Here is a 69,959-nt window from a genome sequence, read left to right on the forward strand (position 1 = left end):
AGGTAGGTGCCTGCAGGCTGGTAGTAACTGATTGCCAACAGTAGTGGTTTCGGGCTGCTCATCCTACATTTCAGCTGAGTATCTCCTGGTAGGCAGACCTGCCTCCTTATGTCCTTTGGAAGTAGTTTGTATGTCACCAGTGCTGCAAAAGCCACAGTTCAGGAGGCCCTGAACATTTAGTAAATGCATTTTGTCTGTAGTACACTTTAGATGTCAACATTTGGAGGCTGTAAGTAAAGACAACTGGTGTCTGTGCAGCATGCGGTTCTCAGTTTGAAAGGGGGAACACCTCTTTTCCGGTATAACAACTGGTGAAGAATTACATGGTTGTTCAAGTAATTTCTGACACCACTAGAAGTCTATATCAGCACTTATTACCTACTCTGCCATGCCAGTGTGCACAACATGAGAAAATTCGACTTCGGATGTGCTCTTCAACAGAACCAGAATTTTAAATTAGTTTCCTGTTTCAGTATTCCCATGAGCCAACTAAGTTCTCGGTCTAGTCTTGCTGCTTTGGTAGGTTTTGATCTTTCAATGTCTTATGCGCACAAACACATTTAAGCTGAGGAAAAGTCCCCATGGGACATCTGTGCTCAAATACTTGTGTAAACCCAGAACAGAGATCTCTCTGACTCTTAGTACACCCCAGACGTGCTAATATGCTTAGAGGACTGACGTTAGGATCCTGCAGGAGTTGGAGGCCAGAAGTTACTAACAGATGGGAAGGTTCCAGCCATCTGTGCATGAGGTAAGAGTTTTTTGCTTGGCACCTAGTCCTAAGAAAGGGAGTTTTAATAATTTTATTTTCTTCAGTGGCATGCATTCCTGGCATTTTTACTACTCAGACTGGCCCTATATATTGTCCATATATAGAGAGATGAAAAAGATTTGGGAGCTTCTTTGTACTGCACAGAGACACAGATACTGAAGAATAGCAAAGTGGGGTTATTTTGGGGTCAGTGCATTTTATTTTCTCACAGTGAAATTTAACAGCTGAAACAGTGTCCTTTTTTATTGAGGAAGTTTTTGGGGTATACCATTTCATTAACCACTTGAAAGGATAAGTTCCTTAACGTAGCTTAATCTGCTTAATACAACAACCTACATCTTAATTAGAATCGCACAGTTAGTATTTCATGAATTGTATCTGCAGTAGTGTCTTTCCCTTGGAGATAGTGTATGCATTAATCATGGGCAGGACAGCTCAACTAACTTGATTATAAAACTTCTCTTGATGAAGGGTTTAACCTTCTATGCAACCAAAGTTTATCAGTACTTTGTTTAGATCTCTAAAGTGTAGAATTAATACGTTTTTCACAAACTTTAATTTAGTTGGTTGACATAAGCTGTGTCAGAGCAAGATACTCATTGTCTTGGGCAGTAACTGAAGCACAATCTAAAGTAGGAAAAAGTAAAAATTCTGATAGTTAAAATTTTTATAGCTTTATAACTGGGCTGTTTTAACTTGATTGAAAATCCTCCTAGGATTTATAATAAATTTATTTAAAATAAAAAATGTACCATCTCTCACTCCATCTTGGAATATCAAGTCATAGTCTAAAATCCCTTTAGGCTTAGTCTTGCTATATACTAGGCAACGTTTACTGTTATAGTGCAGATGCAGTTTACCACAGCAAAAAAGCACACTTGCTGTAACCGTTTGTGCAGGATCTCTGAGTGAAATAAACCATCCTAGCAAAGTTTTTCACCACTGTAATATCAGCTATACTGACATTTTTACGAGCATAGAAATTTTGCACCAAAAGAAATTCTACTAGGCTAGTAAAAGCCTCTCTGGCAAAACTGGCCCGTTTTGGGACATAATCAAAAAGCCTAACCTAGCCCTCTAATTACAGTGTGGAGAGGAAACCACCCTTATGGTAGCCACGCTGTTTTGGAGAGAAGTTAAGGGAGAAAAGTTATTTGGCACCTGTTGCAGGCAGAGACAAACAGAGCTTCAAATCATGTTGGATGTTAAGTTGCCCTGTGAAAGAGGGTTACACAACCAGCTAATATATTTATATTTTTATATATATAATATATATATGTACAAAATGCTTCACAGTAATGTTTAATCAAAACATTAAATTGCCTTAGTTACAAAATTGATATATAATCAATATACAATACTTAATGAAATGACTGTAAATGTCATATTTACCATTACAAATCCAAACCTCTTATATGATAAAGAATTTGACAATCTTTGGGACTACAGAGAAGGAACTTATGAACTACAGTTAAAACAAAACAAAATGTGCTTCTAAATATTATGTGAAATACTCTCTGATGCCTAGCTGGCATCTCTTTAACTTCTACCTAGGGGACAAAACTGGGGGAGACTGGAACCGTAACAGAGACATTTAGGCTGTGTTATACTAGTAATGGGCCAGGAGCGTTCTCCAGCCCTGACACCAAATTGTACAATGCATGTATTTTCATACAGATAAACCTTCCTGGCCCTGAACAGCAGGTGGCTGCATCAAAATTGCTGTTGAAAGTCTTCCCTGGCCCACGCTAATCCCTGAAGCATGCTTGGGCACTATCTGGGAGGATGCTGGCTGGCAGGAGCCAAAACTCAGGTAGCAACTTTGCTAGCAATTTAATGGTTATTAAAGTGTGGCAACGTCCAGGCCCATGCCATAGTTTACTGGAATACATCTAGCCTTAGACAACAACTGATTTTGAGATTTAACCATGTATCTCAGGGGAAATTAAAGTTGTTACATTTGTTTCCAAAATCGGTGAAGCTTGGCAGTGTCATTGTGAACAAGCACCACCAAGAGATGATGCTGTTACGGTCAGTAGCCGGTAATGTGTTCCAATATTGCATAACATTTTGCAAAATTACTATCATTAAAATTTATTTAGAAAATTTAATTACAGTGTCTAAAATGCCTGATCAGATCCAGAGTCCTTTGTGAGTGGCACTGTGCAGAAAGAAAAATCCCTGCCCTTTTGCAATTGAATTTGTAATTGGGCACAAGATAGGTTTAATAAACAGGGAAAAGACATTCGGGATGTACAAAGGAGAAAAAAAAAAGAATTTGTTGGGTAGCTTCTAACATGGTTAGGTTGTTATGAGTGTCTTGACTTTTAATTGCAAATTAGAAATTGTAGAATGTTGTGCTGCTTTCATTGCAGGCAAGATGATCACAAACCGTTTCTTTAGTCTAAATGCTGAAGAGTGTCCGTCTAACAATCATTTTAGACATGTACTAAAATGGATTGAGTTTGTGACTATCCCTTATTTAAGGGAGCATTTCTTACATATAGTGCCATGGCTTGGATATGAATGTTGGCAATTGCTAAGATCTTAACTATACCCTCTAGTTTAATTTCTGATATGACCAGATTGCTGTCTGTATATGTAATGAACCTTATTCTCATGGCATTTATATCTCTGTGGTTTCATTTTTTGTGGCTCTAAGAAGTATTTGGCCCTAGCTCTGTGCTTTTATTCACCACAGAGCAAGTGGGTTACTGTGAGGCAGATATGCATCCTCTGACAACCCCAATGCTGGGTCTCAGCGGGTCTTTAAGATGGTCTGTCTGCCTTCACGGCTGTGAATGTAGCCCTTCAGCAGGGACTGCCCGTTGTGAGTCCTCTGGAATGTGGGAGGAAAATTCATCTTGCCAAGACACAGCTTGCTTGTTTGGCATACGGTCAGCCTGCAAAATGAGAGGGTTACTGCACTGGCAGTACTACAAAGTGCTCGGAGAGGGACAAGATGCAAGTGTGTAGAAAGGGAAGGAGGCGTGATATAAGGGTATGGAAGAATATACTCTTAAGTACTTCATGGTGGAAATATGCTGGCTGGGGATGTTCCAGGCTGCATACATCTACAGAAGCAGTATCTAGAATGCCTGAAGAGGATGCTGAAAGGGTGCACAGTCCTGAGTTTTCACCAGCAGTGTCCCAGATATGTTCCTCTCAGGATCATTTTGGGGGTGCACCAATACAGTGATGAGCTGATCATGGGAGTGTGACAGGTCAGTTCAACTATTTATTCTACACGCTTTGTAGGAGCTGTCCGTAAAGCTGCAGAGTGTTAAAACTGTCTCTTCCTTCTCATGTTTGAACATAACACCTTTGAAGTCTTACAGATAGACAATGTTGGAGGTCATAGATGTTTATTTGCTGCTAAACAGTGACATACCCATTCGGACATCCTAGGACTGGAACAACTTTGAATTCACTGCCTGTCTCATTTTTGAGTTTAAAGTTGGTGTAATACCTCTGACAACAATGCAGAATAAAACCAGTGATGGTCATGGAAGAACTGAGGCCACTGTTTACTTGTATACTTTTAGAGCACATAGGAAAAGACAATGCCACATAGAAACATACAATCATATATAAATAGCCTCTTTCAGAAACAATGAAACTAAGCAAGTCCTGATCATTTCTATTCACTAATCTGTAGTTCCACCCTCCCAGCGCAATAATCCGAGCCCACTTCTCTCCATGCCTTCCATGACATCTATTTGGGCAAGAGACAGCATGTGCTGTGGTTAATCTAGTTAGTCATACGTGCAGGCAGACTGGCCAGCAAATGCACGTGCCCACTGCCAACTGGCTCATACTAAGATAATACATGCTGCCATGTTCTACCCACTTTTCCCATACTCGAGGAACTAATTTGAGTCTCCTTCCTATATCCAGATACTGGTGTTAAAGAAAATTATAGGAACTTAATTACTTTGGACTGTATTAGGCTTACTTCAGGGGTGTACTATTACATGCTCTGAGGCCTTGGTCCCTTGACTGACCTGAACAGATGCCTTTGCAGCATCACTTAGATCACATCAATTTTTTAATGTTTACTTTCTGTGAAAAACAGGCTGCAGGGAAAAGGACAGATGCATACCCAAGTTTCTTCACAGTGTGAACTGGGATGTAGCAGAGTTGTCCGCCTTTACTAAGAAACCGGGTAATGCTCTAAAATATCCTGATCCACAGAAAGCCCTTGAAATTTCTTTCCTTCTTTCAAATATCATTGAAATTGGCTGATTAGTTTCACAGAAAGGCCCAGAGCATGGTTTCACAAGAAAAAATAGTTAAAATCAGATAATGCTGGTGGTATTGTAACCAAGAACTTCTGCATAATTTCAGATGAATTACTTTTTAGATTACAATGAAAAATACGTTGTGAAATGGAAAACAAGAAAAAATAATGACTTTTTAAATCATGTAAAGTTATTATAGGGAAATAGTCATGAATAAGAAAGAAGGTGTATAACAGTGAGGTAAGTCAGAGCTTCCTTGTGATTGCTTGTAAATATTCAGAATCATGGACCATCCTTTTCTTTGCCTGCACAGTTTTTGTAGCTTTATTATACAAGCATCATAGAAATACAGGGCTAGAAGGGGCTTCAAGAAATCCCATAGTCCAAACCACCACATTCAGTGAGGATCTTTCATAATTGGAGCATTATTATAACTGTCGGCACCCCACGCAGGCATGCTATGTGCTACATGAAGCTGCTTTCAGCTGCTAAGCCGCTGCTCTGGCACCAATGGAAACTGCTGCGTTCCCAGGCTGACCTCAGTACCTTGTTACTGCCCTCCTGAAATGAGTCTGAAACCTCTTCTTCATCCACAGCTCCCGGGAGGGAGAGGGAAAGGAAATCCACTTTGGTTTTAACGGTTGGCACTGAATAGAGGAGAGAGTTATAAATAAATGGAAATAAAGAATGAGGGCATGTGACTAAAGCCATGAAGGTCACTTTTTGGTATGCCAACAGATGAGCAATGCTCCAAGTGGCATTTGACAAAATGTCACTCTGAATGTGTAGACATGATGATGATGTCAAAAGAGGCTCATTTGAATTGGGATTCAGGAGGATCCTCTATTTAAATCCTGTCTGAGCTACTGACAGGCTGCATGACCTGTGCATGAATATACTGAGCACCATGGGTCAAATTGGTCCTTGCTGCAACTAAAGTGACTACAATGGAATTATTCTGGGAGTGAACTTGATTTCTCAGACATCAGTCAACACAGCTGGTTCACTGAATAAATGAAAGCAAGCAAGCATAGATGTCACTGGAAAACAGATGCATCTGAACTGAGTCTTTTCGTTTTGGCACAACTAGAGCAGAACAGCACAATTGTTACTTAAAATGCATAAATAATTGTTGATGGTGGTTTATTGACGATGTAAACTCTGTGAAGGTAACAGATTTTTTTTCAAGGTAATTATTAGCATCATTGTCTTTTTCAAAGGGGATGTAATTATCATGTATGCTATTTATAACTTGGGAAATGACTGATGCTTCTTAAAGTATTCCAGTATAGATAGTTTTTTCTTCAAAAAAAAAAAAAGATAAATAGCTCAGGTGTACATCCCAATGCTTCACGGAGGTAAGCTTCTTCCATAGAAAATGCTTTTGGAGTCAGAAAACAAAAATAATTGTGTTAATTAATAAAATATAATTGTTATTAAAAGTACTTAAAAAACATAAGCAGAGGATAAAACTACCTCTAAAATAATAAAAAAAAAAAGATTGCTTCTAAGCTTCCTGCTTCCTGGGATCGAAGTTTTTGGAAACCACAACTTTTATGGATTTTGGGGTAGATAAAGAACAAGTGACTTGCTCCTTTGTAGCAAATGAAGTGAGGGACTGATGTTCTCTTACTGACATTTAACTCCGCTATTTATGTTTAATCGTAAAAGTACTGGAAATTTCAAGTGGGATTTCCCCTAGTTTCACCGGGACCTCTACAAAGGTAGGAGTAAGTTGCTTTAGAGTTGAAATGAAGAAGTTCGATCGTAAGCATGTTTTCAAGCCTAGGTGAAAGGACACCAAATCTTGGTGTCTGTGTACTTGTGTCCCTAGGAGAACTTTGGGGAGTTCAGAAAGTCAGTGTAAAAAGACCTAGACAAAACAGTGGTTTACAGAGCAATTGCAAGAGATGTTCTCCAGCACAGATAAAGCTAAACAAAGGGTTCTTCTCTTATCCCTGCCATTCCTGTCATTTAAACAAAACGAGCAGTTACAAATCAAAGGGTTCTTTTATCCCAGCTGCTCACATGATTTAAGTTTAAAAAGTATTTACAAAACACAAAATAGAACAACCTTAATAAAAATAATTTTCCATTTTCATGTGTGCTGTACTGTTCTATCAGAGATACCCCAATTCTAGATAAAACAAGACTGAGTTTTAACAAGTAGGAAAAAAAATACTTGGCATAATTTAAGAAAACTTGGAGAGGTGACACTGGTACATTTTTTCCTCCTTTTTCATGCCAATTTAGTAATGAGGACAATGGAGCTGTATCTCTAGACATGATTAAAAAAAAAAAAGATCTGAAAGAGTTTTCCAGTTCATCCTCCTGCTTCAGAGCAGAATCCACTCTACCTAATCAGCTCCTGACAGATATTTGTTCAACCTGACCTTGAAAATTTGCAGTCATGCTGATTCTTCAGACTTCTCCACAGTGAGCTACTGCATAACGTTTCTTACAGTTCAAAAGCTTTTTGTAAAATATAACTTAAATCTTCAAGTTGCAGTTTAAGGCTATTACTTCTTGCCATATCAGTAGACATGAAGAACAGTTTGTATCTCTGCAATATTTTTTATGTGTTTGAGAACCGATAACATATTTTCCCTCAATTCTCTCATTGCTAGACTAAACAAATGAATTCTTTCAATCTTGCCTCGTGGGTCACATTTTCTATACCTCTGAAAATTACATGGCTCTACCATGGTTTCTTTATTGGTCTTTCTTCAAGTGACGTGCCCAAAAATGGATGTTGTACTCCAGCTGAGGTCTTATCAGTGTTGATTTGAACAGGACCTTGCTTCATGTGTCTTTTATAGAGCTGTTTATACACCCCAGTGTGAAGTCTGCTTATTTTACAAAGTATGACGGCACTGGCTTGTTCGGTTTATGATGCAATACTACCCCTAGATGCTTTTCTGAGGGGCTTACCAATAACATTCCATCACCTTCCTGTGCAGCTGATTATTCTTAAAAATAATACCTTACATCCTTCCATCTTGAACAACATCCTATTTTTTCAGGCCATTTCTCTGGTTTGTTACCATTTTTTATTCTGATGTTTATCCTACGACACGGTGTACGTGTGCACTCATACCACTTAGGCCAGTGCATTAAGACCACGTGACAGATTCACTTTCCTGTCTCCTGAGGAAAGGCCTCATGAAGGAAGGTGTCATGGCGCAGAACTAGCACAATTTATGCATGCCATGACCACTCCCTGCCCACTCCCGTGTGGCCCTCAGGAGAAGACAAAAGGGAATGGGGCAAGAGATGGGGGAATTTTCAAGGAAAATTGAATTTGGTCCCTAGATAAATTCAGAGTATTTCCTTAGCTAGCCGTGCGTGCTTCCTACAAGACCAGGTTAAGAGCCTTATTATCATCAACATATGAAGCATCTATTGCTTCTCCTTAATCTGCAAGGCCTATGTCCCAATTGTGGAATGTTGCTTTTAATAGGTTGTTTTCTCATAAAACCACATTAACTGTTACTTATCACCATAGGATTACAGGATAATTTAGTTTGAAAGGGACCTCAGGAGGTCTCTAGTCCAACGCCCTGCTCAAAGCAGGGTCAACTATGAGTTCAGATCAGACTTTATCCTGTCAGACTTTATCCTGTTGGATTTTGAAAACCTGCAACAGTGTAGACTTCACAAGCTCTCTGGGCAACGAGTTCCACAGCTTGACTACCTCATGGTGAAAATGTTTTCCCTTAAATCCAGTTTGAACCTCTCTTATTTCAACTATGCGCATCGTCTGTCATCCTCCTACCATTATAGCACTTTGAAGAGCCTGGCTTCATCTTCCTGATAATCTCCTTTTTGCTATTGTATAGATGCTTAGGAATATTTTATTTTTCCTATTATTTGACAAAAGGAACCAAAAGGCAAAGATCTGCCTTTCCTGAATTCCTGAGTTTTGGATTCTGCCTTTTTTCCATTTGTATGCTTGACCATTTCCTTTCTTATTTAACTAACTTTCACATTCCTTACTTAGAGAGGGAATGAAGCAGTTACTTCTGAGAACTAGTAGAGAATGGTTAAGGGAGTTATATCACGCTGACACAATTTAGAACATTTCATTTACCTGAGTTGTCTTTATCTGTTCTTTCCCTTTTTTATCTGGAAGTCTTATTCCCTTCTCTAACTTACAAATCAAAGTAAGGCATCGTACACAAGCATTTGCAGAAGTCAAAGCAAGGAGGTAAAAAAAGAGACATTAGGAAACATTTCTTTACCTAGAGGGTGGTCAAACACTGGAACAGGCTTCCTAGAGAGGTGGTCAATGCCCCAAGCCTGTCAGTATTTAAGAGACATTTGGGCAATGCCCTTAATAACATGCTTCAACTTTTGGTCAGCCCTGAAGTGGTCAGGCAGTTGGACTAGATGATCATTGTAGGTCCCTTCCAACTGAAATATTCCATTCCATTCCATTCTATTCCATTCCATTCCATTCCATTCCATTCCATTCCATTCCATTCCATTCCATTCCATGTTCTGCTTGTGAGTGTCAGCCACCATTTTGTGCAAGTCAAGTCATCTCTTTAAAGACAGGCACTTTGAATTAGATCAGAATGTCTCACTGACTGTGCTGAACTTTGATGCAGGCCTTTAGAATCTTTGCCTGTAAAGATCAGATAGCAAATCTCAACTCCACACAGAGTTCCTGGTGCTTTATTGCAAACTGTGTAGATGGGTTTTCCTGATTCAAATATACATAATTTGGGGTAGATTTTATGTAGGCAGAGAGAGTCAATCCATACATTTCTGAGAAATGTATGAGGACCTTACAGGATGAAATAAAAATTGCAAGTAAATGCCACATATTCTTTCTTTTATTTATCCAGAGACTGCTGAAAACTTTGAAAAATAGTAAAAAAGGATAGTTTCAAGAAAGTTTTGGGAGTTTAGAGTTTCTCAATAAATCTCTTGTGATCAACTTATGTGTATAATTATACTAAAAATTACTCCTAGTGCTTAACTAGTGCTTGGAATTCAAAAAGAAAAGATTGAGACGTAAATAATTTCACTGATAGAAAGCCAAGACTAGAAAATATGGATTATCATAGCAAAAAAAAAGGAAAAAAAAAAGTGGGGAAGTCAAAAGGAATAGCTGTGAGATTTGTGCACTGTGCAGCTGTCAGTAAATTCTGAAGCTTTCTGGGTTTATTTTTTATACTTGATTTGGGAAAAATGTTTCAGGATAAAATAAATACATTACATAGTACAAAAGTAGATCTGCCAGCATTAATAGACTAGCAGGGTGACTGATAGCCATAATCAGAAACACATGAGCTAATGCTTAAAGTAGTGCAACCACTATGCAATACCATCAATGCAATAACTGCAACCAGCTAGAGAGTAACTGCCCATCCCCTGATTCTGTTGAATCTACTTAGTAGTAGTGGCTTGGATTCCTATTCCAAACCTTCTTTTGTTTGACATACTACAGCTTATCCGCTATGAAGACCATGTTGTGTTTGAATATGCCTCTTAGGTAGGTATCTTAAGCCTCTCATATTAACCCAGTTATTCCTTATATACTTAGTTAAATGGGATTTTCAAAGAAAAAAAAAATATATTCCAGAGGTACACAGGTACTCTCATGCCTTCCAGTTGGTATCTGAAGTTCCAAAGGCAAATGTGGAAGCAAATGTGTTTAAGGCATACTGGATCTTTATGCATGTGCGACAATTTGAATGTGTTCTGGATATTTCAAACTTACTGCTTGTCTACAGACCAACGTGTATGCACTGAAATTCTTGTGTTGCAAACATGATGATTTTCTGAGCATATGTGGCTCGAGTTGCATGGCTTTTGTGAAGGAGATTGAAGGTATTTTGAAGAATCACAGTGGCCATAATATACAGAGAAGACCTGTGCATGCACAATGTCTGGGATTAGTAGATGTTTGGCAGCCTGCTTGCCAAACTTGGAGTTACTTTGCACTAGCTGCCAAACATCTGGAAGTTAGTAGAAAAATGTAGGAAAGTGGTAGGGAAGAAAATGACCAGCAAAAGCAGCTGTCTCCCACAAAAAATGGTAGGTCTGGCAATCTGGGCTATAATAGGATTTGAGAAAGGCATCAATCTGGGACATAGAGCACAGTGGGTTTGAGAAGCTCCAGAAATTGTTTTCTTCAGAGAACTATAAAAAAGGCCAATGAATCTGAAATCAGTCTGAAAAAAGATCTTCAGTGATATGCACCACTAAACTCAGTGCAATCAGATTGTTAACTTGAAATTTAAAAGTTTAAATATCAACTTTAGCAAGTTAGCTGCTTATGTGAGCAGAAATATCCAACCAATATTATCCCACATTCCCAAACTCCTTCTGCTGGCTTCTCAGGTTATAAAAGCTCCAACTTTCTGTTTGCCAGCCATCTGTCAACACTCCTAGCTTTTTCCTTGATAACTTCTACAGTGTGGTTATTCGTTTCAAAAAATCAGCACAAAATACAGTTGCTACAGAGTCTTGAACCCTGAATATGTGCACACTTCAAAAAATATACTTATTGTAATATAAAGAGAAATAACACAAGGAATACTCAAGTGATTGCTTTATTTGATTTAATTAATGACAAGAACTCAGTATTTAAATTTAAGTAAAGATGCTGCAGAATTTCCAGTCTGTTGTATTAAAATGCTGGAGGCCCTTACAGAATGTAAGTTCAACTTGTCGTGCCCTTGAGTAAATGCATTTATAATCTGTATAATATCTTCCGATAATGTAATAAAATATATGGATCTGATCTTTAGATAAGGGAAGCCTGGGATGAGCTACTAGCCTGAAGCCCAGGATAAGATTTGTTTTGCCTGAAGGTAGCTGCCTAGAAGTTGGGTATCTGGAGTCTGCTGAACTAGTCATTCATTCCTCTACATTCACTGGAAGAGAGAAGTACCATGAGGAGACATTTCTTAGTAATGATTCTAGGAGCGGTGTCCAGAGTACAACTGATAACCCACATTTTGGAGGTGCCTGTTTCCCTCCACTGAGTATTGAGAGAGCATAGAGAATTAGTTTTATACAGCTGAAGTTAAGTGTGATGAGTGATACCACCTCAGTACCTTGAGCGCAGGGCAGGCCTACAGCAGATGTGCCAGGACTCGAATTTGGCCAGTCTGCAATAGCACCATGGACCCTGAAGAGTCTACAACATCATGGCAATCAGGCCAGGCTATAAAACCAGCTAAGAAGCTGGATAGACCTGTAAAGTCAAATGCTTATATACATCGCTTCCACAGTTAAACTGCAACAGGGAACTGTGGTAGCTAAAGAAAAACTGCCCTGGATCAATGACTATTTTGGGTAAGTCTATACTAACACTATATTAATACCTGTACAAAACTACATGGTCTGTAGTTTGTGTTTGCTAATGCTTACTTAAGCATTACTGAGATTATACGGATTAGAGATTGAGAAAACAGGGTTTAAGAGAGGAGATAAAAGAGAAAACGCAATTATCTGGATATTAGAATAGCATGTTACTCTACATTTACTATATTATAAGCTGTGACGAGTAGCATTAACAGCACTTTTGTGTAACGGAAAACCTACTTTTCTTACAACGAGCAAAAAGGTTGAAATAAATGTTGGAGTTTTGGAAACTCATCCACCATCAAATCAGAATAATGATATAAAACAATGCACCTGTATGTGGTTATAGTTAAAGGAAGGTACAGAAGTGACACTTGTATAGAATGCCAACAAAAGCAATAAAAATGGACTAATTTCTAAGATCCTTGTTCTGTAGTGAGCCTGCTAAAAGCAAGGAGAAACCTATCTGTTTTACTAAATCAGCTGAACTTACCCACAGGAATTTCCTGTTGAGTTACTGCATCTTCTTGAAAAAGTGTTGTTATGAACTATCCAAACTCCTTCTGTTTACATTTCTGAGAAAAGCCTTCAGAAGTCAGGTAGTAAAGTGTTTGGTACTTACCGAAAGATCCCTCTTTCTTATTTCAGTGCACAAATACCTGTGAGAAAAAGAACTGCATGCAGATAGAATACTATAATATTCCCTGAAGAAAATTTTTAATCAACAGCTTCCAAAGAGTGCTCTGTCAATGAGCAACTGAAATGTTATAAATTCAGCCAACAGCCTTTATGTTTAATTTAAACAGTCTTCTTGCAGCTCGAGAGTACAAAAGACCAGTGTCAGTGGCCTGTAGGACTTCGCAGTTGCTGCCCAGTGATTAACCATGGGAAAGAAAAGCTATTTGCAATTTAATTAGCTTGAGGATAACCTATAGGTAATACTGATAAAAATAATCAGCTAGATGCCTGTGAGCAGCTGGCATGAAAATAGGACAACATAGTGTCCATAAAGTTTGATTTGTATTCTCAAAACAGCTTTATTCACAAAAAAACACTCCTCTGCAAAAAAAGTATCGTTTCTTGAGCCTATGTTTTTAGGCTCGTTTGAATTCTGCTTGCTTGGCTAAGCTAAAGCCAATTCCTGGCAGCAGGATTTCAGCATATTCATTAAGTGCAATACTATATCATTGCTTTAAAAACATAGTGGATGGTAAATAAACAGTGAACACGATGACTCTACAGAAAGCTAACACAGCACTAAACAGTAGTTTAGCTGAAGGCAATTTCAATTGTTAATGCTTTTACTGTGTGCTGGTTTCAGCAGTTTTGAAGGTCTTTTTCCTGAGTAGTGCTGTTCTGATGCTCAGTTGCTGTGGCCTCTTGTCTGGGGTTGAATCAACCTGTAATTCAGGATAGCTCTTCCAGACTACTATAGTAACCTGATCATGATAGTGTGTCTTGCTGATACGAACTTTTTCTTTATTTCAGAAGAGATATTTTATCTATACAATTGAAAGAAAAACCTTTCAATGTGAACCTGCTTTCTTTGCTCATTCTAGTTCAGCGTTACGGCAGTGCTGATTTCAAGGTGTTGTGTCCAGCCACTATGTTGACACATATATAACGTAGTTATATATGCATCAAGTATGTATATGCAGATTTCTGATTTATATCACTTTCACTGCTACTACATGGAATGGTTTTATAAAGTATAAGTATTACTCTAGAAGCAACCATCTAGATCTATGAGTGCTGGAACCAGCTGAATCTGTTTTCATATTGGGTATTTGTAAAGTCTCTCCCCGTGCATGTGAGCTGATACCGCAGCCTTCTCTTCAGCTGGGGGTTCCTGGCTGCTCATCTTCACAAGACACAGGAATGGCCTTATCTTTGAGATTTCTGTGTCAAGTTTGGTTGATATTGTACAGTAATGAGCACGGAAACCTCATTTCCTCAGAAAACCAGTTGGAATTGTATATTACTATTGGTTTTGGTGGAGTTCCTGACGAGTTTGAAGGCTAAAGCCTGCTTAAAAACCAAAAGTGCCCTTTGGTCCTTTTCCAGAAACCTGTTTACGAGGGATGCTAATCTAAAATAGCTACTTAGTGTAAAATACAAAGTTCTTCATATTTAGGGTGAAATCTGGAGTCTGGATTTGAAGGAACCAGATTGTCATCCTGAGAATCTCATCTATATCATCTACCCATTTCGTAAGGCTCCGTGGCATCCTGAACTTGGCAGGCAACTATTTATGTATCATGCCGATGACTGCAGGATAAATGACAAGGACATCGTTTATACAGAACTCCCTTCTGCTAATCCTGGCCCTTCTACTTCATTGTTGCTTGAGACTGGACGCATAACAACTATGAAGAGAGGTCTCATTTTCTCCTTCTGGAAGCTGCAGATAATACTGTTTACCTAAACCAGAGGGATATTGTGAGCATTCATTGTTATAATAGCCCATTTCTAAATAATCTCATTGTAAAAAGAGATTGTTAAAACCATTTAAAAAGTAGTGTTTTGAAAGAGTTTAGTGGTGAATGTTTATATATTCAGCTCGTACTGTTAGAACACCAGCATTTGTTTTATTTTATTGCATTTTTAGCTGAATAATAACATTTCTTGATTTAAAGTTGCATCTCCCTAATGACCTTTGCTGGATGCTAGATTTTAGATTGCATTTACATATGAGACACTGCTATTTTGTTAAGTAGGAGACATATTATGAGGATAATCAGTTTATCTTAAGCTGTAATTCTATGTCTAGCAAGGATTCAAATTTCTAGGATGGAGGATGGCTAATGGCTTAGTGAAGTCTGGTAAAACATCTTTGAGATAAATCCCAGCATAATGAGATCAGTTAGATCTAACTGTAAAATGGAAGAGAAGCTTAATTTTAATTTCCAAATGCACAGTTTGGTGCTTTGCTTTTTTATTTTACACAGGTATACAGAGGTATATCTGAAATTAAAAAAATGCTGGAACTGGATGGATCTTTTGAATATGCATAAACTAAAAGGAAGAAACTAAAATTAAAAAAAAAAAGAAGCAGCAGCTAGCTTCATGTAATGTTAGATTTTCTACTCCACGGAAACTAATTTGCCTCCAATGTAAATTCTCTGGTGAAAGGATGTGCCTACATTGCAGCTACAAGATACTTCTTACATAGGTTATGTGGGTCCTAAAGTAGTTCAGGCAGCAAAATAACAGTAACAATAATAATTTCAATCAGAGAGCTACAGTTACATACATGATCAAGGGGTCATTGTCAAATTAGGTAGCATCTGGTTTCTTGGCATTTAGGTTTGTATTTTAACTAATGTGTTAACAACAGTTTCCACTTTTATTTTTAAATGTATGCAGTATATCATGCTTTTGTGTTTTACTATTTTCATGCAATTACAGTCCTTGTGACGGAAGCTGGACAGGCCCTGCTGCGGGATTAAAGCTGCTGTTTAAGCACACAGCATATGAAGTGACAGTGCAAACTTTTTTAGGGCAGTCAGTACAATTTCATTCTGAACTGCCAAGGGAGTAAGAACTTGCCTACACACAGAGAATATTCCAGAAAAGCTGTATATTTAAAATACGATGGCTTTTTTCTGAAATTGCTCCGTGTTTTGGAGTCTGTGAGAAGGTAAATCACAGTGAATAGCCTTCTCGAGCTTTAGCATCTGAGACAGCTCAGGAGCTACTAACAACAGTCACTGTCATTTGTGAGTCACAGTAGTTTTGTCACCTAAAATCTGCATGTGACTGATGACATTTCAGGGGGAAGGGAGCACCACTGACAGCTCTTGTGAATCAACTCTGAGTAACAGGACCTTGGCAGTTGTAGGAGACAGCTCACGCTGAGCGGAAGGATCCTCAGTTCCCACCATTTTTGAGACCCAGCGTCGAAGTAGAGCCCAGAGCAAGAGACGGATTGACTGAGGGCCCTTATCAGCTCAGCACTAAGCTCCTTCAAAAACTGACTATCTAATAAAAAGGAAGGCACAGGGGGCACAGAAGGCAGGCGCTGAAGGACCTGGGGAAAAGCCAATACTACATCTGGGGCCCAAGATCCTCTTCCTTCTGATCATCTGCTGAGAGCCCAGCTTTCTCTCTCTTTTTGGAGCAGAGCAACCAAGACAGCAGTAAGGAAAGTTTGTAGTATCTGTACTGAGGCAGAGGATATCGGAAGTACTGTGCTAGTCTGAGGCAGAGGGGAGTTACTGGGTTAGGAAAACAGTACCAAGAACCAGTGCCTTCCCTCCAGCATATGTAGTACAGATTTTTTTAAAGTAGTATTTTTTTCTTTGTATTGTGTCACACTTAACACAGTATGGGACTTGGATGGATAATTGAATTTCACCTCTGATTTTCCCTCATTTTTGAGATAATACTTGATTAGCCAAGTGAAAAGCTCCTAACTCCAGGAAAAAAGTAAAAATTTTAAACAGAAAGTAAAAACTGACAGCACTGCTTTCTGCATGTCTATACCTATTTATCTACAGCCATACACTCCAGGCATGCTCAGGAACGATCTTTGGCACTGAAATGAAGTTGGCTCTACTGGTACATTGCCAGAACTTTTCCCAGCCCAAATTTGGCTCTCGTCAAGTACCATTCCCGCAAGCCTTTCCCAGCCCCTGGCAGCTGGGACGGACTGTTCCCAGCAGACAGTTTGCACAGGGCTGTCCTGTGCTGGGAGCTGAGGGAGTTCACCAGCGTCGGCATCGGCAGTTCCTTGCCAGCTGGCCTCAGCGGAGCATTGAATTTACTGGTGTTGATGAAGCCTTCCTACCCCTAACAGTCCAGTCTCTTAGATATGTTGCATACTTTCAGAATGCTTCTTAAAACAAGTCTTTAAATTACTTAGATAACTCGGGATTTCCCCGGTTAGGGTGGATCTGTCTCGCAGGAAATGCAGCGCCCGCAACTAGCAGTGCCGGAATGGCCTATTTCAGCTCTGCGTGGAAACACGCGGCCAAAGGAACCTCAGCGGGCGGTGAGCGCTGCCCACAGCAGTTCACAAACTAACTGAAGAAATGCAGGACCTTGTGGTTACTGAAACTGGCAATGGTTTAGTGAGAGGAAAACTGGCTTTCTTGAATTGCACTGTTCTGCGGAGCAGAGTTAGGAGAGAGAGCGATTAAAACCTAGGCCTGTTTTGCAGAGTTTATAATTAGCCAGCTCTGGAATAGTTCGGCTGTGGTTTGTTGGAGCATCCCACTGAAAATACGAATTACGGGGGAAGCAGCGGTTTTGTGAGGAATATAAACTTTCCACGGTTCCGACCAGGCACCAGGCCTCACTCCCTTGCTGGGCCCACGCAGCTCGGGCCCCTGTGTCGGTGTTCCCTCACGAAGGGGTCAAGCCCCTCCCGGGGTCTCGGGCAGCAGCAGCGCCGCACGGGGCTCTGAGGAAAAGGGAGATGACCGCACTGCCATGGAGGCTGGTTAGGAAAAGGGCAGGTAAAGGCGAGGAGGCGGCTTTAACCGGGCGCTGGGTGGTAACGCCGGGGCTGAGATGGTCCCCGCTACCCCCCGTGCCGCCCGGCTACGGCGGAGGGGAGGCGAACCAACCACCGGCCCGACGGGAGGGCCCTGCGGCGGGGGAGGGGCCGAGCTGCCTCTGCGCCTGCGCACCACTTGCCGGAAGAGTGCCCCCGCCCCGCCTACCTGCTCGCCAAGATGGCCGCGCCTACAGCTCGCTTAGCGGCTCGGCGGCTTTTCCTGCCTTGGTCTACTCGCCTTGTGCGAGCGTCCGGCTCGGGGGACCGGGTAGGCGGCGGAGCGGCGAAGGGGAGGGAGGTGCGGACAGCCCGGGCGCCCAGTGGCTCCCTACGCTGGTGCTCGTGTTGCCGCAATGGGGGCGGGGGGATTGGCGGCCGGGAGGCGCGGTGCACGTTGGGATTTGTAGTCGCGGCGGTGGGGAAGGCGGTGGCGCTGGGTGGGCGCCCCACCACGGTGCATGGCGGGAATTGTAGTCTCCGCCCGGCTGAGGTGAAGGTGGCGGCCGCCCCTCCGCGGGACACAGTGATCCGGGGGGCGAGCCCGGGTGCCGCAGGCCCCAGGGTTTGCTGCCTGCTCCCTGGGGCCACTGTTACCCCCTGTCGCCCCCCGCGGTGCCGAGGCGTCGGGGCTGGCGCGGCGCCTGGGAGCCGGAGCGGTGCAGTGCGGGGGCTGGGGCGCGATGCCTTGGAGAGGGGCAGCAGCAGCCTCCACGCCGGCACGGGGCCTGCCCTGCTCACCCCAGGGGGGCTCGGAGAAAGCTTACACCCTCCTTCTCTCCCGTGGTTAGGTGGAGGCTGCCCAGAGGCCCTGATCCCAGAGCTCTCCCCTTCTGTCATTTTCCCCATCCTCCCAGTTTGAAACCTAAATTTTTCTTTCTAAAAACAGGAGAAGGAAATTTTTGTTTTCAAACACAGGTTTTTCCTTCCCTGAAATGCAGACTAGCAGTGAAAATGATCCCTTGCAACAGCCCAGGCTGGGAACTGGCTGGCGGGGGAGCAGCTCTGTGGAAGAGGCCTGGGGGTACAGGAGGGCAGCAAGGCCCGGTGCGGACAAGCAATGTGTCTGGCAGCAGAGCAGGTTGGCAGCAGCCTGGGCTGAACAAACAGGAACACAGCCAGTAGATAAAGGAAGTGATTAGTTTGACCTTGTCAGGCGGTTAGAATATGGCAGCTGGCTTTGGGCTCCTCAGTGTAAGGAGGACATTAGTGAACTGGAGTGTGTACAGCAGAGGGCCACCAAGATGGTTGTGGGCTGAAGCATGTGCCCTGTGAGGAGAGGCTGAGGGTCTGGGACTTGTTCAGCCCAGAGAAGACACAGCTTTGGTTGGACCCAACAGCAGCCTGCCAGTACCTGTGAAAAGGTTGTCAGGAAGACAGAATCATGCTTTTCACAGTGGGGCATGGTGGTGGAATGAGAGGCAATGGGCTTAAGTTGAAACTAGAGAGGTAAAACTGGACATATGAAAAACTTTTTTCTCATGGGGCAGCAAAGCAGTGGAGCGCGCTGCCCAGAGAGGCCGTGCAGTTTCTCATCATCCTGGGAGATATTCAATACCCAGCTGCCAAAAGCCCCGAGCAAACTGGTCTGACCCCATAGCTGATCCTGCTTTGAGCAGGAGGTTGGACTAGAGACCCCCTGAGGTCCCTTCAAACTTGAATTGTGCTATGATCCTAAAATACACGAGTTTTGAGAGATCTAGCCTATTGGTATTCCAGGAGGAGAGTGGGTGAGAGCTGGATTTTGTACTTGCATGTTTAGGGTAGTCACATGGTGAGGGAAATTTTTGTTTATTTGATACATTTAAAATTTTTGGAATAGCTTATTGCTTGAAGTATGCATTTGGGATACATATTTAAATTTCTTGACGTTGAAAAAGTGCAATAAACTTTTTTAACCTCCATCTTCTCTTCTTTTCTACCCCTTCTGATTTAATGTGCTTTAACTGCATTGTATAAAAGGTGGCAATTTCAATATCTGTCTCTGTTCTGAACAATGGGTGACTGTGATTGCAGTCCGGGACATAAGCCCTTGGACTATATCTCACTTCACTTTAGAAAGCAGGTACCCAAAAGAATTCCAGATGTTGAAGGATATATTCAAGATCCTGCAGGCTCTTGCTGGCAGAACTGGGAAACAAGTGTGGCTCTTGGGGTGGCTGGCTGATGATAGTAACATCCTTTTCGGTCAGATCATTTCATAGAATCAAAGAGTCGTTTAGGTTGGAAGAGACCTTTAAGATTGAGTCCAACCATTAACCTAGCACTGCCAAGTCCACCACTAAACCATGTGCCTAAGCACCATGTTTACATGTCTTCTAAATACTCCCGGGGATGGTGACTCCACCACTTCCCTGGGCAGCCTGTTCCAAAGCTTGACAACCCTTTTGGTGAAGAAATTTTTCCTGATGTCCAATCTAAACCTTCCCTGGTGCAACTTGAGGCCGTTTCCTTTGTCCTATTGCTTGTTACTTGGCAGAAGAGACCAACACCCACCTCGCTACAACCTCCTTTCAGGTAGTTGTAGAGCGCGATGAGGTCTCCCCTCAGCCTCCTCTTCTCCAGACTAAACAACCCCAGTTCCCTCAGCCGCTCCTCATCAGACTTGTGCTCCAGGCCCTTCACCAGCTTCGTTGCCCTTCTTTCGACATGCTTCATGTTTCTTTTCTGAGTCAGGTTAATGTATCCCTGATGTGAAGCAGTGGCGAATAAATCAGTGCTGAATTTTTTCTTTTTAAATGCATGCTTAAAAAAGATCCACAAACTTAATGTTTAAGTTCAGGAATACATTTTTCAGAAGAGCATCCTAGCATATAACTTAACAATCTGAGCATGACTGATGCTTTTTCCTTACAGTGTGTACATGTTGGAACAGGCAGGTTCAGAGCTTCCAAAGCAGCAACACAAGTAATCTTAAATGTTCCTGAAACTAGAGTGAGTCCTCTGGAAAACGGCTTGCAAGTAGCTTCTGAAGACTCTGGACTCTCAACATGCACAGTAGGTAACTTGTAAAGGGAAGGTTTTTTCGTAACTGTTCATGTGTGTTCATTTCCTTGTGGAAATAAATTTCATTCTTTCAATGTTTATTAACAATTGTTCTTTAAATTGAAGCTAGGAAATACAAGTCTTAAGGCTTTTGTAAATGATTTGTGATTAGATTTTTTGTGAAGATCAAAATTTTCTTTTTCTTGAAAACCTGCTTCGTTTAAGGAAAAAGCCATTTAAAAATAGGTCTTGAAAATCTAAGTGTAGTTCATACACAAAACTAGCAAAGCTGCATTGTTAGCTGGAAAAATGACAACTTTTTTTTTTTTCCCCCAATGAGGTTGGACTTTGGATTGATGCTGGAAGCAGGTATGAAAATGAGAAGAACAATGGAACTGCTCACTTCCTTGAGCATATGGCTTTCAAGGTGAGTATGAGTATTGATGTAGAAGGTTACAATGGATTTCTAAGTTATTTATCTTTAAAGATCAATGATAAGAACTTTGTCAGAATTGTATACATAAATTTTCCAAATCGAGGAGAGGAAATAAAAAAGTGGATAACTTAGACTTTGATTTCCATTAGAAAATGAAGCTAAAGTTCTAGTTCTGTGTAGCTGATACACAACTATAGATTAGTAACACAGGTATAATTTTAACTCACTTTTAACTTCTTGTAATAGTCTTAGAAGATACATAGTCCACCTTTTGCCAGCTTTTTATTTTCGTTTGGGAGCATAGTAGGATTTATATCTGACTTTCAAGCTTGGAGAGATTAGTATGCCAGTTTTCTTTCCAAAAGACTTTTTCTTTCTCTTGACCTTGACTTTTCCAGCAAGAAGTAGTAATGATGAGTAGGTGAATTAAAGAGTCTCGTTTGATTTTCTTACTGTTTTATTTCAGGGAACAAAAAAGAGATCTCAGTTAGACCTTGAACTAGAGATTGAGAACATGGGAGCTCATCTGAATGCGTATACATCCAGAGAACAAACCGTGTATTATGCAAAGGCTTTTTCGAAAGACTTACCAAGAGGTAACTGCTTTCATTCATCAGAAAAGCAGCAAAGAACGAAGTGCTTATCCAGCTCCCTATGAGACAATGCAGAATGATGCTTTTACGGCGTAACGGTCCCTTCCTTCCCGGGTGAAAAGTCCTTTCTTGAACTTCACAGGAATGTGAGAATGCAGGTTTGGAAAGGAGAGTGCCAGCAGGAAAGTTGATATTTGAAACATTTTTGTCTTTAGATTCCAAAAAGAAAATACTCTTGGGACTTCTCCCTTTCTGCAGAACAGGTCTTTTGTCCCCTTGCAAATCTTATTAGCAAAACTTGGGCCACTTGGTCTTTGGGGTGGGTTTTACTTTTGGAACCAGATTTTTCTGGTAGTCTGAAAATACGCTTTCCATTCCCATCTCTGTTTTCAATTAGCTGTGGAAATTCTTGCTGACATAATTCAGAACAGTACCCTGGGAGAAGCAGAGATTGAGCGTGAGCGAGGAGTTATACTTCGAGAGATGCAAGAGGTTGAAACCAATTTACAAGAAGTTGTCTTTGATTACCTTCATGCTACAGCCTATCAGAAGACAGCCCTAGGACGGACAATTTTAGGACCCACAGAAAACATCAAGTATGTCCAAATTTGTGGCCGTGTTTAATTGTGTGGTAACTTTTATATATTGGAAAGACTCATCTGAAAATGTAGGGAACAGCGTCAGTTTTCATTTTTACCTGGAATGTAGCTGAAATTGCATTGGATATAACTGTAAGAATTCCCCTATTGCCTCAATTCCCCTGTATGCAGGCATCAAAGGGTATGTGAACTTCAGATGTCTACTACGTGTCTTCATTACTTGCCATATTTTTCTCCTGTTTGTTAAAAACGCATCTGACACAAAATCGAAAACGCTTCTTTTTCCCGTCAGTCAAGTGTGGGGCGTTACTGTAAATACAACTGTGTTTGCACTGCTCTTTCAGCATTTGTTTATACCAGTGCAGACCAGGAGACTGCTAAATGTGCTGTTTTCAAATTGGCATGAGATCATTAGTGGATCCAGTCTCCACCTGACTGAGTTGGTAATTCTCATTCCTTCACGGGAAGCTAGAACAGCTTTGAAAGGCAAAATGTATCAAGTTCCTGTTTCCGTTTTAGGAAGTCACCCTTATTTTAGCTTTCTGCCTCTATGCACAGCTCTGTGCATTGGCAGAACTTACAATTACTTTGATATTGTATTGTTCTATACATTTAGCTCTTCTTACTCTAATAAACTTTACTGACACAGTAGTGATGTTTCCTTGACTGTTTCTAGATCCATAAACCGTAATGACTTGGTGGAGTACATAACAACACATTACAAAGGACCCAGAATGGTCCTGGCTGCTGCTGGAGGTTAGTATGAGATATTCACCCTGGATCATGTAAAACTATGATTAAAACCATGGTCTTTAAGTTTCTGGGAACAGCATGATGAATTACCCATTGTTCAGTAGGTCCTGGAAGTTCATTGTTAGCCCTGTTTTGTGCCTTCATACCCTTTGAACTTTTGTTCTCTTTTCCCCTCAGTAATATTCCAGAAATGTTCCTAAACCAGTAACTAGAAGTGAATCGGAGGGCAAGGTCATTCTTCCATGTGGGCAGGAAAAGAGGGTCCTAGAAGGGGTTCAGTGTGAAAAGGGAAGTAGCAAGGAATACAGAGAAAGAGAAATAACATCGAGGCTTGAAATTGAGAGCAGCTTGATTTGGTGTAATACTAATAGAAGACTATTGAAGAGAATTAAGGAGGGTGATAATGATGATCTTACTCTGTAAACAGGGAGGTGTGAGGAATCTGGAAGTGTGGCATTAAAGGGGGGGGAACAGTAAATTACTGCTTGGTCAAGTCTTTAAACTGCACAGCAATTTAAATTAACTGTTTACAGAGTAACATTACAAAATATGTGAAATATCTTTGTTCAGGGGTCTCTCATGATGAACTACTTGACCTAGCAAAGTGCCACTTCGGTAACTTGCCGTCTGCTCCAGAAGGAGGACTGCCACCCCTGCCGCCTTGTAGCTTCACAGGTAGTGAGGTAAGCTGTTAGACGGCTTTTTGAGCTGCCCCTTATACTCCCTGTGAGCACAACTGGCACGTGCTCTCTGCTGAGGAGAGCGAGCTTCTCGGCCACACACTCAGCAGATTAAAAGGTTTCTTGCCCCCTGTGAGGGCAATGGAGTAGCTGCTTTCTAAGGCAGTATTTTCCAACCTTTCCTGGACAAGCCTCACTGCCGCCACTTTTTCTGCTTCATCAGTTCCTGGAGGAATACCTCCCTTACCCGTGCTGCTACTTTCCTTTTATCCTCTTGCCTACGGTGTTGGAGCATTTCCACTTGTTTGGCATCACTAGCTTAAAGGGTATGGCAGAGAACTGAGACACCTGTGTTCTATTCCCAGCTCTATTCGGATTTTGAAAAGTCATCAGCTTTCCTTGCTGCTGTTTGTCGTAAAATGACTTGTAATGCCCTCTCTGCATGTGTGGTGTTAGACTTGCTGTTGGTGGAGTGCTCTGAAATTGCCACAGGGAAGACTAGTTAAGGTGTTAAATAAAGCTTCATATGCTTTTCAGTTTTGATTCTCTATGTGCATGCTTTATAATCCTGATGGGATGGAAATGTCTGTCTCTTGATATTTAACTTCTCATATACATTACTGTGTACAGGTACTAAACTACTTTCATATGTTCCCACAGATTCGTATAAGGGATGACAAGATGCCCTTGGCGCACATTGCGATAGCTGTTGAAGCGGCTGGCTGGTCGCACCCAGATACAATCCCACTTATGGTAGCAAATACTCTGATAGGTAACTGGGATCGTTCCTTTGGAGGAGGCGTGGTGAGTCAACCTGCGAGCACCTTCCTGCGCTTAATGAGGCTGGTGGGCTGATGAGATCTCTCTGGCTCGGGTACTGCCAATACAGACCCATTCAAACCTGTCTGATGGCCTTACTGCTGCTGTATGGCTATTACTTCTGAAGGTCTTTTTTTGGAGTGGGAGAAGGGGATCCAATTGTGAGTCTAAGACAATTTGTTGCCCAAGATCTAGGAAAATCTTAGGAAGTGGTTCTAAACTACAGTGGTTCTAAAATAGAGGTGGCTTGAGGTCTGCCAGCCCTCACGGAAAGCAGGATGTTTCATACCTGTATGTCATCAGAACCTGTGGCTGTCAGTAACTGTCCCTTTCTTGAACCTAAGTAGCTTTATGATTTTTGCTTAAATCTGGGCTGTTACTTGGAAACATGAGATTACATGCAAGGAAAGAAACTGTTGAGATGAAGAGCTGATAATTAACCTTGTAGCTTCTGCTAGAACCTGTGATACTTCTGCATGTTCTGTCATTGAAATGAAAATGGGAGACCATGGAGATGACTAGTAGGCTTTCAAAAAACTTCATAAAATAATATATTTTTCTTTTGCCTCAGCAGAATTTATCCAGTAAACTTGCTCAGATTGCCTGCCATGGTAACCTGTGTCACAGTTTCCAGTCCTTCAACACCTGCTACACTGATACAGGGCTGTGGGGACTCTATATGGTCTGTGAGCCATCCACTATACAAGACATGGTGCACTTTGTTCAGAGAGAATGGTAAGCTAACAACTCTTTCTCTAAAAAGATTGTTTTCAGTGGAGGAATACAATTTAAAAGAAATAGCAATCATTTAAAGAGAATATTTTTGTCTCTCTGCTTAGGCTTGCCTAGAAAAAACAAATGCATCAAGTTCTAAGCTTTCACACTCAATGCAGAGTCCCAACAGCCAGTTTCTGGCAGCCTTACTTGGAGTGAATAGCTTAAGGTTTAGGTTTGCTTTTCTTTTTCTGCCCTGGAAGAATAAATAGTAACTGTAGTTAATATAATAGCATTCCTTATACAAGAAAATATGGCAGTGATTTTTTTTTGACTTGCAAGTGACAGGAGTTAGGAAAATGCATCAAACCTTTTAGAATATTACTAAGTCAGTATACAGTGCCCATGAACTGCATGTTTGACAAATGAAAGAGTAAATATTCATGAATGAGAATAATGAATGTGCAATTACCTACAAACACCATTAGCAGTTACCCATTCTGCAGTTGTTATCCCACATGATGTACACGGTGGTGGTGTTACCTAGAGCTCTAGTGAGTATATAGGGAAATGAAATGATGTAAGGTAGGTGAGCTGTCATATATGGAATTTTGAAACCTGGGATTCTAGGTAATATACATTAATCTAAGGCTTAAATCTAAATTGAAAAGATGTCCATAGGTGCAACTGTAATGCTTGAACTGCAGATGTGATTAGAAACAGACATACGTTATTTAAGAGCACTGATTTAAAGTGGGTGAAGTTGAAACAAAAGTTTAAAGAAAACTTGAAAATGAGGAGTGTCTTTAATCACATAGATCACTTCTCATATACCATTATTCTATGAGATCTCTGTAAACAACTTAATGAGAAAAATGGTATCATTTTAGCTGTCTGTTTGCTGCAGCTTAGCACCAGGGAAGGTATGAACCATTCCTGGGGCAAGAATGTTTTAAGATATCTAATGCATCCCCCTGTCCTAGTGAAACGTTCCTTATGCAGTGTGGTGTATCATTATCTCACCAAGAGCCAGGAAGTAAAGGATTGCCTTCTGGGCTAATTACCTCGAATTGTTTGGCTCCTACTATCTTAACAACAGCTGTTCTCCAGATAGCAAGTATGGACTACACTTGGCACAAAATATTCATTTAATAAAATGAAATACAGCTCTTCTAAGGGGAAAAACTTGCTCTTAGGTATATTGGTATGCTTCCAAAAAACCCCACTCTTACGCTGCTGCTTTGCATCCTGTGGCTTGTTTCCATACCAAATTCTCTTACCAGCTCTGTCTATAGAAAAGATGTGCCTGGTAGGTGTATTAATGTATATGCACCTCATTATCACAGGCAATCTTGTGTGCTACAGGTTACCATTATTTAATGCCTTTGGATTTAAACTATTTTTCAGGATAAGACTTTGCACAAGTGTTACGGAAAATGAAGTAGCTAGAGCAAAAAATCTTCTAAAGACAAATATGCTGCTACAACTTGATGGTGAGACTTACAAGAGCTATTTATCCTTACTGGAGTTGTATGCTGATAACTGAAGCATATTTTCCCCTATTTTAGGGTCCACACCAATCTGTGAAGACATTGGAAGACAAATGCTGTGTTACAAGCGCCGAATCCCAATTCCAGAACTTGAGGCAAGAATTGAAGTAAGTGGCACTCATGTTGCAACTTTTAAATTAGGCCCTTAAGAAATTTAATTGCTACAGGATGTAACAATACAGAAGTTAGACGGTTTCCATGCGAAAGTTTTCAACTGTTTTGTTGCCTGTTCCTCTGGATTGTTCAAAATTAAGATCACTGGCTCTTAATACTTTTTTAGATGGGATTGGTAACAAAGATGTCTCTTTACCCTTTTTAGGCTATTGATGCCCAGACTATAAGAGAAGTTTGCACAAAGTATATCTATGATAAGCATCCTGCAGTTGCTGCCGTGGGTATGTTGTATAAGTTTCCCTACCCTCCCATAACCCCTCCACACCAATCGGTATCAGTTTAGCATGTGTCATGGCCAACTTTCTTTAACTTCCAGGTCCAATTGAACAACTTCCAGAATATAACAAAATCTGCAGTGGCATGTATTGGCTTCGTGAGTAGTGAATAATAAGAACTTTCAATATGTTTGAGCTTTAGAAAAAAAAAAAAACAACACCAAAAAAACACCAAACCCAAAACCGACTACACCCCTGTTTAAAGCTTTTGAGTTGGAGAAATGCATTGGAGAAGATTAAAACTCAAGAACCAGCCAGTCCTGTGTATTTGTATAATTAAGGAAGGAATGAAAACATGTACAGTATTTGCATTTTTATTATAAAACAAAGATTGTCAGTAAGAGTCATTTCTTGACTTTAGTAGCATTCATCACTTGTTCTTGAGCAGCTTTCTTCGCCTTGACCATTTCAACGAGTTCCTGGAGAGTTGGAAAAAAAAAAAGATACTTATTAAAATGTGGAACTTGTTAACAATGCTGTGGTTTTGAACACTACATATATTCAGCCTGAAACACTCTAGCTCTCAACATAGTGAGAAATCTAGACAGTTTAATACCTTAAAACAGTTTCTGTTAGAAACAAATAAATTAATGAAAGGTCAATGCTCATCTACTTCCCCTGTAGCAGGAACTTTACCTACAAGAGGCTAGGGATAGGACTTTACCATCTACAAGAGCTTGCTGTCAAATTGTAAGACAGATTTCACAAGACAGACTTCCCTTCCCAGCTTCCACTGAGGAAAACTTAGTCCTTACTACTCTTTTGGGGTTGAGTTACCAAAAAGAAAAAAAAAGTTTCTCCATAAGACTCCATCTTGGGCTAGTTTGCTGTTGTCAGGTACTGTCTCTGGTAGGGAAACCAAAGGATTCTAACAAGACCTGGGCTAATTACAACCCTAGAAGGAGGTGAGGTACCCTACCTTATATCGCTTCATGCAGTCTTTTTTTGACCGGCCTGGAACAGCTGCTGCTATTTTCTCCCATCTTTCGGGAGTATTTACTGGGTAAGTCTTCAATGCTTGTTCTAAAAGCTTTTGTTCTTCTGTAGTCCAAGGGGATGAATCTAAAGGTGATCCTGTTTTTAAATGCAAAAATGACAGTAAGAAAAGAAATACTTAATCAGGAGTCTATGAGATAAGCCTAAGAAAGTACTGTAAAATCAATTATAGTTGACTTAAAATCCTTGCAGCTTTGTGATGCAACTAGTCTGACCTAAGGGCTACCCAATACTAAAAACCTGAAAGAAAAAAAACAACCAACCCTGAACCTGTTTCAGGGTGGCCCTTGGGATCTTTACATAAAGCACGGAGGTAACATCTTTCGTTGTCACCTGAGTGTTAGATCACTGTAGCTGCCCTGTGAAGCCACATCATTAGGGCAGCACAGCAATGTAGCTTTTCCTTTTGTGTTTCAGTAAGGAAACACGTAGCCTTCTGTAAGCGCCTGGGAAATTTGATGGGAGGTGTTTGGGGTTTAACAGGAGACCAAAGCTAAGCTGTAGGATGATTCTGTATCTCAAGTGCATCCCCTCAGGTCTATTTTTACCTGAAGATTTAGCACCCTCTGAGGAACAGATCATCTCAGCATTAGACTTAACCTGTTGCCTCACCAGGAAGCGTTTCAAACTCACTATTTAGTTAACTGTGGTTTGTACTGTCTGTACCAGAAACCCTCAAATCCAGTAACACAGCCTGGATCACTTTCCTACTTGCTACATAAGTTTGGAAGTTAGTAAGTTTGTTTGTAAGCAAGTCTTAAGTAAGTTCTGGATTATTTTGTTACTAAGATGCACAGGGGAGACAACTCTGCAAGAAGGGCTGCCTTTTCACCGTTACCTTCAAATCGTTCCGAGGGGGCAGCACTGTCCATCTGAGGCACCACACCATGTTCTTTTTTAAATTTGTCAAACGCTTTCTTGTTTATGTCATCTTTCTGATGAGGGTCTGAGAGCAACAGATATTGAATAAAATAATTATTGCAACAAAATTAAAGCCAGATGTAACAATAAAAACATTGTGTAGCAGATTGTTGTGAACTAATAATCACATAATCAAAAAACCTAATTCCTACTTCCTTTAAAATGATGGTAAAGAGTTGATAGATTTAAAAAAAATTCTTTCAGGGTCCAATAAACTTTGCTCAAAGTGTCAGGCTCTCCAACCCCTATCCTGCTTTATACTGCTCAGAATACTTTCTCCATAGAAGCTTAAGCCTGAATCTGCAACTTCGGTGAAATCGAGAGGGCTTATTCTCTCAGTAAGGGCTGTGCCACAAACCTCACGTAATACCCAGAGTACAAGCGTGCCAGAGGGGCAGGAACACTGGGAAAGTCTGGGTCCTCCTTGTGCAGGTATGTGGTTTGGAATGGAGTAACTTCTTGAAAACTTTGTTTTTTTCTTCTATAGTGGAATGTTTTGATTTTCCTTGAGAACTTATTCCAGAGCTCTGTAGGCTCCATTTACCAGAAGAGGAGATGAGCCACATTAATTTGGGTGTCTTACTCTGGTGCCGAATCCCATTAATCTTTTTCAAGTGTCTCTATAGCTTCATCAATTCCATTTATTCTAGATGCCTTCCTTTGTAGAGAGCTTTCTCAGAGGCCCATTTGTCTCCCTCTGAGTGTAGAGGAGCCTAGGCAACGCACGTGGCCTAGTCATCTGTGCCTCAAGTTAGATTAAAAGAATTCCCGAGAGTCACTCATGAAGTGGTGACTTACAGAATAGCCATTAGGCTGAAAATACTGAATCACGTAAGTGCTCCTCTAAATCTCCAATCTGAACTCCATTTCTTTTGGGGATACAGAGGACGTTTTCTCATAATAGAAACACAATGCTGTTCAAAGAAAATCAAGCTGTACAGAAGCATGCAGACCATCTTATTACAAAAATAAGGTAATGTAGATACCAAGCTTTTGGAGGCTCTTTGCTTTATTGATGACATCTTTTGCTGTTCGTTTTATTCCAGTAGTAGAGTGCAAGTTCATGTAATTGGCAATAACTTCCCACCTAAAGCAAGAGTAGAAAGGGTAAACCAGCATACTACATAATAGCTTATCTTTGTACAAGCTACGGTCAAGCTCCTGTGCGCATTTATATCAACTCCTAGGTAAGTTTAGTCATACCCTGAATACATGTAAACTCTCATGGTAACTATTCTGGAAGGCTTTCAGTCAGCAGATGTTTCCCTTAAGAATTCAGTCAGCTTGGGTGAACTTGTCTTCCAATACAGAAAAAGGATGGGGTGGAATATAGGTGTGTAAGTGCAAACCTCTAATCCTCAAAACTCTGCTCAGCTGTTGCTTTCCTGAATTCCCTAAACACCTCTGACATTAAATACTGCAGCTGCACTGAAAGGGCTGAGAAGTTACTAACCCTGTTTCCACTGCCCCCAAAAAGAATACCTAAACATTAGGTAAAGAGGCTTCAACAGGACAGCCCTGGAACAGCCCTAGCCCCAAAATTATTCCTAGTCCATTCTTAGAAAATGGAGGGGAATCTTTGCACCTGATCAGACAGTAGGATCGTGTCTAGGCCTGTGTTCTCAATGAGTACTCTTGACTGCTGAGCTGCAGTGCAGAAACAGGTGTTGGTATCATCTCTGTAGAGTATGACAGCTTGTTTTTTTAAAAGTAAGCCTCCAAATCTTGTAATGGAAGCTTCAAATCTGTGAATCCTAAGTGGAAGAAGGCATTTCATTCTGGGGAACGAACAGGATTTAAGGCATGCTCCTGTTCTTGATGCTTATTAGTAAGCTGACTGCCAGTGCTGCTTTCTGTGAAGCCCAGCCTTTCCCTTTTCCTCTGGCTTTCCCCTAAAGAGAGCTGGGCACTTCATTCATATCTCTGGCTGTTTTCTTCCTGCTGTGTAGAGGAGAAACCAGCCTCACGTTCCTTGTGGAGCTACTGGCAGTAGCTTATGCATTTGTATTCCTGCCCAGCTGCATCATGGTCACTGTTCCGGTTTTGTTCTCTGCTTTAATGACTGGAGCCTATCCTGTGGTAAGCCCTGTGCAAACATGCACCTCAGCACAATCTTGCTGATGGACTGAGGCCCAACTTTGGGGGGGGAAACAAGATACGGAGCTATCTCCAGTGACACGTAGAGCATAGTACTAAGAGAAGACAAACCACAGGCTGCTCAACAGTCAAGGAAGAGGAGGAAGTTCAGGGAGTCCTTAAACTGATATCATACTTGGGATAGTCTGAAAATAAGTTGTATTATGCTTGTTATTTAATTAAAAACTGTTAGTAGGACTTTTAACACCAAACCCGAGAAGTACCTTGAATTAGTCCCTGCTGGGAAGAGGTTCACAGCTTTAATTAGCAACTGTAAATCATCTTCTGGCCAATTTTTGCTTCCCCCTCCACCACCAGTGGTTGACTTTTCTGAACTCTTTGTTGCTTGGCGCATACGAGCTTCTGCCTCTTCTTTCTCTCGCCTTATTTGTTCGTTTATTTCTTCTATCTGAAGGATTGTAAACAAGCATTATTTATTTCTTTTTACTTTTTACAGTGACACAAACCCCTCTCTCTGGAATTGCTTTGAGCATTGAATTTTGCTTAGTTTCTGTTCTGTACATTATACATAAGGAAATGGAGGAGCTTATCTGCTTCAGTATTATTTCCCTCCATCCCGTGCGTAAATTTGGCCATCCCAGATGAGAAGCTACAGCAGGAATCCATCACAAGTTCACTAGGAAATTAAATGAACACTCCCAGGATTAAGGCAAAACTTCTGAATCTAGCGTGAATGTCCAGGCTAACACCTGACTTACAGGGACAGATCCACAAAAGTATGAAGAACCTAAAGCAACTAGTGAGGGCAGTTAAACATCCACGTTGAATATACTGATTCCCAAATCTTCCAACCTAACTGCCACCTAAGCCTGGTTATGCCAGAAATTCTCAGTTACTATGGTTGTACTAAGTTAGCATTACTGCAGCAACCCAGATTTTAGTTCCCAAGTGCTTACTCATGGTTAGATGGCTACGTGTAGTTTGTTAGAAAGCAATTCAGCAGAAATTTAGTTAGTTATCCATCGCACATCTCTGTGAACTGTAATCACATCTTGAGACTGTGGTGTGACATATCTTTAATGTATCCGCTTCCGAGTATGCCAAGCCCAGTCTTGGCCTCCTTCCCCTCTAGGTAATTGCTACCCATTGTTGGGCAAAATTAAATTCCTGTACTGTTTCTGTATCCTGTACAAATGGTAGGTTTTGTGTCCTTTACTAATTAGAAACACGTATTTTTTTCTCAGCTGGCCCTGGTTATTTCAGCAGCCATGAACTGCACTATGTGAAATGGAGCAGAGATCAGGTCTGCCTGGGGACTCTGAAACTCGGGTCTTTGTGTTTAACAGGCAGGATTCCACAGCAGCTATGTTGTATCTTACTTCGATTCAGACATGTAGATTTCACAAATCAAATTATTCTGTTATTTTGATTTGACACTCAGCATAATTACCTGTTTTACTACAGCCGCCTTTCCTCCTTCCCTTGTTGTGGATGTAAGTGCTTCATTCAAGCATTGCAGACTAAAAATAAATTATTAAGTTACAACGGATAGCTAGTAGAAAGATGGGTATCAAAACGAGCAGAAATCAGCAGCAGGAAGACTTACCTTGCTAGCTCAAGACGATCACAAAGCTTTTCCACCTCCTCCATCATTTTAACACAATCTGCCTCATTATCAGAAAAGTAATTCCAGTTCTGGAAGCAGAAATACATGTTCTACAAAGTTCTTGAACTTTATTGTCCTGTTCCTTCAGACAAAGGCTTAACACACAGCATTCTTCAGCCACTGCTGTGTTTGGACATACTTGGTCAGCTTTACTCATAACTCAAAACCGTATGATAAGTACATGTTTCAGTATTTCGCTTTTTAGTAACCCCATGTTCCGTACCCATCTCCAGCCATAAGAACAAGCAAGGAGGTGATAGGGTCTGATCTAAGCAAACATAGTAATTTCACTGATGTAACCTGTATTTCACTATAATAATATTTAAATACCTTGCATGTCGTTCTCAATTTTTGCCTTTCTTTCTTGATTGCTTTTTTCTGTATCTCTTTTTCCTTTTTTGCTACTAATGCTTGTTGCCTAACTTCTTCTTCCTCCTTTTCTTTTGCTAACCGTGCTGCTTCTAATTCTGCTTGTCTTTGCTGCAATCAAAAGGGAAAAACAAAACAAACAAAAAAAAAAATCAACAAATTCACACTGCTTTTTCTGTTTCTGGTGTGGTGTTTTGTTTTTTGGGTTTTTTTTTTGGTGTTTGTTTTCGTTTGGTTGTTTTTTGTTTTTTTTTTTTAAATACATCAATACTTTAATGTTTGGTTTTGCAAGAATTTTGAGGGAGATGATGAAACATATACCAGTTGGCCTTAATTCAAATACTCGCTATGAGGACCCCTAGTTTATAAATCCTGACTTCCTTGATTCCTTGACAATGAAGATACAAAACTGCATGAAATTTCCTATGCCTGCCCCAAGAGTATAAGTTTGGAAAAATGCAGTGGTCCAACTTTTCTCCTGCATCATTATTAATATAAAATCTTGCAGTGCTCCAGTATTGTCTTTTAAGCACCTTACAGTTCCCTTTCATTCCTGGTACTGTTTTCAGAACCATCTTTTCCAAGCTGTTAATATTAATCAAATATGTTATGTTACCTCAAAGTGTTTCATACCAATCAACCATTCACAGACTATACACACAAGGCCAGCAGCTGTATCCATTTTATGAAAAAGGAAAATGGGCCACAGAACTTAACGACTGCCTCTAAACCAAAGGAAGCGTATGCAATAACAGAACTCAATTTTAGAAGTTTTTTTGTTTCAGATCTGTGCTCCTTGTTTTCATCTCATTCTCAAAAGGCTGTCAGTCTTGCACTGCCTGTTGCGCAGGGATCAAAGACAACACATCTGTAAACCCCAATATAATTCTAACAGTAGCTTTCTGACACATCTAGAAGCTGAAGCAGTGGATCAGGTGTGAATGAACCAAGGTTTTTCAACCCAAATAAAGTGGTTAACTTACTTTTTCTTTTGCCTCCTGTTCTTTTCGTTTTGCTTCTACCTTTGCTTTCTTCTCTGCTTCTTTCTTTGCCTTTTCTTCCTCCTTAAATTTCTTTATCCTGGGATCACAGCTGTATGCGTTGTCTGACAGAAGAAAGGATACATCATGTACAAAAGAAAAACAGGAGATTTCCACTGTTAGTTAACAAATCTCTCCTTAAAAAACCAGCAGTTTGCATGCTCACCAACAAGTGTCCTAATTCTGTTCATTTCTTCTTTTTTTCTCAATGCTCTGGCAGCTCTGTTCTGCTTTTCAATCCACCTCCTTTCATCTCGACTAAAAAGGGAAAGCATAGTTCAGTGCTAATACCCCACAGTGTCAGTCTGTTAGAAATTCAACAACAAACTTTTAAAAAAAAGTTTCCCCACAGAGATGCCCTTCTCTGAATACTTCAAAAATAGACTTCAAAAAATGAAGTTCCAGCCCCCAAGCTCGTGTCAAAAATGCTAAGCGTTTACACAATTACAGAAATCTTCAAAACACCTGACAAAACAAGCTGCTTATCTGTCATTGCAGGGAATGAGATCATGGACTTTATTTTCAAAATGCAATCCACTTGTTGACCTAACATTAAACCCAAGCAAAACAACTGAAATGCTAGTATAGAGTTGAATTAAAGGGCAGCAATATAATCAATGTCAATTATCTCCATTTTACTGAATATAGGTCATGTCAAGTAAACCCATTTGCACAGAAAGAACACATTCTGTGAAGTACCATGACATTCCAGTAAAATCATGGCAGATTCACTCCAGGAAAATACAGATTAAAAATTGGCTGACTAAATAATCTGAAAATATTTGTCAGTGCTGTCAAGAAAGAGGCAAATTTTTAATGGGGGTCTATATCCTCATCCACGCAACCAAATACAGAACAATATACCTCAGAACAAAGAAAACAATCCCCATAACAGAGTAGGGGACTACTATGAGTAGATTGAAGGTTTAAAACACGAGCAAAATCATCTTTGGCAAGAAGGGATAACAAGAATCATGACCATCTGAACAGAAGCTGAAAGTAGTTCTCTCTCTGAAGTACAGCATAGATGTACCATTTGTTTAAACATTTTTAAAAAAGGACACTAATGATAGGAATAAGCAAAAAAAAAAAGCTACGCAAATAATTCAAGAGTCTTCCAATGAGAAGCCTAGAGATTAATCTGCATAATTTTTCAAAAATAAAAGTGATGTGGAGTTGATTACAGTGCCTTCACAGAACCTTCACAGGAGAGAGAACATCGGGTCTAGAGAGGCTCAAAAAAATTTAATAGCAGGAAAAGGCATAAGAGAAGAGGAACAAATGCCTAGCTACAGCCTAAATATGGCACAGTTTTTAGCCACAAAGCAAGCTAACCACTGAACCTAACTACAAAATTGATTTCTGTTCAAAATTGGAAGAAGAGGTTCATACAATGCCAGTTATGGTTATACAAGGATGACTAAGTGAAAGGTTGCATCCTGCAAAATACGTGCTAGACTAAATGATTCGATGCTCTAACTTGAACATTCTGTTTATAACTGTAGGAAGGATAAAAATAGAATGTATTTTTCAATGGCAACACGGTCTGAGTAATTCAGTAACTATCACTACATCAACAAATACACGATTTTTATTAACGTCAAGCTGTCAGAACTAATCTCTCTAAATTCTAGAAAGTACTGCTTGTCTCAGCACAGTTTAATAAAGACTTGGAGAGAGAAGTGATACCTGCTTACTCATCCACTCTTACCTGGCTCCAGGTTCAACCTGTGTTTGGAACTTACTGGAACTTAAGAACAAGTCTGAACTTAAATGAACACACATTTCAAAGCACCTCAGAAACACCTCTGTGATGCAAGCAAGAACTATTTCAGTTACACAAATAAGACAGAGAAGCCCACAGTCAGTCCAGTTCAAGTCCATGACTGACTACTAAGCTGGGAGAGTGGAATTCAGTCTTGGTTCAGCTACCTTTCTTCCTATGACTTACAGTCTAATAGAAAGTTGGAAAATCTTGCTGTATCAATCTCTCAGTCTCCTGTCAAACTTCTTTTTACTTACATACCATTCTGCTTTTTCTTTTTCCTCTTCATCTAAATAGGAAAACTCTCTCCAGGAATCAAAATTATACCTAAAGTAAGCAAAAGTAAAAATACCAAGAATGAATTAAAAAAAAAAACAAACCAACAACCAAACAGCAAAACTATTACGAATTATCTACCTTTTTTACTATTAGGTTTTCGTAGGCAATTATACTGTTAGTTACAGTTTATAATACATAACTTATAATTATACTGCACCTACAATGATTCCACCGTGTTAAGTCAAAACACAAGATGCTATTGAAAGTAATGATTTACATCTATCTGTACTGTAGGACAGAGTATATTTTAGGATAGCGCAGTCTCACCAACTCTGAATGTCTACAGTGCAATTGTCTAAGCTCCCATTATAGGCAGTGGAAATATAGTGCAGTCTGTAGAGTTCAGAAAGAAATTAATTTAATCTTTATATAAGCATCTGTATTTAGCAGATGAGTCAAGCCATAAACTCGACTGACTTTATTGGACTACACAGACCTCTTTTAACTAGGGGAGCTTAAATACCTAGTAGACACCTCCGCTTGTGAAAACACAAGTTAGGCGAGATGAACCCCACTTCTAGTCTGTGGGTCAACTCGGTTCACAGCCATTACAGTCAGAGAACTGTCAGAAGCTCCTGCTGTAACTGTGAATTTACAACACGGATGTATGAGCTAGGAGAAAGCCAGCTCAGTTTGTGGAAGGCACCAAACAGCTGTGGGGTAATTTCGTGACATTACTAGGTCGGAACAGGCCACAGCCAACAACCTTCATTAAAAGCGTCTGCAAGCCCTTTACATTGCACATCTTGAATATTGTGAATAGAAACTGAGGTATCAGCTAACTTACCAAAATGAATAGAATGCATCTACCTCTTCAAATGATGAGTTCATGTCCCCAAGTTTAGGAACATTTTTCTTATTTGACCACCTGAAAATAAATGGATATATTCAAGAAATAATACATATAATCTTACTTCATAACATGGCACGTGTTAAGTACAGAATCAAAATACCAAATCAGAGGCTCCCTCCCACCAACACAGAGGGGCACCAGGAAAGAGGAAGAAAACAGGAGAGTTCCTTCTAAACATCCTCCAGATTGGGCCTTTTTTGGGGAGCTCCCCTAGAAAAAGCAAACTCCTCCTGCCCGAGTTTAGTGTGCCTACAGGGAGACCTGATGGAACACAAGCTATCTTTGTAGATATTCAATTCTCCGCACACATTCTCCTGGTAGAGAAGCTTACAGAAAATGGACAAAAGGTGCTCTGTGAATAACTTGGCTCTGTGGTAGGCTACAGGAATATTCTAATGGAGTACGAGGGAATAACGCATGCTCTGCCTCCATTCCATTTTTTCCCTACAAAGAGGGAAATCTTTCATAGGCTCTAGAATTTCTTATTCCATGACATAGCATCCATTTCCAAGCAGAGAAGGGAACAACCCATCTGACAACCACAGATCCAAGTCTGAATCTCTGGAATACTTGATAAAAGGTTCAATAAATCTATTTTACTAATCAATGGATTGTTCAGAATGTGTTGTAAAGTGCCTCACACAATAAAATACTTTTTCATACAGGTAAAAGGTGAAATAGACTTCTATTGTGACAGCCTTAATACAAAGTTAATTGGCAAGCATGAATCAAATGCAGAAAAAAAGTCACACACCTTAAGAGAGAACCACCAAATACTGATAGTTACATTTATCTTCTCTTTTAACCAGCTAAATTGTGAACATAACTATTGTCTTCTGTTAATGTCTCACCCTCATAAGAAAATCATAAAAAAAGCAATTTTTAGTCAGTAGCATACACACACTTGGTATAGTAAATAATTTTAAGATGAAACAATGTGTTGTACAAAAGTTCAGTAAGTAATATGGAGCTGAGAACAGACTCTTTTTTTTTTTCCCCCCAAATCTCATGGGTCAAACTCAATGCCACCAGTGTGACAGTTCAGATTATTTTAAAATGAAATAATAGAGAATGCACTATTTTACTTGTATTACATTTCTAGCAAGTGAGTGCATCTCCTAGCATCCCTTAAAATCACACCTGTTACAAACACAATACCAGAAGAGTTTGCAAATGCTGATTCTCCAGCAACAGCAAAGGCAGTCTGACATAGCTTACCTGGAATTTCTTTCAAAAACTGGTGAAAAAACTTCAAAGAAGTTTTCTTTTGCTTCACTTTTGGAAGGGACAGAGTTATCAAAAGTAGGATCTATGCTGTTAAATGCTCGTCGTTTCACAGGATCAGATAATATTTCATAAGCTGAAAAAAAGTTACCAGACATAAAACATGAGACTAAAGTGAGTCTTCCCCACAAGGTGGGCATGTTACAGAAAAGGTTCTAAATGTTTAAAAAGATGCTCTCAGATCTGTGTTGGACCTATCATTCTGTACAGCTTGATATTTAATTATTTTAGTAACACCAAATAGCATTGCTATCAATTCCTGTTAAACTAAGTAGGAGGAAAATGTTTATGAAAAACAATACATTTAACCATTATGATGTAACAAACCAGATTATATCTAAAATAATTTTATAGCAGTAAATTTGGTTCAGGCACTGGGAGTTTGGGCATGACATCTTCAGGCTTTTATCCTACACCAGATCCTTGCAGATAAATTGACAAAAAACAGTCTACTAAGACAGGCACGGAATAAAAGCAGTCCCTGAGTTAATACGGTGTCAGAACTGGCAAGAACAGGAGCCATTCATTAAAATTTTTGCAGCTCATGATGAAGTTGTACTGAGACTTGGAAAGAGTACACACCACCACATAGCTACTAGCCAAAACATGCACGCGCTCCCAGTTCTCCTGTTCTTACAGTCCTGTGGTTGGGGACCATCACATTACTGAATCTTATAACCTGGAAATCACACAGACTGCAACTTCAGTAAACTTGTTTTCTCTCAAGGAAGTGTGGAATTACTTTGTCTGTCAGTTCTACAACACCCATTATTCTTCAGTAAGAGTGAAAGGTCATCAAAGGAATCAAATTCGTGTTGCGATCATTCGTGGGCTTCTCTGACTGCATCCCTGGGCGGAGAACACTGCACCGAGAAGGTCGGATCTAGAAGGTGGTAAGCTGGAGGAGACCTTAGTGCTCTGTGGTTCCGTAAACTCTCACTGCGCATGTTAATGGAGAGAGGCAGGAAAGCAAGGGACCACCAATGAGCTGCTGTCTGCCAGTCTTCCCTTCCCCTCTGGGAAGGGACTTCCCCCTGCCGATACTCTGCACGACCCCAATTATCCTCTACATTGCAAGCTAGGGGCTTCAATAACCCCCATACCACCTTCCTGATGCAAGAAATTCTATGCACATCCCTTGGTTCCTCTTCCACTTAAGAGATGTCCCTTCCATACAGATCCCCAATTCTACTCCCACATAATCAGTTCCCCCAGCACTGTATCTCCCACTCATTCCTTTGTCAGACCCAGCTCTGAAGCCCACCTACGTACTCCTGCCTTTCCAAGTTTCTTCTCTCTGTTCCATTACCACTTGCTCCTACTCCAGACTCCCCTTCCCTACCACCGCATCTCCTTCCTCCAAGGTGCTGCCTGGAAGCATTACTCCTCTTCCACGCCTCTTTGTGCTTTCCTTTCTGTTTATCCTTAAACTTAGATCATAAGCAGTTAAGGGAAACATATTTTGCTCCTTGCATGTAGAACACGGAGCATATTCCTGAATTCAGGTACAGGTTGTTCTTATTATAAATATCTGCCAGTTTCTGACAGGACTGCAACTATGGAAAAAAAAAATTCCTCTGGCAACTTTTTCCCTTTTGACAACTCTAAGGGAGGCTGAAAATATCATTAGCATGTCTAATATATCATCTAACATTTTAACTAGTATTGTAAGAAGACACCCAGAAGAAGAAAGTTTAGAACACACAAATTCCAAGATCTTCCCCCATCCTGACCTTACTGAGTCAAAAAAATTTGTTTAAAATAAACAAAAAAGCCAAACTCCAAAGCATTTCTGGAGGCATAAGTCATACACCTAGAACACTCCCTATGGTTCTGGAATCGGCCAGCAGTGGTGTTCTAGGTCACTGCAGGCAAGAAAGGAAATGTTATTCAATTGAGTTCACTCGGTCATGTGTGGGCAAAAAAGAGCAGCTGAAGAAACTGATATCCTATATCAAATCAACAGATGCTCTGTTGGCAGCGTAAGTGCACTAGAATTCAGATTTTCCAAATGCTGTTGGTGTCTCAGGGGAATTACTTACAGCACACCAGTTTATCCCAGGCACGTGGCTACCTCTAGTGGTTCATCTCTGCATACGCTGCTACAAGCGTTCATGTTTTATCACCAAGTGGCACGGCAGACAAACGTCTATCAGCTGCATTCCCACACTGCTTCTGCCCAGAGGGGAGTTATGTTATTGTAATTTACTGAGGCAGTTTTCTAAAATGGAAAAGAACTTCTCTGGCTTTTTAGTAATTGACAATTCTTTAAAAGCCTAATAAAGCACTACAAATACATTTCAGATAATCAAGTAGATTGAGAGAATAACTAATAAAAGAGATCAATTGCTTACCTTTAGTTATGCATGTAAAATAATCATTATCACCTTCTCCTATCTGTTCCCCTGCAGCTTTTCGCTTGTCTGGATGATGTTTCAAAACCATGGATTTATCTAGCAAATAGATGCATTAGGTTTAGAAACACTTCATCATCAGCAATTTATTTCTCACAAACTACAAAGTAATACAATAATTCCAATTGACATTTCTCCAAACAGATACTTTAAAAAAAACCAAACAAACAAACCTAACCCCAAAAAACATCAGAAAGAAACCAGATATGAGTTAATGAACTTTCTTTGAATTGTCAGAATTAAAATTATTTCATCTTTGCTGGGACACAAAATAACTGCAACTCAGAAACTCTATTCCACCTTCATCAGCTGAAGTAGTACTGATTTTCTGGGACGTAATCTAATATTATGCATAGCAAAGTGCTTCCGTAACTGTACAGTTTAAGCAGTTTCAGGACCTTAATTGTGCAACACTGTACAATTCCCTGGGCAATCATACTGAAAAAATAAAGAAAAATAATTAATGTAATTTTAGTTGTTATTTCTCATGAAAAGCAAACAGTCCAGATAAAAGAAAAATTGTATTCTAACCCTTGAGTAAAGTTCTGAACACAATCCAAAATTAAATTTAGCAAGGAAACTACAGCCACGAGCCTGAGAAGACTGCTGCACTTACCCATGGATAACAGTAAGAACACACACAAGACTTTGTGGTCAAGTTCTCTCTTTACTTAGGCCTTAAATCCTAAGATTTAACTAACACATACAGAGTATCTATGGAAGTTGCTACCAAGGTTGTCTTAGTGTTTAAGCAGTAAAGCCAGATTTTAAACTGACTTCTTTGCCAAAAGGTCTAGCCATATTATCATACAACACAAAATGTACCTTCTTGGCTCACTATAAAATACCAGAGAGAAGTTATCATGCAAGTAGTTACAGCAACCTGCGTTTTGAGAAATAAATCAGAATCCTTGTTAAAAGTAGGAAAAGCACAGTATATATCTCTATACCACCATGTAATAATTGAGTGCTGTTAGGATCCAGAAGAGAGAGATGCCCCAGTTCTTGCTCGACAAGATTAGTGAGACCACTAATCGTCATCAGAATAGGTGTTGCTCTATGCTACACTAGCACACGCTCCATGGTGGCACTGCTAAGCAACACGTACCTGAAGCAACATAACTTCCCGTGCAAGTTGGTAATTTGCTGATTTCCACCCATTTTCATTTAGGAGTAACTTAATCTTCATCTGTGGTTTCACTGGGGACAGTGATTCTACTCACACCACTACAGTTATACAGGCAATTGCTTGCAAGATCAATTCACAAAATCATCAGCTTATTTCATAAAGGCTATTGAACAATCTTCAGAGTACTTTTAAATCTTCCTCCACTAAACACTTGCACCCTTCTTGCCAAATCAACTCTTGGTCACAGTGCTTTCTGGAAAAAATGTTCTGAAGCCCAGCATGTTGTTCCTTCATATGCAAGTGCCATAAAATTACCCCAATCACCTGCATGTGCTTCTGAATCACATCATGATTTAAGACACAGGCCCATGACATCATTAAGCAGCACAGTGGCACTTCCAAATGCTATTGTTTACCTACCCAACATGTCAAGGAAACTTAACCTCACAAGGCTACATTTTTAACAGCTTGGTAATATCCCAGAGATCCAGCCACAGGAACGCTACAGTTTTCACATGGTAAAATGATCAAAGAAGAGCAAAACTGAGCTTCTTAGTGACCTAAGTAACTTTTAGTTACTTGAATACCTGAAAATTCAAGAGCTACTGCTCCATTCCCATGCAATGCTCAGTCTAATCAGAACGGTAACAGCAGCGTACTTCTTAAATATTCACTAGCGTTACCGTGGCAGCTAACCACTGAAGCTAAGGGGCTTCAAGGTACCAACCTACTGGAACACATAGGACAGGGCTAGTTGTACTTCTTTGCCTTTCACTGAGCCTGGCTCAGACTCAAAAATGCAGAAATGTACAGTTATAGTCTCAAGGTTGTTGACAAAAAACACAGACAAGAAAGCTGAGATATGAACTGGGTGAAATTTTTGAATTCCCTAGCTTTAAGCCTGTGGATTTTGGAGCTGTGATGCGAATTTAGAAGGCTGGTAAGCAACACAAATCAAAGAGTGGGCATTTTTAGGCCTGTGAAATAGTAAAAAGCTTGTTCATGACATGTATGTATTTTCACGTGGAAAACAGTTGTGTACATCTGAAAGAAAGGTATGTTTATGAAGGAAAGGTACTTACGAGCTGCTTTGATTTGTTTCTGAGTAGCCCTGTATCGTATATTTCCCAGCCCAAGAACTGCATAATGGTCTTGATTCTGAGGAAAAAAAAAAAGGAACCCTAATAAACATTGATAAATGCGACCTAAAAAGCCACAACACATACAGAAAAAGAGTTCTCCTCCCTATCTTTTAAAAGCAAGAGGCAGAATTCTTCCCTCTCAATAAATATTAGAAAAAGAACAATTGTCGTAAAGGCCATAATTACTGAATAACCAAATGTAAATAAATTAAGCCACTGTTACAGAAATTCAAGTAGCTTAATCTAAATTGGATTAAAGCACTGAATCCTAGAAAGTTCAATTATTGGAAAATTGAATTGCTGTCTTTAATATTAAAGAGTGCTAACACACTTCCAGAGTAAGGGAGGTGGTAACAGGGAGCAAAGACACTCTTACTGCCTACAGGCAGTAAAATGAAAAACAACAGTTCAAGACTAAGATCTTATCCTGATGTGCACTTGAGTTTGCCCTAATCAACCAGTTATGCGTGGAAAATACAAACCCAGCTATAATGCTAAGGGACACAAACCAATTCAGGTGGGGGTGGGAGGGGAGGAGGAAGGGGATCTTTAGCAGCTGGGAATGGCAGATAACTTTGACAGGAGATTTCCAGCAAAAATAATTAACCCTAATCTATACCAACTGAATACCTTCCAGTCCTTTGGATCAAGGGTTTTTAACATAGGAAATTCTTCAAGCTGCAATTCTTCATCCCCTGATTCTTCAGAAAGTTCCTTCTCATCTTCTAGCTCCTGGAAAGAGGCAGAAACATTTATGTTTCTCCTCTTAATAAACGCTTCAAACCATCTTCCCACAGGTTCCACTTGACAGAGTACTGATGCTACAAGCAAAAACATAAAAGCAACTTCACCTTCTGTGGTTTACTTTTTTTTTTTTAATTAAACCCCATCAAAGCCCATAAAAGTACTGCATCACACAAGGCTACAGCTTGCCAAATCTTCCAGTTCGCCCTAGAAACACCAGACTGCTTTAAAGACTGCAAGAACCAGAACACACGCCTGTCAGACGGTACCTTCCGAACACTTCACTGGGTTCTCGGACCCTGAAAGGTGCTTTCAAGTTAAAGGAACGCGCATGTTAAATTATATTTAATACCTTCCTTGCTTTGGTAATACAGGCGCTAACTGCGACAGAAACACTAAACTCGGACTGATCCTCCCTGCGTTCCCGCTCCCCCTCGCACAGGCCACTCCCTCTGGCAGCGGCACCAGACTTGTTGCTCACACACCGACTCGAAACGAGCGCCGCGGCAGATGCACCACGTGAGAGCGCAGCGTTAAAGTAAAATAAACGGGAAAGTTCTTCAGGAACAGACGGTTTTTCAACTCTAACGCCTCAGCAGGGGCTGGAGGGCTGGGTTCCTCCCCCTGGACCGCGCACTCCCTCAGCCCCAGGGGAGCCCCGGTCCTGACAGCCGCGGCTGGGGGTGCCCTGCGCCCCGGCGGGACGGGCGGCAGCGGCAAGTCTCGGCAGCAGCGCCCCGCTCCCCCCCGCGACGCGCCGCCTCCGCCGGCCGGTGCCTCGGCACCGCTACAGCCCCGCGGCCGCGCCGCTCCCGCCCCCCGCCTGCGGAGCCGGCGGTACCTACCGGCCGACAGCGCTCTGGCGACGGCCGTGGCCTGCCCCTCCTGCGCCCCCCGCAGCATGGCGGCGGCGGGCGGCGGGCCGGAGCGAGCCTCGGGCCTGGGCGCCGGGCCCCGCTCGCCTCGCCTCGCCGGTTGCCAGGAGCCGGCGCATGGAGGCGCCCGGCGAGCGCTTCCGGGGCGGCGGCGGCGTGCGGCGGGATAAGCGGCCCGGCGGGGCCCAGCCCCCCCGCCGCCCCCTTGGCGCCCCTGCCTGCTCCACGCCGCCTCTCCGCAATGGGGCCGGCATCCGCGGCGAGGCCCAGCCTGGCCTGGGGCGGGGCGGGTTTAACCAGCGCGGTGCACACCGCCCCGCCGGCAGCTGTGGCGGGCGGAACTCTCCGGCGGCGGCAGCGGTGCCGGGGGGGAAGGAGATGCCGGTGGAGCAGAGTCCGCGGCGCGCACGGGCCGGTGCACCCTCCTTTGGTGTCCCCCCTCGGCGCCGCGCGGCCCGGCCCGGCCCGGCCGGAAGGCCCGGCCGGAAGCCCCGGCGGTGCTGCGTAACGCATCCGGGGCAGGGCGGGCCGCGGGCCGGGGGCCGCCAGGATGCCGGACTACCTGGGCGCCGACCAGAGGAAGACCAAGGAGGAGGAGAAGGAGGATAAACCCATCCGCGGTGAGAGGCCATGCGGGCGGGGGCCCGGCCCTGCCCTGCCGCCTCCCCCAGGCCCACTAGCCCTCACCACGGCAGCGGGCGGTGGAACCGGCAGCGCACCCCCCACCTCCCCCACCTCGCCTGGGGTGGGGCCCTCGTGTTCGTGGCGGGGAACCTGCCCGGGCAACGCCGCGGCCGGGCGCGGGGCACCGGGGCGGGGCGGAGCCGCCGGCGGCCATTTCGGTGGTGAGAGCGGCGGGGTCCAAGGGGCGCAGCTGGAGAAACAGAGGCTTAAAAATCGCTCTAATGCTGTTTCTGGCGCTGCGGCCGCCGTCCCCCGAGCGGCCCCCGGCCCGGAGCCCGGGCTCGGCCGGTGCCACTCCTGCGGCCCTGACGGGGGACCGGTCTGTGGGGCGGGGGTGTTAAACGTAAACATCAGTCTGTTTTTAAAAGATTCCGAGGGAAAAGTGAGGAGAATGGAGTCCGCGAAGTCTGCTGCCCGTTCGGGGGAGGTGCGCAGGCAGCGCGGTGGAGGGTGGATCGGGGGTGGGTGGCGGACACCGCCCGGGCGGGGGTTGCCAGCGCCCTCCCGGCGCTGCGGGGGCCGCGGGGAGCCGCTGGTCGCCGGGGGCCGAGGTCCGCACGCACAGCCCGGCTTCCCTGGTGCCGAGGCTCTCTACGGTTCTCTTACAGAAGGCTTCTGAAGAGCCTTGCCTGCTCTTCGTAAAAAGAAAGGCCTTTAGTGGTTTAACGGTTAGGTGAAAGATCGGCCTGGTAAAACATGGTAACGTCTTTTTCTTCATCGGTGGAGTCCTGCGGAGGTGGCTGTCAAACCCTGTCTGTCGGCACTTTCATAAGTAATTCAGTGGACGCAGGAGAGAGCGAGGTGGCAAATTTTTCTGGTGATAGCGGCATAGTGTGAACATTGCCAGTTGCTCCTCGTGTTTGAATTTCATTTGCCTTTTTGTTCCATGTTAGAAATACTAAATAATGCATCTGGAAACAAAATCAATACTACATGTGATCAATGATGGACTTTGAACTGTTCCCACTCAAGAAGGATTTTTGAATTATAACAACAGTGTACATATCAAAAATCAATGGCATAGTACAAATAATCAGGAAAGAAATAAGGATCAACACAAAAAAAATCCTCTGGAATGGAGAGTTACATTTTTCTTAGTTCTGAGGCCCAAGTACAATTTTTAGATTCCAAGTTTAAGTCAAGTAAAGGGAAGCACAATGCTGATTTAAATCGGGGGATTCCTTCCTGCGTATTCTGCTGAAAGTTGCTGAAAGCTTACAGGGATTTAAAAAACTGACAGAAATATTCATGTAAGCAAAATTCTTTAAGGGCTGTTAATAACAATGCGTGACCAGGGAGTGGAGCTCACTATGCATTTGCTGTGTTTGCAGACCTTCCTGTTGGAGAAGGGGTATTGGACCAGACTGTTTATCTCGTCTAGTATGACCATTCCCTTGTTTTCCGTTTCACAATATTAAAACTCAGCATTGTATTAGTTACTGATTCCAGGCTGCTTTAGTAGTTTATGGTAGTTTTTTGTTACTGAGACCAACTTAGATGTGGTTGCTGTTCCCTGCTCACAGTGGGTGTTTTGGAAGAGAGACATCACTGGTGGAACGTGGTGACCGTTTTTCATTGATGTTTCCTTAAACATTAAGAAACAAAAAGTTAAAAAGATGAAGTTTTGATATCTTCATTTCCTTTTCTATACTGTCATAGGTCGTTAAGCTACTCTGAGCGCGGCAAAGTTTACATAGCTTGCTTGCTGTGAGCTCTGGGTGGTACAGATTTTTGGACTGCAGAGAGTAGTTGGAGGCCCTATTTTGTTTTTCTTGAATGTCTGATACTTTTTTGTTCTGCTTTGGTTTAGTGAAAAAGTAGAAACTCAAAAGAATCCTTTAAAATATATGTTTTCATCTTTTTGAAGCAGAACCGATACTGCTAGTTTTGTTTTTAAAATTGGAAGCTAAGTCTTTCCTGTCTTGTTTCAGCTCTGGATGAAGGAGATATTGCCTTGCTGAAAACATATGTAAGTAGCATGCATATAGAAGAGTGTTAAAGAAAAAAGCAGTCCTGTCAGGAATTGAATGCAAGAACGGAGGGATGTGTACTTAGTGAATAGTTAGTAAATGTGCTTCTCCTAATGCTTTTCTCGCCTGCCAAAATCTTTTCTCCCTTTCCACTTTCCAACAAGAAAGCCCCAAACCCAACCCACAACCCTAAAAATAATCCAGTAGGTTTGTTAGCTTGAAAGGAATGAAGTTTTTTTTTTTTCTGTTTTTGTTTTGTATCTCGTAGCTGATTGTCATAGGGGTCTAACAGCTAGGGCTTTACTAGGGCTTTTTCACTAACCAGTTTTCTGGCTTTATAAAGAACGATAACCCCTTCTCCCATCAATTGCTTTTAGCCATCATATTAAAAAACTATTAGTGAGGGATACACGGACCTTGTCAAAAAGAATGTAATCTTGGGAGGCATTTTCCATGGACGATAACGCTTAAAATGCAAATCTCCCCCCTCCGCCAGAAAGTACAGTGGATCTTTGAAGGAACTCTTGAAAAATGAAACTTGCAGCTTAGCTTATGTCTGGATTTGGATATGTTTGCCAGAAGTCTGAATTTTGTTGACACCGAGACTCGTTTACGAAGCTCTGAAATATGGCTTGTGCCCACTGCGGCTTCTTTTTTGTTGCCAAGTTGATATGAGATCTTGTAAATGAAATCCAGATCCGGATCTGCCCGCATTAGGTAGGGCAAGATAGTAAAGCATTTTATCACAAGCAAGAATCTAGCTTCTGATTTGCCCCATGATCTTTCTATCTTCTGTGGATGATAGAAAGGTTGGGTAAGGTAGTTAAAGCATTCGTACAGATGATTTTCAGATAATGTATACAGTCTTTTTTAAACACTTAGCAAAAAAAATAGTTTAAAAAATAAGATTGAACAGGTTTAAAAGAAAAATCTTTGAAGTTTACAAATATGAAAAATTTCCGCTTGCGCAATTGGTCAGTTGTGTGTAGCTGCACTCTGTTTTTGCAAACAGAAATATTGTTATTGGAACTTAATACTGTCTTTTTTGGCTGTGATCAATAGTTGGCTGTTATACCAAGACAGTCTATTGAACATCTTGATGCTTAGCAGCTTTTGGCATTTTTTCCTAAACATAAAATAACATGAGTTACGAAATCTACATGATATTTCTTTTCCAGGGCCAGAGCACATACTCAAGGCAGATCAAGCAAGTAGAAGATGATATTCAACAACTACTTAAGAAAATCAATGAGCTCACTGGTATCTTTCTTTCTTAAGATAACTTTCAATAGAAGAGCCACATATACCAAAATGAGTGTTTTAAGAAGCTGATTTTAAAAAACTTCTGCCTTGGTTTATTATTGTTTTTTTTCTCAAAAGAATACATTTCTTTATTTGATAACATGAGATTTTTGCTTTCTAGGTGATGGTCTTGATTGGGCAGGGCTAATCTGTACATATGATTATGTAATTTTGTAGTTTAATAACACATTTTTATTCAAAACTGTCATTTTTATATATTACGGTGGCATGAAACAAGTGCCCCTTTCTGCTACTAGATAATTGGTTGTGCTTTGTGTCAAGCTGCATTTGAATAGTCAGTGAACTTCCATAGGCTGTGAAAACCCAATGTACTATCATTAAGTAATGGTACTAGTCCTTGTATAATGAAGAAATGTGTATCAAAGCAGTTAGTATTTAAAATCAGCTGGCCAGTTATGGCAGTTACAATGAAAATTAATTTGTTCCCTGATTTTTCTTTGTTTGTTTCACTGATGTGTGTTTTTTGCCCTGTTGCTAATCCTCTAGTGGCCCTCAGTTCTGCCAGGAAGACCGCAATTTCTCTTTTCCAGTAAAATCCTCGATTCTTTCAAATACATGGAGATGTATTTTTTTATCCATGTTTTGGAAGATTTATAAGGTTTTTCATCTGTGTGAATCCCTTAGTTTCTGATACCTTGCACTAACGCTTTCTCTCTGTGAAAGCACTTGCGGAGTTTCATTCCTTTTCTGAAACTTTTAGAAATACGCTTATCTCTGATATCTCTATCAAGCTTTGTTGTAATTGTCCACACATTGCAAAATTGTTTTAGAGGATGGCTAGACTGGTATTTGCATGTTTAGCTGGCACAGTCACGTAGGCCTCACTTTTTTAGGAAACTTGTTTTTTTAGGAAGTCCAACAAAGATGTGCGTGCCTGTGTTTTAGAGATCTCAAAAAGCTTCCTGCAGGCTCATGTGTAAGGTTCTTGGTGTGGGAAGGATTGCTGACCTGCCAGGCAGCTGCTTCCTCCTCAGCTTGTCTGTGCTGTACATAGGAATCAAGGAATCCGACACGGGCCTGGCTCCTCCTGCCCTTTGGGATCTGGCTGCAGATAAGCAAACTCTCCAAAGCGAGCAACCATTACAAGTTGCAAGGTGGGTGCACTCTTCTTCTTTGCAGTGGAGCTGCATAGTGTAAAAATGTGATTTATAGCTTATGTGTAGGCTTTTTTAAAAAATAGGGTTCACGTGTTGTGCATGTTGAAAGTGCTTTTTACCATTGTGTCAAAAAGGAACTGTGTTATGCTTGATGATGTATTATGTACTTTGTACTTATTCCTGTAATTATAGTAATTATATTACTATATTACTATTAGTATAATAGTAATATATATTACTATTCTATAGTAATAGAATCACAAGTACAATAGCTATTTCAGTGTATTTGGAAAATATGACTCTCTCATCTTGATGCTTATACAAATAGCAAGCCAATTAGTTTGTCTGCCTGGTGGTGTTAATTGTATGTTCTGTATTAGGTGTACAAAGATAATCAATGCTGACTCTGAGGATCCCAAGTACATTATCAATGTCAAGCAGTTTGCCAAATTCGTGGTGGATCTCAGTGACCAGGTAGCACCTACTGACATAGAAGAAGGCATGAGAGTTGGGTAAGCAAAATCTTTATGTTCTTACGAGTTTTCCTGGAGACTGAAGCTTTCTCATCTGATCCATTAGTTTGACAGGTCAACAGCTATCATTTCATATTCTTGCAGTATTTGAAATTATAACACTAAAGTCTTTCTGTTGGAAGACAGTAACTCACCTGCGTGCTGTGCTGGAATCTTTTGATTTTGATGTCATTCTGATGAGAACCGTGCGTCGTGGACTGAAACCCTTCCGTTTGGGTCCCAATAGCCCCAGCTTTCAGGGAGCCTGCGTAGCCTGCTTCCTCTTTGGCAGTCTGCACAGTTACACACAGAGTGGCTACAGGAAATGTTCGCTGAGGAGGTGAAGCCAGTTACTTTTAGAATCAATATTTTGCCAGTTTGCTCTGTGGGATATTTTAGTTTAGTTTGGAATACTTTGGAATTGGTATTTTTGGAAACCTTAAACTTCTCTGCAGAAGGAATTCCAGTTTCTAGCCCATCTGACTATTAGCTTTCAGGGCTGGGCTGTCTTGATGCCAGAGAAAAGAATAGTTTAAAAATTCAGCTTCTAATTTACAAAGTTGTTTCTACATGACAGTTTAATTAGCCGGTGTTAAAATAACAGTCTTTATGCTTTCTCACCAGGGTGGACAGAAACAAGTATCAAATCCATATCCCCTTGCCTCCGAAGATTGATCCCACAGTCACCATGATGCAAGTGAGAACTGTTTTTACTTATTATGACATTGCTTTGTCTTGTAATTTTGATTACTTTTACTGGCTGGATTTTGCTCTGGGCCTTTGAAAGCCTAGAGTAGATGTGCAGCATCAGGCGGTTAACTGCTCGCTCACCTTTTTGTTGTGCAGGTAGAAGAAAAACCAGATGTCACTTACAGTGATGTTGGTGGTTGTAAAGAGCAGATTGAAAAGCTGAGAGAGGTGGTTGAAACCCCTCTGCTTCATGTAAGTAACCTCCAGATTGAAACTTTTATTATTTTGAAAGCATTCTGGTCATTTGTTAGCATTTGAAAAAGCAAGAAAAGATAATGTAGCTGAATGTAAACACCTAAGTGAAAGGAGGTCTAGTTTTAACAAGTGAAATCCAGCCTAGCCAGGTTTATATTGCTCTTCATTGATGATTTTCTTAATTTGCGTATACTCTTTGATGGACATAATCTTTAATTTGCACATAACTTTGCCTTCTGTTTCCCACTGTTACAGCCTGAAAGATTTGTTAACCTTGGAATTGAGCCTCCCAAAGGAGTACTTTTGTTTGGGCCACCTGGTACAGGCAAAACACTTTGTGCCCGTGCTGTTGCTAACAGGACTGATGCCTGCTTCATCAGAGTAATTGGATCTGAATTGGTGCAGAAGTATGTGGGAGAGGTAAGAGCAAATACTTGATGGAGTGTGGAGTGATTTGCAGATTTCTAGTCGTGGGGACTGGACACCACAGTGGATACGATGGATGAATGCCCTTGCATGCTGGAGATGCAAGGAGAGGGGAGGAACTGTCAAACAAATCTCTGCAGATCAGGCAGTCGGTTATAAGACCTGAACTGCGCTGTCGCTGGTGAAATGGATTTTGCAGTGCAGAGTTTAATCTGTGGTTTAATCCTGGGAGGATTCTAGGATTAGGGTTCTGTTCCCAGCTCTGTGCTTATTTTTCACTTGGCCCTGAGGTAAATGACTTCATCTGTACTTCTGACTTCAAGAGTAGTAATTTGTCTCTCCTCTATAAATTGCTTTAAGATTTATGAATGTTCTGTTATATATATGTGTACAAATAAAAGAGTTTTATCATTGGAAATTTAGAAGTGTTTAGAAGCATGAAAAGTTTAATTGTGATCATTTTTCTTTAATGCATCTTGAATCTTAAACAAAATCCTGATTTTTGCTTTCAGGGAGCTCGAATGGTTCGTGAACTCTTCGAAATGGCCAGAACTAAAAAAGCGTGTCTTATATTCTTTGATGAAATTGATGCCATTGGAGGTATGTTTGTAGTATGTATAGCTCTAATCTCAAATTTATAATCTCTAATCTCAACCTTTCAGGTTTTCTTTTCATGTTGTGATTCTTTATCTGGATTGCTGCATATTAAGGAATGTGCTTATAAATATCTATTTAGCAAAACGATTACCAGCATGTCCCATGTCCAGGAAGCTATGAAGAAGTGGTTTATATAATTTGAACACATTTAGCCCAGATAAGAAGTCATTTTTGCACGTTTAGAACACCCAGATTATTTAAACTTTAGTGAAGAATCTCTGTATTGTGTTTGCAAAAAGTACTGTTAACTTAAACCCCCTTCAGCTTCTGCACTACATACTAAATCTTTATTACTGCCTGAAAACGAAATGATTTTGTTTTCCCCCAAAGGAAGTACTTAATGTCCTTTGAAAGTAGAACAATTTTTACACAGACAAGGTGGGGGCGGGGATTTTGGTTGAGGGGAGGCAAAACAAACAAACAAACAAACTACATTTATAAATTTCATCAGCTTGGCCAGTTCTGAGGCAGGGAGACAGGCCCTTTCATACAAAGGATGAAGATACAGTGCTTATTATAACTGACGGATAACACCACTCTTTTTTTGAAATATGTCATTTTCAAATACCCCCTCACACCTTTTTTAAACTCGTCATAAATATTTGTATGTAATTTAAAGTCATTTTTCCAGGTGTCTTCTGTGTAGCATGCTCTGAAGGTCCCTCTCTCATTTTGTGAAACACGTGTGTCTCCTCTCCAGGTGCTCGTTTTGATGATGGGGCGGGGGGTGACAATGAAGTGCAACGGACTATGCTGGAGCTGATCAACCAGTTGGATGGTTTTGACCCGCGAGGCAACATCAAAGTGCTGATGGCTACAAACAGACCTGATACTCTGGATCCAGCCCTGATGAGGCCTGGCAGGTTGGATAGGAAGATAGAGTTTAGCTTGCCTGATCTTGAGGTGAGAATGCTTTCTTTCACAGCTAAGTATATTCTGATATCAAGAGTGTTTCTTCAGTTAGGGCATTATCGTCTGGAAGCAGTTTACAAGAATTGACAAAAGCAGCACTCTTAATTTATGTGAAACTACATGGAAATTTTGGGGGATTAAAGATGTGCCAGAAAGGTTTTCCCACACTGCACAGATTCCATCCCTGGCTGAGAAGCCAGGTAAATAGCTATATTCACTGTGTATTCCTGACTCAACAGATAGAGAATCCTTTAACCAGATCCGTGGTTTAGTTCTTAAGTTGGAATGTCTTTTGTTTGTCTCTTTTGACAGGGATTTCTGGAGCTCATTAAAGCTCTTTTTTAAGTTATTTTCTTAATTTAGGATCATGGACACTTAAACATGCTAGTCCAGATATAGGAAACTATAGTTGGGCAGCAAATAAAAGATCTGTTTTCCATCTGTCCTTGCTCTGGACGGGGACAGCTGCACGCTGAGAGTCATCACCTCTTTCATAGCATGAACGCTTCCATCCTCCACTCTTTTTTCAGGGGCGAACTCACATATTCAAGATACATGCTCGTTCGATGAGTGTTGAAAGAGATATAAGATTTGAGCTGTTGGCTCGACTGTGTCCTAATAGCACAGGTAAACTGATTTTTTTTTTTTTTTTGTAAAAACAATTTTATGTATGTTTCATCACTGGTGCTCAGTGTCGAATTCGTTTATCCCTTTCTTTCAAAGGTGCTGAGATCCGCAGTGTCTGCACGGAGGCAGGCATGTTTGCTATCCGAGCACGTCGAAAAATCGCAACAGAGAAAGACTTCTTAGAAGCAGTGAACAAAGTCATTAAATCATATGCGAAATTCAGTGCTACCCCCCGCTACATGACCTACAACTAATATCTTGGAATGTTTTTCCTGTTCCTGTTGTTAAACTTTCTGTGAAACAAAAATCCAAGTGTAGTAATTCATGTCTTGTTCTTGGAAGCTAGAAATAAATGGAGTATTCCAAACAGTAGGTGCGAGTTCTTTACGAGTGTGTTCTACGCTAGTGGAGTATTGCTGCTGTAGAAGAAGAATCTCAGTGAGATTCCAATAACGCAGCCTAAACCAGTGAGATATTTTTAAATCGGATAGCTGGGCAATGGTAGAAATCCAGAGTTTACACCCCTAGTCACCATTTACAGCCCCAAACTTACCACCTCAGCTGTGGAGGTGCTGAAAGATCCGTGAGCGACTGCAGCGTTCCCGGGTGTGCTCAGAAACGCGTGCGTGGTGCTCGGCACCGAGGCGTCGCTGTGTCCCAATAGAACTCTGGGGAGCTGCACGGGAAGAGAGCTGAGAAGGCATGCACAGCGCAGCTCAGGTGCCTGGTGGTCTGGGTCACTGCCCAGGGAAGCTGTGAAGGGATGTGTTTTCTCTCCCTGGGTGAACACTCTGGTACCATCATAACTTGTTTTTTATTCTTCAGTGATTTTCTTCATCCCTTTTGCTGAGATTCTTCATTTTTTACAAAACAGTAAATGTTGGGTCAAGAGGGAGGAGGAAGTAAGTGTAATTTCATTGCACTAAGAGAAGATTCCTTTCTCCTGTTCCTGCTCTCAAAAAAATGAAGTTTGACATCAGTCCAAGTCCACTAGTGAGCAGTTTGATACATCGTATTGTCTATGGTGTTACTGGGCACGGAGGATGGCCCTGGCAGGGTCCTGATGCTCCGCTAGTTGGGCAATAGCTGGTAGTGGTTGGCAGCAGGCAACATGAAGGTTGCTCCTGATTCACCTCGCGTGTTCCTATAGAGCTGGATGGTTTGGTCAATGAAAAGCAACAGCCTTTCCTTTTCAAGTCTTGCATTAAAGTTGGGGGGGGGCGGTGGGGCTTGAAGAAATACCTGGGGGAAAAAATGCTTTTGGGAACTGCTTTGTCTTGGACGTGAGAGAAGTTTTACCAGGTCTCATTTCGATACAGCTGACATCAGTTTATGAAGCTTAGATTGTGAAGCCACTGTATCTTTTTTGAAAGAGGAAGTGTGTACAATAGGGAAAGAGTGTACGTGGTACGTGGACTGTTAGGATTTTGGCCGGTGTCAGTATCTCGATAAGAAAACTTAGGCAATCCTGTGTTTTTGCCCATACCTGCTCGAAAAACTGATCTCAGCGCTTATGTGTTATTTTGGTAAGAACGTTTTGGGGAGGGATGCAAGTTTATTGGTGGGACAGAATTTTTTTCATTTTGCGCCTGAGAGGAAAGTGGTTCAGAAGCAGTGCTGACAGAGCATCTCTGTTTACCAAGTGGAGCACTTGAAATTAAGTGTACCTTTTACTTAAGAAGGGTAAGTGAAGTATGTAAAGATCTTGGATCCTGAATTATCATCAGTACTCTTGCAAAAAAGGAGGGGGAGAGGAAAGTTACTCTGATTGTTAAGAGGCATCAAACCGGACTTAGGCTATCCGGTGACATTTGCTGTGGTGGGGCTTCAGCAGCGCATGGGTAGAGGCACTGCCCTGTCAATGCAGGCAAACTGGAGCGGGAAGGAGATGAGGCCTCTTACGAGTTAAAGGATGTGGGTTTGTTTAATCTAGGCCTGACAAACCTAAGGTAGGATTTAAATTTTTAGCTAGCAGTCTGTTAATCCGTATAGGGAAGAGGAGGCCAGTTTACTTTTCAGTAGATAACTTAGGCTGGCGAGCAGGAAGCAGTGCTTCAGCTGGTGGCAGCAGAGCAAGGAAGAGACCAGTCAAAAGGTGCAGGTGTTACCGGGTGAGTTAGTTACCAGCAGCGCTGGCAGTACCCAGGGGTGGGTTGCACAGCGCTAGTGCCGCCCAGGCTGGGATCTAGGACTTTCTTGGGCAAAGGCTTTCAGTCCAGCATTTCAGCAGCGCCCCAGGAAGGGCAGCTGCTGCTGCCAGGATGGGAAATGCGGCATTAACTGCATCATTGTGGGGCCTGGCACAGAGAGGGCTTCGTGCGGATGGGGGAGCCAGGAGGGCGAGGAGCAGGAACCTGAGCAGCAGGGAGGACCTGCATGGAGGTGGTAACCTGTCCCAGCCCACCCCTCAGCAACAGACACTTGCATCCGGGAGACCTTGGCTTGTTCCACATACAGACTCTCACCAAGTCACAGTGGAAACTTTTGACAAGTCATGATCATCACTTTATTTTAGAAGTTGACAGGATTTTGATGTGCATTGAAGAGACTACATAGTTAAAAACTGAAGCTGCAACAAGCTGAAAGTAGAAAAATATACTGTATGTAGATACAAAGCCTTGTTAAACTAGTTAACATTATAAAATGTAGCAAAAGTCGTTCAAATAAACACGCACAATGTGTTAACATGCATTCAATTCATTCTTTGAACTCCAGCTAAGCAGTAATTTCTGATGCAGAAAGCTTCCTATCCCTATTGGCAGGGGAGTCCAAGGCAAGAAAACATCTTCCCCAACCGCCTCTGGTTCTTGGGAAACTTGGTTTACCTGAAGCAAGCCCTAATCGCAACAGACCTTGAGGCAAAATAAAAGTATTAAGTTCTGCATTCAGAAGAGAGGAAGTCGTTTGAATTCCCTTACGCACAGGACCTGTGATTTGAGGATGCTAAATGAAATGTCCACCTCCCCTGTGCTGTCAAAATAACCTACAGAGAGATACTCTTAGTTTCCTACTTCTGCTCAGATTCATAGTGATTGCTGTTAGGGAAATACGGGCACTGAAGATGTTATTCTTTTGCTTGAATTACATTTCCATGTTTTTCGTCTCACACCTGAAGTTAAGCGATACCATAGCGGCCAGGTTGTGAAGACAAGAGAACCCCTCACTGCTGTTTCTTTTTAAAAACCCAAACATGTAACATTTTTGAGTTCTGCTGAAATCTATTTCTCAAAGCACTTAAAAGCTGAGGCAGAAGCAGCACTGCTGGTAGGAAGATATCTCAGGCAACAGAAAAGTACTTCTCTGGTTTTTTTTTGGACCACTGAGACTTTAGATCTTGTCTACATTTTATTCCAGCTTAAAGAGACTGCATATAGGGCATCAGTTCTTAATTTAATTTTAATAGGCTTCACTCCTGCTTTAAACCAGTTTTGTCTTCAGACTTTGAAGCTAAACTAATTTTAGCTTAAAATCAACTGTATTCTTTTCTAGAAAGCACAATTAGGTTTTGGCAGTGAAAGTTCCATATTGATAATGTAATAATTAAAAAATTATTCTCTAATTTGAGGTTCACTTAGAGTGAAAATGTTCAGGCAATGAAAAGTTGCATATAGTTGAGACAGGATAGGTGTTTTAAAAAAATAACTGTACCATCCAGGTTTAAAAAGAGTAGTAGCTAAATGCCACCAGTGTGAATTCATTAATCCAGCTGGCAGATTACTATAATTTACATGAATCTGTTGTATGCAGATGTTGACATCAGGCTTTAAAAGTCATCTAAGAAAGTTCTTTAAAGACACTGGTACAGTGCATTGCAATTGCAGAACAGTTATTTCCTGCAAGATCCCACCTTGTGGTGAGTTAAAGTGCCCATTTTCTCAACAGGAATAGGAATGTCACCTTGTCTATCAGATTTCGACTGTAACAGAACACACTGAATTTTCTTGTCTTGCATAATTTTTTGTATGTCATTGGAAGGCTATACCCTGATAGAAGGAAAAAATTCAAGAGCATGAAGGCTTCCAATTCCTTATTCACTCTTCCTACAGAAAATAAGCACCACCCTATACCCGTAGATACAAATAGCCTCAGGCTCTCTTTAAACTGTGCAAATTAAATATTCAGAAAGAGTCTCCGTCAGCATAAATCTGGCTTCCATTCTGCTCGATGCCACTCTTCAGAGGTCAAAGTCAGTCTGTGAAGCAGACTTGTCTTTCAGTTGGCAAGCAAGGACAGCGTCGTGAATACTGTGAAACAGCAACTCTCTCGTTACAGTGTTATCGAAAAAATTCAGTCTTGTCAGCTCATTCATGACGGGGCCTACAAAATAAAAACCAAACATGGCATCAGCGCATAAACTAAAGCACAAAGATGGAAGACAACAGTATCTCAGGAAGAAGACGACAACTTGTTCTCTTACTTGTTATGACTTAAAACATTTAAAATAGCCAGGTGGATCACATGCTACTTCTACTCCAAACGGGTCATTCTCTTACTCAGACATACACAGAGGCCTATTCTTGACAGAAGATGCTACAATTCCAAATATCAGAAACTTGGAACATTGCAGGCTTTTCTCCTTATTACATTATTACAATAATTTCAAGAGACAAAGTTTGCTGTGGCATTTACAATTTGCCAGCAGGAATAAATGGGAGCAGGATCTAGTCCCCACAGAACTCATTACATCAGTGCTCTACTTTGATTAAAGTGAAGGCTCTAATGTATATGGGTTTGTTTTTCCTCAAATCCAGTTTTAATCCAATTTTACGTGAAGTAAGTGCTGATACTACTGAAGCACCTGGCAGCAGAAAATTTGCGGCCAGAGGGAAAGAGATGAAGCACAATCTCTCCCACAAAGTTCACAACCCCCCCGCCCAACTCACCACTACAGCTGGCAACACAGACGCGGACACCAACTTCTTTGTATTCTTTTATAATCTGCAACAAGAGTTGAACTGAAGTTAAACGTGGGTATATCACTGTACACATTGCAGTTCTGGAAGATGTAAGCCAAGCTTACAAGATGTACGCTGCAGAGTCCACATTCCCCAGTATTCAGCTAAAACTTACAGAGCTACAGAATTAAAACCATGATCAGGTGAGATACCGGATTGTATTTGAGCTGGCATTTATGTCTCACGCTGACAGGTTCCCTGTTAGATATCTCACAAGTTTTCTATGGTTTTTTTTGGGGGGAAAAAGCCCTACTTACTGATTTTAGTGTTTTTGCTCCAACTGAATCCACAAAGTTCACCGGGGTGAAATCCAGAATTAACGAGTGGATGTTTGTTTTGGGCTCCACGAAGTGTTCATGCTCATCAGGAGACATGTCTTGTACACTAGCATCTGCAGACGCAAATTTTCCATTTACAGGTAACTCATCACTTGCTATCTCATGTTTTACACTTGCTTCCATGTCGTTAGTCTGGGAGAGAAGATAAATACAGCTTAATGACAGCTAATGCTTTTTCAGTGTAGATCCCCTTCCTCCCCATACTCATCTGTTCTTTCAGCCTTTAAAAGGTGTACAGCTCCTAACCGTTACAGGAACTGGCTTTATATGCACACATACTTCCATATCTTATGTATATGAAGGTTTGTTCTCTTATGCCCAGCCTTTCTACAGGCACATGCAAGCAGCTTAAAGCTGTTATCTTAGGAGTGAATTACCCATTTCCTTCAAACACTGACACCCATTCGTATGTTTTTACTCCATTTCCTTGCCTTATCCCTGCTGATCCTGTCAAGGCCTATATATTCAAAAGAAGCAATCAGGCTCTTAAGTTAGGCATTTGGTTGGTTCCCCATGTAAAAAGCACACACCAGTGCCCACCATGGGGGTGAATTTAAACATGCACAAAAGCACAAGCATGTTTCAAACAGTCCTCAATGTACCTCCCTCACTTAACCACGCCAGGATCAGCAGTGCAGATAGCACCTTTTTATTACGGGGGCTGCTAATTTGAATTAATTTTGTTATATCCTATTTCTGCATGATTATTCCAAGTGTGTGGGGAGGGGCAGAGCTAGGGTCCCTCCAATTTCTTCCAACACCACTGCTGAGACAGTACGACAGTGTGGAAAGGCTCTGCTTTGCTATGTGCTACCTGAATGTAATCAAGGTTCAACACAATTATCCAATCCAGCCATGAGCCCCTGATCCTTAAAGCTGTTCCCTCAGTAGCCTGTACACACTGCACAGTGCTTGCTCCCTAAGCCCTCCTACCCAAGTAGCACTCTCTATCTTGTATAAACAAGAACGGTAACACTGGAAAGCAGCATGTTAGCTGATAAAGCAGGGGTAAATATTTACCGAAGAATGCACTAGTTTCAACACAGCTTTCTTTCTGTGTTCATTTGCCGCCTTTATTTCCCTGGCATGCCTCTTCTGGGCTTTTCTCCTTGCTGCTAATACGGCACAGGGGTCCACTCCAGTCTGTCATGAAAAGAAAGCACGATCAGAGGAGATTCAGCTTGTCAGGATGACATTGCAGTATCAATTAGCACTGAATTCATCACTGTCAAATTTAAAACACAAGCCTGCATTGTTCAGTTTCCCTTGGTGGGGGTGAGAACAGTATAAAGTAAGAAGGAATAATCTTGGCAAGCATTGTGTTAACAAGATGAGGAAGAGATGCATCACATTCTTTTCTTGAAATCGGAGAGTGCCATGTTTCAACCAAATGCTGATTCAAGTGCAGAGAGCAAAGGGGAGAGAAGTGCATTTGGACATAAATCACTAATGCTTCTTGCTTTGTGAAGGTAAGTACCACCCACCTGTTTTGGATAAGACTCATCATGGGAGCTACAGAAAAAATTTTTCAGAAATTAGTAAGGGTGCAAGCGCTGCTGGGTCAGGCAGTTCTGCCCTTAGCTAGTTCTGTTATTGCCATTCCCACCCAATCAAACACGGGTTAGACAGGAGGTGAGGCATACTCTGTACTCAGGTAATTTGTTGCTCATGAGAGGCATTAAATGCCCACAGTATTCCATGGTCTTAGACTCCAGTAAAGTTTGTCACCCAAGAAGGAAGCTTTTATTCCCAGACATTTTGTTTTCAGTTCAGCAACTACTTATTTCCTTCTGAAAAAAAATGTGCTTGACCAGTTTGTGCTCTGCAACCACCAGACCTTCCATTCACAAGCGGTTAGTATTAAGCTACACTTTGTCCGTTTATTCCCTCCCACCATGTTGTTGCTTCCTAAGATGATTTGCAGTTGGCTGGAATGTCATCACCTTCTCATATTTTACTGATCACCAGGGGCCACAGGCTGAGAGACACTGTGCTAGGGGCTACGCTAAAGGGGCTGAAAGATGAGCATATTTCAGAAGCCAGTTTGAATTTTCAAGACACAGATATTAAAGAATTTGCTTTACTCACCTTTTTCTTCAGTGCACTTGTATATGACTCGCTATTGGCAAAATAAAGTGATGCATTAGCTTGAAATATTTTTATTCCAGGATGTTCTTTAACCTAAGAAAAAGAATATTGGATGTGCACAGCTAAGTATTGCCTGCACTAGAAGAAGAGCACCTGTGTGATCACAAGACACATGAACATGCAGCCCAACAGCCAATGGCTATCAGCATGTGTCAAACAAAGAAGGTCAGCACTGTTGTGAGCAAAGCCAATCAGAAGATCAGAACTTCCACCTTTCCCAGTGTAATGTTGCACACAATCAATGCCATGTAACATTTCTCCTTCTTTATAACAATGAAATGTACAGCCATAAAAAGGAATTAAATATTTGCAGTTCTCTGATGTTGCTATCTGCAGCTGGTGTTACATTAGGAAACCATGCAGATCTAGGAATGCTTCCTTTTAGCCTCCCTTTCTACAGGCATAATGACTTATTTCTCTCTTTCTCTGTCTCTTTTTCTTTCTTGTCTCCTCTTTCAAATCTTTGGTTTTAAACAGGCTTTCAGAAAGGTCGCAGTATCACTTCTTTCCTCTACTTTAAATGAAGTCATCTCTGACAGGCTGCACTCTGACATTTTACATGCAAATGACCTGGCCAGCAGCAGAGATCCAGCCTGCCATATGCTGCCAACGCCGTCTTTATAGAGGAGGAGGAAATGCTAACTGCATTCAGTATGACAAAAATGGAGTCTCCTCTTCTTTGCATACAGGTATAAACATGCCCACATATACTTTTGCTTTGTATCGTATTCAAAGCAGAACTGCTGGTGAGAGAACGTTTTCAGATTACAGCATCATCTTTTCACATAGGTTCTTAGACTGGTTCCTGAGGAAAGGGAAATGTAGTCTTCATAGCAGCATCTCTGAGAACATGGCAGAGAGCGCAGAAAATTGTAGTTGCCGTTTATGAATAAATACAGCATGTTTATATCCATTATATTGACAAAATGTACTGCTTCCACTGACTTTTGGTTGAATAAAATGGCATTTATAAGAAGCTAAGTGCATGGCGAGCAATTGTGCCATTAATCACATATATTTAATGAGCAGGGGATGGGTGGAGGCAGGGAGATGCTATTTTGAACAGTTTGTGCAATTCTGAAGAACAGATCAGTTTGGGTCCTGGGTTCCATGGATTTCATGCAATGCTGCCACACAAGTAAAGAAGGTGGCCTTGTATGCCTTTGTGTATATAGCAGGTTTAGCAGTGGTATTCCTACAAACCTTACCATTTTGTACAAGCTAGTACAACGGAACTAGTATAAAGGTTACTTTTGATCACCTCCTGGTCAAATGTACATGCAGTACAAAAAGTTAAATTTATTTTCCTCCCCTTCAACACAGGTGAATGCCAGGCAGACAGTACTATATGTGCAGAAGGGCTAAGCAGCAAATTGCCACAGTCATCTTTGCTCCACTACATAAAACTCTTCAATGCAGAAGAATACACTCCTACCTCTTGGTACTCTTCCACATCACAGTAGATGTCAGTCTCAGGAATCTGACCAAGGATTCTGTATTGAGGGCTAGAGAGAAATGGAAACAAATGTTTCAGTATTATCACTTATAAAGTGGAAAAGTGAGTGTTCAATACAGGTTGACACTTATTTTAAATGGTCATTCTGCAGTGTCTGTCTGGTACAGGCTTATCTAAACGTGGTCAAATGCAGTGGGCAGTTTATGGAAGGAACATCATAAAGGGGCCATTGGGTGACTAGAAAAGTTTGCTTCTGACAGTGCAAAAACAATTTAGAAACTTAGCATTGTAATGTTGTCATCTTCTGAAAAGTATGGGCCAAAGCATGCAAAGGTACAGGGCAAATTCTCTTTGGCGTGAACTGGTGCAATTCCATTGACTATCTTGCACATACGGAAACTCATACTGGCAGAAAACATGCTGCAATTTCAAAGAGCCACTCTGCTCCCAGGACAGTGCCTGAGAAAATGAATATTCCTAACTCACAAGCAGTGCGACAGCAAAGTACATTGCTGTTCAGTTTGCAAGAACAAAACTGTACAGACATGGCAGAAAAATACTCTTATTTATGCAGAACGGAAATCTCAGAATCTGGTTTCATTCCAATACAGACTGAAACCAACACTTTAATACATTTTCACCTACATATCCCAGACCTTGAGCCTAGAAGCCTAGCATAACAGTCCTATCCACACGTGCAAGAAATCATTTTGCCGTGGACCTGGAAAGCTTCACAGTAAAAACTTTGTCACTTTGAATGGGGAGAGAAGAGAAGTGATTTGAAAAACTAGAAGGGTAGGCACAATTTTCTGACGAATTAGAACTTTCTTATAAAATACCTAAACATTCATCTAGTGATAACCTAACACAACTTCTGCTTGACTGTGACAATTAGTGCACACAAAATGTAATCATACTGAAACTAGCATCAAGCAGGTTTGAATTTCTGAACTTTAGGCATTAAAAAAAGTAAACAAGAAGATTAACCAATCTAAGAAATCGAAAATCTTCTGTTTATTATTGAAATTGCAAGTTTCATGCCCTTTAGAAATATTGTTCTCAGAAAAATAAAATGCGAACCCTGGGTCAGAGCCACAGGGCATGACCTACATTATGAAGCAGATTCAATACTGCATGCAGTTGAAGAGGTTGGAAAGGTCGTCTGCTTATTTGCAACCCTTAAACAAACAAAACCACACAGAAGATCAGCAAATACTAATTTTGATAAAGAAGAAATCTGACCTTTGTGTTCTGTAGATAACGGTTATCATTGCAAACGCTACTGCAGTAAGCAAACCATAGTCTAGTCCCAGGAAAAGAGAAGCCACAAAAGCTACCACCCAGATGGCCTAAAACAAAGAAAAGCTCTGAATTATTATGCATCCTTTTCTGTTAACAGCAAAAACAATAGCATAATTCAGCATCAAAACCTATGTATCACTTCTGTTCAGGAATAGGCTATAATGTAATCCATCATGATAGCAGACTGTAATTACCTTAACCTTTCAGAAGGGCATAGAAGCTCAAGGCACACTAACATAACATCTGACAAACTGTCACATATTAATTAATGTCTTAAGTCCTGTTCTTCAAGCAATCTTGCGTTACCATCAGACTCCAAATATCTTAGGATAAAAAAAAAAATATGCAAGGCCCGCGAGCAGCTCTCGCTTACTTCGATTAGCCAGTTAATCGAGGAGAAAAATGCGACCAAATTGTTCCCCACGATACACTCTTAGTTCTGGCCCACGCCAGCCAGGTTTTTGGTTTGTCTTAAAAGATGGCAAATACCTTCAGGTAGTTTTCTTTGTTACTCTGTATTTCAAATTCTTCTCAGACATTCCCACAGCCTTCAGTGCAGTTCCCATAGCAACACTGCAAAAGCTTTGCTTTTACTACAACCAACTACTTCTGACCTGAGTTAAAGGTTGTTGAACAACAATAAAAACATTCTTGTATGCAACAGATCACTCTCCTAGGGTACTTACAGCTCCACATCTTATGTACATCTGCAATGCAACACCAATTTATAATTCCTTGATAAGTTTCTACCCTGTGTTGGGGGTTAGGAAGAAGAGGAACAACAAATTTAATACAGTAAAATATATGCACCGAGCTGTGTATTGCTCACCAATTCAATCTTACTGGTTCTCCAGAAGTGCGCGATGTCTCCAAACTGTTTAAACATTCCTTTCAGGTTCACCATTACAATTGCAGCTAGCACTGTCTAGGAATATCACACAAATAAAATTTTCAGAAGCAAAATAAACCTAATGCCAAATAAAAACTTCAAAGCATCACAAATAACCATATTTCTGTGCTTTGTACAACTGATACAAGTCTACTGAACAGATGTTCCATTCAACTTTTCAGGTAGTTCAGTGGAGATATGCTTTTACTGGAGCTGCAGAAATGGCAAGCCAGAGTCAGTACAGTTTGATTTACTCTTTCCTGGCAAGAGAAATCACATATTCCTGAGCTCCATGCAATTATAGTGCCTGTAGCGCCTGAGGCAGCTAGAGTATAATCTCAAATTCAAGTTTCTCTACAATATACTGCAACGTTTCCTGCAAGTGTCATATATGTGTAACCCAAGGTACATCTCCTATTAAACAGGAATTGCATATTATCCTATGCAGGACCTAGAACCAAACTTTTTTTTCTTTTTAAGTGAGAATATATTTATTCACGTAAATATATTTTTATGCAAATAAGTAAAACTGCAGCAAAACCAACTCATAATGCTGAGCCATCACCTAGCCCCAACCCTTTCCCAGCTGAGCTGTTACTTTAAAAGAAAGTAATTTTTTAACCTCTTCCCAGAATTCCTATGCTGCAAAGGGGAATTGTTTGAAGGTATCATTTTAATGTTTCTAAAGAGAGAGTCCAGAATGTCCAATATTAAAAACAACAACAAAAAAAAAGCATGCCGGATCCTTAAAAAACCCATACAAAATTTAAAGATTTCAGGATCAAAGCCTAACTGTGTTTGCTTACTAAGGATCCCACAATCTCTATTTTAAGCAATACTCGCTGGCCTCTGTTCACTGACAATGCAATGCCTAACAGGCAAAACTCCCTTACCTGTGGAAGTGGTTCAAAGAGGTATCCGATAGCCACAATTACCAACAGAACCATAATTGAAGACAGTGCACCTGCAATCTGAACAAAAGAAGCAAGAAATGATGGCAGAGTATTAAGAAGTGCCCCCAAAGGGCAATATTACTGATTAGCTAACCCCTCTCATGCTTTCCACAAGGCTGGTTGTTCAAGTGGCCTTTGATCCCTCCCACTCAGTTCATCCGTTTTGACTGTCGTGCAGCCTGCTACCCTGGCCTAACCTGGATTTGAACATGGGAAATTCCAGTTATTCCTTCTGGCCCAGGCAGGGAAACCTGGCAATCTAGCGAAGCTTCAGACTTCAGCTTTGGAGCTCCAAAAACTTTGTTTTTGTTTGGCATACTTTGTTTGGCTCAAAATTTGGGTTTACATACCTGAGTTTTCCCACCGGTGCTTTCCTGGACAAGACTCCGAGACATTGAGCAAGTGATTGAAAAGCTTTGGAAAAATGACCCCACAGAGTTACATATTCCCAAGGCAATAAGTTCCTGCATTAAACAATAGAGCAAAACAAAAGGCAGTTATACCTAGCAACCGTATGAAGCTGGAGCTATCCATACATATTAATAACCACATCTTATTTACAGTGCTTTCTAGCAACCTTATTGTAGAGAATAAGCAACCTTATTGTAGCTTATACTTGTGGTTCTCACACATGCGCAAGTTGATGCATGTTAAATCATCTGTTAAATAAAGTATCTGATGAAGTGTTCAAGACACTTCCCGTCCTTAAATGTTACTGTAATGAGTCACACTGAAAACTAAAATGAATGACAGCATTTCTTGTTTTGAGGACTTCTTCAGCTTGGGGATAACTTGAATTTTAACACTGAATATACATGGAAAATGGTTTCTTATACAAACACTGTTCTTTGCTTCCCACTCTAAGCTATCTGTTTAGTACTATTAGAACAAAGAGCAGCCTTCGCTGTGTTTCCATGGGTGGTAATCCATTGCTGTACGTGAAAAAAACAACGTGTCTCCACTGTTTCATCAGGAAGATCCCACATGAGAACTGTTATCGTGAGCGAGATCAGAGCTCCATCTACCTCAGTACTGTGTTTCTGATGCCTACAAAAGTATTTGCTTGTAATGAGGCCTCCCCAGATTACTCTGCATCCCACTATTTGTAACCGAGGTGATTTGGATTATACGTTTTCAATAGTTCTCAATGAGTTTTTCTCTTTGCATTTGTACAATACTTTTTTGATTCATTTAAATGCTCAGCACGCATTGCATCAGGTGACAAGGAGTTCCATAGTTTAACATCCAGGTGAAGTAGCATCTGGCACCTCCTGAGGAAAAAGGTCTAGATGCTTAACTCAGGTCAGTGATGATTACGTTAACTAACATAAATAGCGCTGATTCCATTCATGCAGCTACAGATTTGTCCTCTTCTCTCTTTGGGTAACAGAAAACAATGATATGAAGGATGAGATTCATCTGACCAGATGTAAAAATCTGTAGGTAAGTGTCATTTAAACTCCATTTACTCTCATTTTCAGAAGGGGGAACAGCTGATCTGTGCTGTGTCAGATGCTTGTTCTAGGAAATGAGTTACAGTATATGAACTCTCTGTCTCCCTTGACACCACCACAATGATATCAACCAATAATCCGATTGCAATATTGATTCTAAATTGCACAGGAAGGACAGAGTAGGTGAGGATGACATATCGTTTTAGTTTTAGACAGTCCCTAACCACAGCCTTTATCACTCAAATCATGATCAGAATGCTAACTACAGACAGGGCCAACTGCTGCCCCAGAAAATGATAAGCTGCCTATTTACAATGGGTGGGAATAAAAAGAAACTATAAAACATAATTGGAATTTCTAAATCTTAGATAATAGTTCTTTGACACATAAGGCATTGTATTTATCACATGGGAACTCTCTGCTTCATTCTATTACAGAAAGCAGAGATAAAGTAGCTGCCCATCAGAACAGTAGTCTGTCACAACAATTAATATTCATGCATATGCTCAAGTCTAACAGAAGCAAGTTTCCCAAAATGAAGCTAAAAGTGAAACTGGTTATTAAAACACAGCCAGAAGAACTTAAAATAATTCCTGGCATTTAAATGCATAGGCTATCAAAAACCTGACCTGATTGCACTATGAAAGAAAAACTCATTTTTGTCCAATATCCCATTCTACTTTAACAATGTAACAAAGGTGCTACTGAGAATTTTCAACAAAGTAACCCCAATACTTTTACCTGATTCCCATCAATGGTGTAACCATGTTTAAGGGCAAAGATCTTGGCCATGGATACAGCCATTGAAAATCCAACTATTGCTATTGCTATTGCATCCACAAATATTGCTGGGATGAGCTGAATCTCGGGAACTGCTGGTGCACGTAACCTTGGAGATGAAATAAATATTTACAAATTACTATAATAAAAGCTACATACAGAAAAGGTATAGTTTGAATAAGAATATATCATCCCTACCCTTGAGGAATATTCCCAACAACATCCACTCTGTATGACTCACTCAGATTCATTCCAGCTGAAACTCCTGTGCCAATAATTACCTAAAAATCCACAAACACATTTGTAAACATCAGCTAGAAAGAGATAAAGCCACCTGAAGAACTAATAACAGTTAGCTGTTTATGAATAATGCACACAAGGGATTACATTTATTTGTCAATCAGTTTTCAGGGGGTAAAGGAGCAGATAAAAAGGAGGAAGTATCACAAATTTCCCTCCATCATTTATAAGTTTCTTGGAAACAGTTAAATGGAACATGCTATGGTGTGATCTGAATCACTCGAATTCCCTTTGCCTGAGCCAAGCTCAGGCAGAATAGTGTATTGAGAAATTAAATGCAAGGACAAGCCAAGGACGTCTGCACTGCCATATTTTCATATGCATAACCTGCATGCTATCTGTAAACAGAAGTGGTGCAGCAGCAGTGAAAGGAACAGGTGTAAGATCGCTTTGTGATCTTTACTGTCAAACAATACCCTATTACACGACCTCCACCATCTCTCAACAGCATCCCTTTTCCTTGTTCCTTCTATCTAGATTGTACCCATACCTTCAGTTATTTCCTTTCTCGGCTCTGATTTTGTGCAGGTTGTTTGACAGCTCTAGTTATCCAAGAACTCACTTTTAAATCCAACCACTTCTAAAGGTGAAAGGTTATCTGAGATGTGGGCTTGTGTGTATTAAAATACATGGGTAAAGCAGACGATCTTAGAGCAGTCATTCGAAACAGAATCAATGCTGCAGTCAGTTGTCACTCTCAGTAACAGAGAAAGGAAGGTAAGTCTTAAGTCCCACTGGTTCCTGCTCTTCTTTCTACCACTGCATTTTAAGAAGCAAGCAAGCCCTGCAAAACCTCTGAAACAGGCATCGGTAAGCACCTTCCTCCAGGAGGGGGTTTTGAGCTCTTGAACTCCAAGTGGGAAATGCCAACTCAGAGACATGTCTCGCAGAGAATCATTCAGGTGCTGCAACTCCAGGGTAGAGTGGGTTTTACAACAAATCTCTACCTACCCATTGCCATAGGGGACTGTTTAACTCCATTTTCAATTCTTCTTTGGGACTTTATGCCTAAAACTTGGGCACATCAGACCCTAAACTTATGAGTATCCAAACCTTTAACTGCATCAAGCCTCAAATGAATTATGTTCAACACAAGCTACTCTAAAGCTCAATAAGACTTGATAGAAAATGAGGTAGTTTCTACAGCTTTAGAATAGTTATATAATTTAGCTATAGAATTTCACAACTG

The 69,959-nt window shown here is 41.0% G+C and overlaps 4 protein-coding genes across 15 annotated transcripts in view; 2 read left to right on the top strand and 2 right to left on the bottom strand.

Annotated features, from left to right (window-relative positions):
* Positions 1-17,976: 17,976 nt before the first annotated feature.
* On the top strand, positions 17,977-27,745 carry PMPCB (peptidase, mitochondrial processing subunit beta). Of its 2 annotated transcripts, none has more exons than XM_075144858.1 (13): positions 17,977-18,101; positions 20,687-20,827; positions 21,156-21,242; positions 21,718-21,847; positions 22,242-22,440; positions 23,120-23,199; positions 23,767-23,879; positions 24,537-24,680; positions 25,270-25,430; positions 26,817-26,902; positions 26,978-27,066; positions 27,279-27,354; positions 27,450-27,745. In XM_075144858.1, the coding sequence occupies exons 1-13, from the start codon at positions 18,012-18,014 to the stop codon at positions 27,512-27,514; spliced, it is 1,461 nt and encodes a 486-aa protein (XP_075000959.1). In that variant the 5' UTR covers positions 17,977-18,011; the 3' UTR covers positions 27,515-27,745. The 2 variants fall into 2 exon arrangements, with proteins under 2 accessions (XP_075000959.1, XP_075000951.1); XM_075144850.1 differs by having other exon boundaries at positions 17,993-18,101; positions 25,267-25,430.
* On the bottom strand, positions 27,707-45,183 carry DNAJC2 (DnaJ heat shock protein family (Hsp40) member C2). Of its 3 annotated transcripts, none has more exons than XM_075144758.1 (17): positions 45,013-45,183; positions 44,054-44,244; positions 43,364-43,439; positions 41,093-41,191; positions 38,673-38,814; positions 37,389-37,469; positions 36,524-36,589; positions 34,664-34,755; positions 34,441-34,562; positions 33,419-33,568; positions 33,029-33,117; positions 32,873-32,942; positions 31,686-31,870; positions 30,312-30,412; positions 29,243-29,350; positions 28,328-28,482; positions 27,707-27,827 (listed from the first exon to the last, which is right to left on the bottom strand). In XM_075144758.1, the coding sequence occupies exons 1-17, from the start codon at positions 45,068-45,070 to the stop codon at positions 27,753-27,755; spliced, it is 1,860 nt and encodes a 619-aa protein (XP_075000859.1). In that variant the 5' UTR covers positions 45,071-45,183; the 3' UTR covers positions 27,707-27,752. The 3 variants fall into 3 exon arrangements, with proteins under 3 accessions (XP_075000859.1, XP_075000849.1, XP_075000869.1); XM_075144748.1 differs by having other exon boundaries at positions 44,054-44,155; positions 45,013-45,178; XM_075144768.1 differs by lacking the exon at positions 45,013-45,183 and adding an exon at positions 44,520-44,637.
* Positions 45,184-45,433: 250 nt separating this feature from the next.
* PSMC2 (proteasome 26S subunit, ATPase 2) lies at positions 45,434-54,567 on the top strand. Of its 2 annotated transcripts, none has more exons than XM_075144871.1 (12): positions 45,434-45,662; positions 47,658-47,695; positions 48,875-48,956; positions 50,014-50,113; positions 50,497-50,628; positions 51,253-51,325; positions 51,475-51,570; positions 51,829-51,993; positions 52,512-52,599; positions 53,357-53,559; positions 54,099-54,195; positions 54,292-54,567. In XM_075144871.1, exons 1-12 carry the CDS (start codon positions 45,593-45,595, stop codon positions 54,447-54,449), a joined length of 1,302 nt encoding a protein of 433 aa, XP_075000972.1. In that variant the 5' UTR covers positions 45,434-45,592; the 3' UTR covers positions 54,450-54,567. The 2 variants fall into 2 exon arrangements, with proteins under 2 accessions (XP_075000972.1, XP_075000980.1); XM_075144879.1 differs by lacking the exon at positions 45,434-45,662 and adding an exon at positions 46,509-46,527.
* A 2,105-nt stretch (positions 54,568-56,672) lies between these two features.
* Positions 56,673-69,959, bottom strand: part of SLC26A5 (solute carrier family 26 member 5) — a 36,843-nt gene continuing 23,556 nt past the window's right edge. For 4 of the 8 annotated variants that reach the window (XM_075144807.1, XM_075144790.1, XM_075144781.1 and 1 more), the window contains 12 exons: positions 68,669-68,751; positions 68,432-68,579; positions 66,587-66,700; positions 66,177-66,254; positions 65,224-65,319; positions 64,335-64,441; positions 63,072-63,141; positions 61,577-61,669; positions 60,509-60,631; positions 59,408-59,620; positions 59,079-59,133; positions 56,673-58,512 (listed from right to left, as the gene is read on the bottom strand). In XM_075144807.1, coding sequence (XP_075000908.1) covers positions 58,370-58,512; positions 59,079-59,133; positions 59,408-59,620; positions 60,509-60,631; positions 61,577-61,669; positions 63,072-63,141; positions 64,335-64,441; positions 65,224-65,319; positions 66,177-66,254; positions 66,587-66,700; positions 68,432-68,579; positions 68,669-68,751 — 1,323 coding nt within the window. In that variant the 3' untranslated portion in view covers positions 56,673-58,369. Of the gene's footprint in view, positions 58,513-59,078; positions 59,134-59,407; positions 59,621-60,508; positions 60,632-61,576; positions 61,670-63,071; positions 63,142-64,202; positions 64,271-64,334; positions 64,442-65,223; positions 65,320-66,176; positions 66,255-66,586; positions 66,701-68,431; positions 68,580-68,668; positions 68,752-69,959 lie in introns of those variants that run through there. The other 4 variants (XM_075144798.1, XR_012672845.1, XR_012672844.1 and 1 more) reach the window with 4 other exon arrangements.

Source organism: Calonectris borealis, chromosome 1 (assembly GCF_964195595.1).
Source record: "Calonectris borealis chromosome 1, bCalBor7.hap1.2, whole genome shotgun sequence".
Classification (NCBI taxonomy): domain Eukaryota; kingdom Metazoa; phylum Chordata; class Aves; order Procellariiformes; family Procellariidae; genus Calonectris; species Calonectris borealis.

What these genes read in the sequence shown, in the direction of transcription:
- PMPCB (XM_075144850.1), top strand. Translation starts at nt 18,012, where the DNA reads ATGGCCGCGCCTACAGCTCGCTTAGCGGCTCGGCGGCTTTTCCTGCCT. An exon ending in TTCGAAAGACTTACCAAGAG is followed by an intron (nt 21,848 to 22,241) that starts GTAACTGCTTTC and finishes GTTTTCAATTAG; the next exon opens with CTGTGGAAATTCTTGCTGAC. An exon ending in GGTCCTGGCTGCTGCTGGAG is followed by an intron (nt 23,200 to 23,766) that starts GTTAGTATGAGA and finishes ATCTTTGTTCAG; the next exon opens with GGGTCTCTCATGATGAACTA.
- DNAJC2 (XM_075144758.1), bottom strand. Translation starts at nt 45,070, where the DNA reads ATGCTGCGGGGGGCGCAGGAGGGGCAGGCCACGGCCGTCGCCAGAGCG. An exon ending in GTTTTTGAAAGAAATTCCAG is followed by an intron (nt 37,470 to 38,672) that starts GTAAGCTATGTC and finishes ATTTATTTTCAG; the next exon opens with GTGGTCAAATAAGAAAAATG. An exon ending in ACTGCATGAAGCGATATAAG is followed by an intron (nt 27,828 to 28,327) that starts GTAGGGTACCTC and finishes CCAACTCTCCAG; the next exon opens with GAACTCGTTGAAATGGTCAA.
- PSMC2 (XM_075144871.1), top strand. Translation starts at nt 45,593, where the DNA reads ATGCCGGACTACCTGGGCGCCGACCAGAGGAAGACCAAGGAGGAGGAG. An exon ending in TTGCCTTGCTGAAAACATAT is followed by an intron (nt 47,696 to 48,874) that starts GTAAGTAGCATG and finishes TTTCTTTTCCAG; the next exon opens with GGCCAGAGCACATACTCAAG. An exon ending in CAACCATTACAAGTTGCAAG is followed by an intron (nt 50,114 to 50,496) that starts GTGGGTGCACTC and finishes GTTCTGTATTAG; the next exon opens with GTGTACAAAGATAATCAATG.